The sequence below is a fragment of the Sarcophilus harrisii genome, chromosome 1 (assembly GCF_902635505.1).
Source record: "Sarcophilus harrisii chromosome 1, mSarHar1.11, whole genome shotgun sequence".
NCBI lineage: Eukaryota > Metazoa > Chordata > Mammalia > Dasyuromorphia > Dasyuridae > Sarcophilus > Sarcophilus harrisii.
The window spans coordinates 86,225,019-86,296,489 of NC_045426.1; the positions used below are offsets into that span (position 1 = coordinate 86,225,019).

A 71,471-nucleotide genomic window follows, 5' to 3' on the forward strand; every position below is an offset into this window, starting at 1 on the left:
GAAAGTGGGAGTTGTTCTACTTTCTTAGTTTAAAAGCTAAAGGGGAGGCTTTTCTTTGGATCTTTTAGAAAAGGCAGAACCTTTGCCCCAGAACCAGCAGAATGCCTCCTCTGTTTTGTTTCCTCAGTCTTGGCTACTGAGATCTTCCAAACCTCCGTCAGGAGCACCTCAGACACAAACTGCTGAGTTCTAGCACAAACCCTTGAGCTTATTCTTCCCTTTGAATTTCTCTTCTCAGTTAGGGACTTAAAGCCCCCATCCACATACTTTATCCTACTTAACAGAGAGCATTCTATACACCCCACAGTTTTCATAATAAGTCCAGTAGTGGCTTTTATTTCCCAACAATTTAAATTGGGGATTCCCGTTTTTTCAAACTTTAATTCTCTTTTTCCACCAGAAGAATGAATGGACAAAAGTACAGACTTCACAGAACCGGGGTGGGGGTGGGGGGACCCACCAGCTAAGCTGCCTTCTGAATCTAGCCTCTTTCTATCAGCCAGTCTGAAAAGTAATCCAGCTGCCCATGATAGGGTCTGGACCAGAATCCGGGGCTCCAGACAATACCTGTTCCTACTGGCCGGTTTTCCTTTCCCAGCCCTTCGGTCGTTTGCCCCGTCTTGGACTCCCAGGCTTGTGTTCCCTAGGAGACAGTTTGCTGGGGAAGACCTACACATTTCCAGTCATGGACAGGGCTGGGGGAGGTGGGCTTGGGTTTTTTTTTTTTTTCTTTAGCCCCTGAAGCCTAAAGACTATCTAGTTGGATTAGTGGTTTTTAAGTGCATAAAGTGTACAGGATTACAGAGAAAATACATTTATGTAGAAATACAGTTATTAAAGTATTTTTTAAGAGTCAGGTCTGCAGACAAGTACGTGACGGACCCTTTTAGACGCGAGTGTGCGGGGAAGCGCATGGCACAAGGGACTGACCCAAAGAGAAAGGACGCGGGGTCGGGGCACGTGTCGGGGCCGCAAGGTTCTCTGGGAGGGACAAATGGGGGCAACCACGAGCTGGGACGGGGGAGCTAGGAGCTGTTGCTGACTCTCGAAGCTCCTCAGCTTTCCGAGCTTTGCGGAAAGAGTATGGGCCGGAAAGAGTTAAAGCTCCCTCTTATAGACCACGCCTTCCCTTGCGTCATGGGACCCGCCCCACGTCTGAATTCTGATTGGTAAATGTTCTACTATGTGGCGCGCCGATTGGCCGTTGGGAACGAGCCCAGCGCCCCGTCGGTCCCGCCCCCTTCCCTCCCTCCCTTCCCCCTTCTCCCCCCCTCCCGGGGCCCGCGAGGATCCCCAGTGAAAGGGATCCGGGCCGCGCCGGCGGAGGTAACGCTGAACCTTGGACTCGGACCCCACCCCCGCCATGGTGCCTCAGGAGCCGCCCGGGTGAGTGGTGCCTACCGCGCCGGTGTCACGCCGGCCCCGCGGGTCCGATTGGACTCATCTTTTGGTTTCCGACTCCCATGTGATGTGACTTTTGACCCTCGGGTCTGGGTCACCTTAAAGTCGAACTTTGATCCCCGAGCCGACCTGGGTCGCCCCAGAGTTGATTCCTACTCATTTCCCCTGCACTGATTATCGGACCACTGAGCCCAGCTGATCCGGACCTAACTCTAGGTCTTTGACTTCTGATTTCCAACCCTGATAACCCAACTAGCCTCAGACCCTGCCCTGCCCTTTGATCCTAGGCTACTTCGCGGATTCCTATTTTAACCTCTTGCCCCTTGCCAGTTTCGGGAACACTCCCTGGAGGGTGCCATCCTGACCTTTGACCTTAAGGCTAACCTTTGACCCCCGTTTTCTGGACTTTCTCTAACTCCTCCCCCCAAATCATTCCCGAGGTTCCTTCTCCCTTCCCCTAAGCCTGTGGCTCGAATCCAGGGGAATCTCCTGTGGGAGGCAGGTCAAGCCTCCAGGTCTTGAGGTGTGTGCATTGTCTTCGGTGAGGGGCCTTGTTGCAGGGTGCAGAAGGACAGGGTGAGGGAGCCCCGAGCGAGAGGGGCTCCCCCACCTCCCAGAGTCACCTTCCTCACCCCAGCGCCCCGTGTAGGGAAATGGGAACGTGAAGGCTTGGGCGGTTCTTGGCCTGCGTGGCTGCCCAGCATTACCCGGCGAATGAGCTTTGCCTTCATCCACGCGAAGCTGTGGGAGAGCCGCAGGGTCTCCCACTGCGTCCCGGGCCACCCCCGGCCCCACGTGCTTCCGGAAGGGAAAGGGAGGCGGGTGCCCGGGCCCAGCGCGCCTTCCCTGTGGGAACGAGGGGCCGCCTGGAGGGCGGGATCGCGGGAGGGAGCTGCACCCAGAGGCTGCGGCCGGGCCGCCTTCCCTGTGGGAACGAGGGGCCGCCTGGAGGGCGGGATCGCGGGAGGGAGCTGCACCCAGAGGCTGCGGCCGGGCCGCCTTCCCTGTGGGAACGAGGGGCCGCCTGGAGGGCGGGATCGCGGGAGGGAGCTGCACCCAGAGGCTGCGGCCGGGCCGCCTTCCCTGTGGGAACGAGGGGCCGCCTGGAGGGCGGGATCGCGGGAGGGAGCTGCACCCAGAGGCTGCGGCCGGGCCGCCTTCCCTGTGGGAACGAGGGGCCGCCTGGAGGGCGGGATCGCGGGAGGGAGCTGCACCCAGAGGCTGCGGCCGGGCCGCCTTCCCTGTGGGAACGAGGGGCCGCCTGGAGGGCGGGATCGCGGGAGGGAGCTGCACCCAGAGGCTGCGGCCGGGCCGCCTTCCCTGTGGGAACGAGGGGCCGCCTGGAGGGCGGGATCGCGGGAGGGAGCTGCACCCAGAGGCTGCGGCCGGGCCGCCTTCCCTGTGGGAACGAGGGGCCGCCTGGAGGGCGGGATCGCGGGAGGGAGCTGCACCCAGAGGCTGCGGCCGGGCCGCCTCCGCAGGCGGCGGTCCCCAGGCAGAGCTCCCTGGCCCGACGGTAATAAAGGACTCCTGGTCAGGGATCAGGTCGGACCGCCATGCCGTGGTCTCCCCTTTGATGCATCACGGATCCGGCCGGGGGCGCCCGAAGCTGTTCCCGTGTCCTTTCCCCACGGTTTGTCCGGCCCTGGGAGCCACCAGTCCCTTAAACTTGGGCCACCTGTCTCCGGGGTCCTGCAATGGTGAAAGAGCCAGGAAGTGCCGGCCGAGCCGGAGCCCTGGACTCCAAGGACCAAGGAGCTCGGGAGCAAAAAAGCAAACTGAAACTCGCCTTTGGGGGGCAGGAATATAACATGGCCACAGAGGAGTTAATAGGGAGTCATCCCACGGGGATGGGGAAAGCCCCACTGCCTTAGGCCGGTAGGCTGCGCGATGGGGCGAGTTGAGGGGTGAGCCGAGAGGGCGGCAGGGTCAAATGAAAGTTTGTTTTCTTTTAAGGCCTGATGAAACTGGGGGAGTTTGTTGATGGCAGGGAAGGAGAAATTGAAGACTCAAGAGGAGGTGATTGGGAGAGGAAAAGGGAAGGAGTGCAACCGTAGAGTGTAGCCCAGTGCCAGACACATTGTGAGTACTTAGTAGCAAATGCTAGGATTGGTAGATCCGTTGGGAAGCTGGGCTTGGTGAGAATCCCAGGATCATTAATTCAGAACTGGAAGGGATGCTTATTAACATTAACATTGTAACAGTAACACATTAAGGGATGTTTTATTAAGGAAGCATTTATTAAGTGCCTTCTATGGGCGGGTCACTATGCTAAGTGCATTATCACTTGGATCTCATTTGATCCTCACAATAGTCGTGAGTTAGGTGCTTTTAAGGGAAACGGAGGCAGATAGAAGTTAAATAATTGCCTAACTAATATCTGAGCTGGATTTAAACCCAAGGTTTCATAAAGCCCCCTCACGTCCTTCTATCTACTGGGTCTTATAGGAAGGAAGCTGGCTAAGGCAACATTCAAACCCAAGTTGTTTGGTTCTAGAGCCTAAGTACCGGGGGACATTTTTTTTCAGAGATTGGAACAAAGGAAGAGAGAGAGAGTGTGTGTGTGTGTGTGTGATGTAGAGAGTTTTAAAGATATGGAATAGAGAGAAGAGGGGAGTAATATGGAGGCTTTGTTTTTCCAGTGAGAAAAAGGGGCAAAGTTCTCCACGATGATGGGGGAGGGGGGGTTTATGGCTGAGGCATCCAACGCTTGATGTTAATTTGTGGCTTTCCCAGTGAAAATAAGGCTGCAAGGATCTATTTCCATTTGAATCTCGAGGATTCTTGAGAGAATCTTGAGGAAGGATCTTGAGAGAAGGTTCAGAATAGGACCTTCTATGAAGAATTTTAGGGTCCCCACAATAGGGACAGGACCTAGATGATTTATTCAGCAAAGGAAACTGGGGAGTGGTGAAAGAGTAGGAGGGCCAGAAGAGAGAGCTGTATCGCAAAGATCTGGAGATGAGAGAGTATCTAGGAGCAAAGGACAGTTATTAAGTGTCACATGCTCTATGGCGTTATAAAAAATCAATTGGGAAAGAATAGAAAAATTGCCATCCAGCAGTGAGGATCTGTTTATGATTAGATAAGAAGTTTGTGGTAGACCTGGTTTGCAAAGCTTAATGATTTTCTCTTTCCACGGGAGGAACAGATGGTGGGAGTAACTCAGGATTAAGGATTAGTTAGCAAAGCGTGAGACAAGAGGTATCAGGCAAGGGGCAAGCATTCAAGGGTAGAGGACAGTGTCATCATATGCAAGGTAAATGCAGAATAGATACAAAATTCTCTTAGGAGGAAAACTAACGATGGCTGAGAGAACCTTCCAGCAGAAGGTGATTTTTACATCAAGCCTTAAAAGGATTCAAAAAAGCAGCTGTAACAGGGGAGCATTCCAGGCCAGTGGGAAGGTACACACGTGGCCGATAGCCAGTTTGGCTAGATTGTACCATGCAACAAAGGCCTCACCTACCCTAGAAAGCTAGGAAAGGCCAAGTTGTAAAGAACTTTAAATGTCAGAACATTTTGTATTTGATTCATGAGGTAATAGGGAGCCACTGGAGCTCACTTATTAAAATAAGTGACATTATTGCCCCAGACTTTGGAAAAATACCTTTGATAGTTATGTGGAGGTTAAATTAAAATAAATGGAAGCTTGAAGCAGAAACAAAGCTTAGGAAGTCAGGTGCAGAGTTGAAAATGGACTCTATAAAAGGGTGGGAGTTGTGATTGTAGAAAAGAAAAAGAGCAAAATGTGGTGGAGATAAAAAAGAAATACAATTTATCAATTGATTGGATGTATAGGAAAAATGAAACTTATAAAACTTGGAAAGAAATTTTGGAAAGAAAGGAATAATCAATACTTAAAGGGACCACACCCGCATCAGAAATGGCTATTTGTAGTGGGTCAAAAGTGAAGGGAAGAATGTGGGAGGTCCTATCAGGATTGATGGCCTGGGAGAATAGGGAAGAAATGAGGGACTACAGGTTTTAATGAAAAGGAAGAACAGGTTTTAGGAGAGGTGAGGCAATAGGAAAAGTGGAAAGATGGGAAGTTTTGATTAGAGAAATTTTCCCAGTTAAAGATTCACGGAAATCAAACAATTTTTATGGCATTGGTGCAATCTAAAATGGGGCCATTTCTGTTGGCTTACATGGAGTGGAGGTGAGAGGAGCTATGGAGGGAGAGTGCAGGGACTTAGGAGGTCTTCAAAGAAGATATTAAAATCTCTGAAGAAACAAGCAGGAGAAGAGGAAGTCCGTGGACCAAATGTCCAAGAGTACTTGAGGACAATTGGGAAATGAACTGGAGTTCTGTAAATGGCGGTGTTAGGGATGGGAGAAAGTGGTCTGAAAGGGATGAACTTCAGGAGACAAGAGGTTCCCCAGTAACAGTAGCACAGGAGGAGTCTGGGAGTGGTAGTGGTGGGGGCTGAGCAAGGGGGCGAGCAGGATGCCACTTCTCTTCTTGGCTGAGAGTATTGAAAGCCATGACAGGAGTAGTGACTGATAATAGAGAAGATGGTGAAGGATGAGATTCTTCAGGATAAAACCAAGTTTCTGTGACCACAAGAAGATAGAAGGGGTGTCAGAGAAAGCTCTAGGTGAAGGCAGGTTTTGTATAGCATGGAGTCAGAGGACAGAGTGTATGGAGAAGGGGGACTTGGGAATGGGTAAGAATTTGGACTGATGAAAAAATGCTGACCTTGGATTCAAATTCTGCCTCTCACACTTAATCTCTGTAAAACGGGGTAATATTTCTGAGTTATTGAGATTCAAATGAGATAAGGTGGATAAATCACATTGCAGACTTTAAAGTGCTATATAAATGTCAGTTGCCAGTCATTTTTATTTTGAGAATGAGAGGTTAGGGACAGGGAACAGGAGAGTAATGTTTTAATCTCAGCAGAGCACTGGATACCCGAGTTCAAATCCATCCTCAGATACTAGCTGTGTGACCCTGGGCAAGTCACTTAACCCTGTTCACCTCAGTCCCAGCATCTGCAAAATGAACTGGAGAAGGAAATGGCTCCTACTTGATCTCTTCATCTTCTTTCCCTCTTCAGTCCCTTCTGTGCAAAGCTGCTAGAGGCATCTTCCTCCTCATTCACATCAAACACATTATTCCTCTGGTCAGAAAGTTTCACTGATTACCTGTTACTTGTAGAAGAAAATTCAGATTCTTTGGTCTGACATTCAAGTCTCTGCCAAAGCCAGCTTACCTGTCTAGCCTTATTTCACCATTCCTGGCACACATTTATCCTCAGACCAATTGGATTTCTCTGTTACACAAAATATCCTAGATTTGCCAGCCTTTGTGCCTTTGTTCATGCCATTCTCCTTGCTTGGAGTGCCCTGTGAACTCCTTTTCCTTAATGTCCAGCTCAGACAGGATTTCTTCCATGAAATTTTCCTTCCAAAATTACCAGTGATTTCTTAATTGCTTGCTCTAACTGCCTTTGATACCTCTGCAGCTCTGCTCAGGTTTTTGTGACTCTGCTTCCTCTTGGCTTTCTTCCTACCTGTCTGACTTCTCTTTCTCAGCATTGATTTTGAATTAATTTTTGGTTGTTGTGTTCAGAAACCTTTTACTGTTGCCAATTTTTTCATGATCCCCCACATTCAGTAACACAATCCCACGTGGGATTGGGACTCATAATTTAAAAAGCTCTGCCTTATATCATCCTCAGCTCCTTACTCTTAATCTCACAGATCAAGTCAGTTTCTAACTGTTATTATTATTTCTATCTCTAAATATATCTGACTGTCTGTCTACCTGCCTCACTTACCTTTCATAAAAATTCTTACATGGAAGCTTTCTGTTCCATATCTGTCCTTGAACAGAAAGCTTGCCAATGGTGGGTAATTCTCAGTCACAGTTTCATTTTTGTATAATCTGCTTTTGAGGAGGCTTTTCATAAGCTGAAGTCTGCTTCTCTGCCACTTGTACCCATTGTGCCTAGTTTTACTTCTGGACAAGCAGAACAAGTGTCATCTATTTTTCACACAGCTGGTTTTCAGATCCTTCAAAACATAGCAAGTCACTTGTCAAATATTGTTTCTACCTCCAAATAATGTTTTTTTAATAAGTAGAACTTTGATTTTTGTTCCGTTTTGTTTTCTATAGCAAGTCACTTGTCAAATATTGTTTCTACCTCCAAATAATGTTTTTTTTATAAGTAGAACTTTGATTTTTGTTCCGTTTTGTTTTCTCAGTATTTTTCTAATTACATATAAAGATATTTTTTGGGGGAGGTTGGGTTTCTTTTTTTTTATTAAAACTTTATTTTCAAAATATATGCACGGATAATTTTTCAACATTGACTTTTGCAAAACCTTGTGTTCCAAATTTTCCCCTCCTTCTCCTACCCTCTCCCTGAGATGGCAAGTAATACAACATATGTTAAACATGTTAAAATAGATGTTAAATATAATATATGTATACATATTTATACAGTTATCTCGCTGCACAAGAAAAATCAAATCACAAAGGAAAAAAATGAGAAAGAAAACAAAATGCAAGCAAACAACAACAAAAAGAGTGAAAATGCTCTGTTGTAGTTCTTTGTGGCACAATAATTGTATAAATATGTATGTGTACATTGGATTTAACATATATTTCTATCATGTTTAACATATTGGACTACTTGCCATCTAGGGGAAGGCGTGGAGGAAGGGGGGGATTGGAACACAGAGTTTTACAAGGGCTAATGTTGAAGAATTGTCCGTGCATGTGTTTTGAAAAATAAAAAGCTTTAGAAAGAAAGAAAAGAAAAGAAAAGAAAAGAAAATGCCTGTGTTGTGGTCCACACTCAGTTTCCATAGCCCTCTCTCTGGATATGGATGGCTTTCTTCATCCCAAGATCATTGGAACGAGCCTGAATCATCTCATTGTTGAAGAGAGCCAAGTCCAGCAGAATCGATCATCGTATAATCTTGTTGCTGTGTGCAGTGATCTGGTTCTGCTGATTTCACTTAGCATTGGTTCATGTAAGTCTCTCCAGGCCTCTCTAAAATCATCCTATTGATCGTTTTTAATAGAACAATAATATTCCATAACATTCACATACCATAATTTATTCAGCCATTCTCCAGTTGATGGGCATCCACTCAGTTTCCAGTTTCTAGCCACTACAAAAATGGCTGCCACAAATATTTTTGCACATGTGGGTCCCTTTCCCTCCTTTAGGATCTTTTTGGGATATAAATAAACCCAGTAGTAACCACTGCTGGATCAAAGGAATGCACAGTTTGATAACTTTTTGAGCATAATTCCAAATTGGTCTCCAGAATGGTTGGATCCATTCACAGTTCCATCAACTATATATCAGTGTCCCAGTTTTTCCACATTGCCTCCAATATTTGTCATTATCTTTTTCTGTCATCTTAGCCAATCTTACAGGTGTGTAGTAATATCTTAGAGTTGTCTTAATTTGCATTTCTCTGATCAATAATGATTTAGAGCACCTTTCCATATGAAAGGTTTTATGTCCATATGACTGGAAATGGTTTTAATTTCTTCATCAAATTGTCTGTTTATAGCCTTCGACCATTTATCAATTGGAGAATGGCTTGAATTCTTATAAATTTGAGTTAGTTCTCTATATATTTTAGAAATGAGGCCTTTTTCAGAACCCTTAAATGTAAAATTTCCCAATTTATTGCTTCCCTTCTTGTCTGCATTGGTTTTGTTTGTACAAAAACTTTTTAACTTAATATAATCAAAATTATCTATTTGGTGTCCAGTAATGAGTTCTAATTCTTCTTTGAACACAAATTCATTCCTTCTTCATAGATCTGAGAGGTAAACTATCCTATGTTCTTCTAATTTGCTTATAATATCACTCTTTATGTATAAATCATGCACCCATTTCTACCTTTTTTTTGGTGTATGGGTAAAGATAGTAACTTTTTATTGACAATCCATGCCAGGGTAATTTTTTTTACAACATTATCCCTTGCACTCACTTCTGTTCCGATTTTTCCCTCCCACCCTCCACCCCCTCCTCTAGATGGCAAGCAGTCCTATATATGTTGAATATGTCCTAGTATATCCTAGATACAATGTATGTGTGCAGATCCAAACAGTTTTCTTGTTGCATAGGGAGAATTGGATTCAGAAGGTAGAAATAACCCGGGAAGAAAAACAAAAATGCAAACAGTTTACATTCATTTCCCAGTGTTTTTTTTTTCTTTGGGTGTAGCTGCTTCTGTCCATCATTGATCAATTGAAACTGGATTAGGTCTCTTTGTCAAAGAAATCCACTTCCATCAGATTACATCTTCATACAGTATGATCTCTTGGTTCTGCTTATTTCACTTGGCATCAGTTCATGTAATTCTCTCCAAGCTTCTCTGTATTCATCTTGCTGGTCATTTCTTACAGAACAATAATATTCCATAACATTCATATACCACAATTTACCTAACCATACTTCAATTGATGGGCATCCACTCAGTTTCCAGCTTCTAGCCACTACAAACAGGGCTGCCACTCAACATTCATTTTTAAAAGATTTTTTAATTCCAAATTTTTTCCCTTCCCCAAGACAGTAAGCAACATGTACAATCATTTTAAACATATTTGTCATATTGTGCAAGAAAAATCATAACAAGGAAAAACCACAAGAAAGAAAAAGCAAACGACAAAAAAGGTGAAAATAGTATTCTTTGATCTGCATTCAGTCACCATACTTCTCCCTCTGGACACAGATGGGATTTTCCATCCCAAGTCCATTATCTCCTCCAAATAACCTTCCCTATTCACTGGCCACGGTCTAGTTAGGGCCTTCAACACTTCCTTCCTGGACTACTGTAATAATTTCCTAATTGACCTCCCTGCTTCGAGCCTTTTCCTGTTCTAGTCTATCCTTAACATAGCTGCTAAAGTGATTTCCCTTCATGTATCGATCTGACCGTGTCTTCCCCTCCTCCTGAATATACTCCAGTGGCTCCCTGTTGCCTCTGGGAGCAAATAGAAGCTTTTTGTTTGTTATTTCTCCCTAATCTAGCTTTCCCATCATTTTACGCGTTGCTTCCCTCTGTGCGCTCTGCGGTTCACCGAGACCGTTCCTGCTGTTCCACAGCCACAGCTTTCTACCTCCCCTCTTTGTGCCGGCCTGGGCTTCGGCTGAGCTCCTGTTCTTTCCCTGGGCCTGGAAGGCACCCCCTCCTCTCTGAGGGCCCCTGCTTTCTTTCAAGACTCAGATGAGGCCCCCTTGTGCTGGTCCTGCCAGCAGTCTCCTGTGTAAGAAGGTAAGCTCCTACAGGATGGGGCTGCTTCCCTTTTGTCATGCCTCTCAGCGGGGGGCCTGAAGGCTGCTCTCTCTTGGTTGCCCCCTTTCTGGCAGACCATCCCTTATCAAGTCTCCGTCTCCTCCCTCCTGAGCGGAGGTGTCCCTCGGACTGTCTCTTCTGCTCTTTCTGTGCTCCCCCACTTGGTGATCCCAGCAGCCCTCATGGATTCAAGCTGTCAGTGTTGATGACTCTTGTCTCTTTGTATCTAGCCATTTGTTAACTGCAGGCCAGTCAGCTAATAAACATTTATTAAGAGCTTACTGTGTGAAATGCATCATGGGAAGTGCTGGAGGCAGCAGACAGTCCTGTCCTCAAGGAGCCTACGATCTAATGGAGGAGCCGCAAGCTAACAGATATCTGTAAACAAGCTATATGCAGGATAAAGAAGTGATTTACTGGAGGACACTCAAGAGAAATTGGAAAGACTTCCAAGAAGTCTTTATAGAGTCTCATCAGAGGTTGGGATTTTAGCTGGGATTTGGAGGAAGTCAGGAAGGCAGAGATGAGGAGGGAGAGCGTTTGAGGCCTGGGGGACACCGGGGACATTGCCAAGAACTGAGAGATGGAGGTTTAGGTGGTAGAACAGCGGAAGAGCCCTGTCACTGGGTTGAAGAGTCAGGTCCAGTGTGAGAGGGTTGGAAAGAGAGCCTGAGCCTAGGTTATACTTTAGATTGTTGTTGAGTCATCTTTCAATTGTGTCCAACTCTCCACAGCCCCATTTGGGAGTTAATGAATGGCAAAGGTCCTGCAGTGCTTTGCCATTTCCTTTTCCAGGTCATTTTTACAGGAGAGGAAACTAAGACAAATAGGATCAAGCGCCTTGCTCAGGTTCACACGGTTGGGAAGTGCCTGAGGCCAGAATTGAACCATCTATCCTCTGCACTAGGAACTCTAAACTTAAGCTTTATATAACCAGTTTCAAAATCTTATCTCCCTCTTGATATGCCTCGGACATCTCCAATTCAACACATCCAAAACTGAGCTCATTTTCTTTCCCCACCTAACCCAGCTTTCCTCGCCTAGGATCCATGATGCCTAGTTTTTTTTAAATAGTTTTTTATTTTCAAAGTACATGCAAAGATAGTTTTTTCCACATTTAGCTTGCAAAACCTTGTGTTCCTAGTTTTTCTTCCTCCCTTCCCCCTAGTCCCCTCCCCTAGGCAGCAAGTAATCAATATATGTTAAACATGTGCAATTCTTCTATATATATTTCCACAATTATCATGCTGCACAAGAAAAATCAGCTCAAAGTAATGGAACTGAATCAGCTACACCCAGGGAAAGAACTCTGGGAGATGACTATGAACTACTACATAGAATTCCCAGTCCCTCTATTTTTGTTCACCTGCATTTTTTATTTCCTTCACAGGCTACTTGTACACTATCTCAAAGTCCAACTCTTTTTACACAGCAAATTAACTGTTTGGACATGTATACATATATTGTATTTAACTTATACTTTAACCTATTACATGTATTGGTCAACCTGCCATCTGGGGGAAAGGGTGAAGGGAAGGAGGGAAAAAGTTGGAACAAAAGGATTTGCAACTGTCAATGCTGAAAAATTAACTATGCATATATCTTGAAAATAAAAAGAAATCAGCTCAAAAAGGAAAAAAAATGAGAAAAAAAAGTAAGCAAACTGCCTTGGCCCGCAAGGCAGAGTGTGTGGACCCTGGAAGAAAAGAGATAAGGGCAAGAGAGAGGGGACTCGCAGGAGGAGGCAAGACAAAACAATCTGATCAAGCCTCATTTTAATGGGTGCAATAGTACAGATATATATAGCAGTAGGAAAGGAGGCAGTGATTAGGGGATGCCTAGATATCTGCCTATTCAAAGTATTCAAAGTTAGGCCAGTGCTTGGTCATGTAGGATGTGATTAGGAGATTCCTATTCAAGGTTAGGGCAGTGGAATGTGGCCTTATGTGGCCATAGATTAGTGCCGGCTCCCCACAGGTCCCCCTTTTTGCATTTATAAAAAGAATCAAATATAGAATTTTTCATTTCCCGACCTGTGCCTGGCTTAGGTTGTTCCTATGAGGAAAAGCCTTACCCATCATAGGAAGGATGTACAGAAACGTCTCTTCCTGGCTTAGGTCGGCTAGTCCTTGAGGAATCTTACCCGTCATTGGCTAACCAGGTCTCGATGTTTGTCGAAAATTTCTGTTGCTCATATGAGCATCAAGGGGGTCATCACCAGTCTCCAGGGAAGGTTCAACAGTCAGTCATCAACCATTCCCAAAGTCCCTCATATCAGTCCAAAATACAGTAGATGCAGGGTCCAGTCCATGGTCTCATTTAAAAGCTGCCGCTTCAGGCTGTGAAATGATAGAAGGCTCTCATTCCATGCAGAGTGGGTATGCCATGCTGACAAAGCTGGTCAAAGCTGATCCAGGTTCCAAAAGCAAGCCAATATCTGTAATTTGACCAATTTAGATCAGTCTAGATAGACTCAGTTCACCAGACTGCTGCAAAATATGAGGAAGCCAAAATAAATTGTTTCCTATGTGAAGAGATGAGTTTGCTTTACAGGCCAGGCAAACGGTTGCAGCCTTACCGACCCCTGTTAATTGTCCTCTCATCATGTAGAAACCTTAAAGAAACAAAACACAAATATCCAGTAACAGAGAGATGACCAGGCTAAATACTTAGTTGCCCAAGCAGTTAGGATACAATGATTACATATAACCAGACCGAAAATAGCAAGGTATGACATAATTGAATTATATTAACAATTCTATTGATCATTACTCTGATCATAGAGATCAGTTACAGGAGGAAAAAGTATAACATAACATAAGCAGTTAAAACTCGTATAACATAACATAAGCAGTTAAAACTCATCTTCAGCACATCCAGGATAAAATAGCCTTAACCCAGTTTTATTCCAATCAATTGTCCCAGTAACTGTCAGAAGGTGAAGCTTTAAAACTCCCAAATAGCATTAGTTAATAAGCCCAAGAAATTTTACCTCCAATAACAAATTTCATTAATCAAATTTCTGATAAATCTTAAACAAAGATTTACCATAACCTTATAGTAATGAGAAATTTTGTCTCAGTGGAAGTTCACAACATAGAAAATTATCCCAAATCACATATTGTCCAATACAGAAATATTTCCAAAAGGACAAAGAAAAAACTATTTTCAGAGGCCCTTTAAATAACCCCAATACAATCAATTTAAACTTATACAGAATGCCCAATTCCACATATAAGAATTCAAGAAGTTTCTTAAAAATTGCAATTAACTTTTAGAAATATTCTTACCAAAGTATGGATCACATTTATGACCATATTCCTCAACCAAGAAAACTTTTATGTATCAAGAAACAAATATTCAATCAAGTAACCTTGATTTTCCATAAGCATGTTCTTTTAAATCAGTTTGCTGCACTGGGGGGAGAGAGGAGGAGAGGAGAGGACTCCCTTCCCCCACTCCTGGAAAAAACTTCCCTCAGGTTCTCTGCTCAGTGTCCTACATAGGGATCCTTTTCAAGATTTAGCCCATCAGTTTACTTTCTTCCCAAATCTACCCATTTCCAATTTTCTCTTTCTCCCTAGCTATATACTTGAACCATCAGATGCTCCTTTGCCCAGGTAGCTGAAGGCAGTGGGGGTGGGTGGCTCCCTCCCCCACCTCTTGACCTACTCCGAAGTCTTTCTTTCACCTTCCTAAAACCATGCAAACCTCCAATTGCTCCTCCAATTCAGTCCTTCCTAAAAATCACCCGCATTCCTTTCCTTTTCCTTCAAAAACCTGTAAGATTCACACAAGTATAGAACAAGTATAGTGAATAGTCCAAAACTCCACAAAACCCATACATGTCCAGCAGAGCTGGATTTAAAGTATAACTTATGTTAACAAATAACTCAGTATATTTCAGAAGGTAACAAACTCTGAACCAAACTAATACAGCTATTTTTAAAAGTTGTTTTTTTTTTTTTGTTTTTTTTTTTTTTTGCCACATTTCTTCTAACAGCATCTTATCTCTAGAGCTTTTGAAATTTATTGCTCTTTACTCTAATAGGCTCTGTTTCAAGGGAAAAAAAACTTTCCTGTCCGTTTAAAATATCTAAATTCCATTTACTTACAAAATTAGTACATCAGGTTGAAAGTTTTAAAATCACAAGCAGATTTTCAAATAACCAATTCCCAAATTCCTTAATCATTGTTCTTAAAACTTAACAAAGCTTTTACATCGGCAAACAGACTAGGGGCTGTTTCCAAGACCTCCTCCCTGGAGGAGAAGTTTGTTTCACCTTGAATTCCCTTTTTCCCTTCCAGAATCCAAAGAGTCTTCTATCAACTTCCAAGCCCATTTAGTGCTTTTCTCTGCCTTCACAGAGAAGGCCTACATATTCCATTTAAACTTCTTTTCTTTAAATGTTAGCACACTGTTCTTCTAGATATGTTTTTAACTTTCCAAACTTTCAAATCCCTTTAAATCTTTTTTTTATTTTCTTCCCTTCTTTCTCTTTCTCATAGGCTGCTGCAGTCAGCCAGAAACACACACACACACACACACACACACACACACACACACACACACAGATTTTTCAAACTTCTTGATATTTTCTAAGCCTGCAACACAGAGGCTGAATTCTTATCTTTTACAAACTTGCTCACTTTTAACACAGACACACACAGACACACATGGAGCTCCATTTTACTAAGCACAGTTGCAACTTTGTTCAACCAACAAAACAGACTCTTTTCCACCTTTTCTCATCAATGGTTCCTTTTTTTTTCTTAACCTTTACTCTACGCATCCTTAATAAGTCTTTAAAACCCTCAATAAATCTATCATATACACTAATTTCTTTTCTCTCTTGGTATCGAAACCTCTTACCACATCCAGGTAGTTCCTCAGGGCAGGTGGACCTGTGGCGACCTTATTCTCTAAATTCTCCGGGACTGAGCAGTCTTCTTGCTGAGAGGTTCGATCTAGCAATGGCTACTCCTTACTCCAAATCTTCCGGGCCCCATGTATGGGCACCATTTGCCTCGGCCCGCGAGGCAGAGGGTGTGGACCCTGGAAGAAAAGAGATAAGGGCAAGAGAAAGGGGATGTGCAGGAGAAGACAAGACAAAACAATCTGATCAAGCCTCATTTTAATGGGTGCAATAGTATAGCTATATATATAGCAGTAGGAAAGGAGGCAGTGTTGTGCAAACACAGTACAGGGTGGGGGTCCTAGACAAAGGGTTGGTATCCTGCCCAAGGATGAGCTGCTCAGGTATCTCTGGTCTAGGAAGCTCTATGATGTGATTAGGGGATGCCTAGATATCTGCCTATTCAAAGTTAGGGCAGTACTTGGTCATGTAGGATGTGATTAGGAGATTCCTCCATGATATGATTAGGAGATTCCTATTTAAGGTTAGGGCAGTGGAATATGGCCTTATGGTGGCCTTAGATTAATGCTGGCTCCCCACAGCAAACAATGAAAAAAGGTGAAAATTCTATGTTGTGAAACGCACTGAGTCCCCAGAGTTCTCTCTTTGGGAGCAGATGACTTTCTCCATCACATGACCATTGGAACTGGCCTGAATCACTTCATTGTTGAACAGAGCCACATTTGTCAGAGTTGATATTGTTGCCATGTACAATGATCTGGTCCTGCTCACTTTACTCAGCATCAGTTCCTGTAAGTCTTTTCAGGCCTTTCTGAAATCAGCCCTGCTGATCATTTCTTATAGAAGAAGAGTACTCCATAACTTATTCAGTCATTCTCCCACTGATGGGCATGTACTTAATTTGCAGAAAAGGGCTGCCACAAACATTTTTGCTCCTTTCTCCTTTTTTATGACCTCTTTGGGATACAGACCCAGTAGAGATACTGCTAGATCAAAGGGTATGCAGTTTCATAGTCCTTTGGGCAACACTATGCCTACTTTTACCTGCTGGGCAAGCAGATAAATAGAACAAGTATGACTAATTTTACAAACAAGTGGCTTTCAGGTCCTTGAATACAATTATCATGATTCCAATTAAGTTGTAGAGGAAATAGATCAAATCTGTGCACAGTTGAGGTTGGAAGAAACTTTTTTTTTCTTTTTTTTTTTTTTGCTGAGGCAGTTGGGGTTAAGTGACTTGGCCAGGGTTACACAGCTAGGAAGTGTTAAGTGTCTGAGACCAGATTTGAATTCGGATCCTCTTGACTTCAGGGCTGGTGCTCTATCCACTGTGCCACCTAGCTGCCCCAAGAAACATCTTTTCTCCAAAAATTATAAAATAAAAATAAGCTTAGAGAAAAAAATAAACTCAGAGAAACAACTATACGACTGTGTAGAGACAGACCCTCAGTCTGTATTTTATTAACAGTAAACTGAGTCCACTGTCCTAAAGATCTCTTGCCCCATCATGATATTCTGATGAGATTACAAAGAAAAGATCCTTTCTGGAACAACTCCTGAGTTGCCAAAGTTAACCCAGTCTTCCCCATATCATCTGACATCTGACATCTTATCCTGGTTACTCAACTTCTCAAATAAGTAGCCTCTTGGTACGCTGATTTGAACTTTTTCTTTTGACATGAAATGTCAGCCCAGAGTTGTGAAATACCTTATTATAGATACATATTTCCCTTTTTTTCTAGACTTAAGAAAGTGATAGAGAAAAAATGTTAACCATGCAGAGTAAACTTAAAGTATATTCTTTTTTTCCCTTTTTAAAAATTAAGACACAGATAATTTTCAACATTCATCCTTGCAAATTTTTCCTTCCTTTTCTCCCACCCCCATTCCTAGACAGCTAGTAATCTAATATTTATTAAACATTAAAATATGTAGTAAACATACATTTCTTCTATACATATTTTCACAAATATCATGTTGAACAAGAAAAATCAGATCAAAAAGAAAAAAATGAGAAAGAAAACAAAATGCAAACAAACAGCAAGAAAAAGAGAGAATGCTATGTTGTGATCCATATTCAGTTCCCAGAGTCTTCTCTTTGGGTGTAGATAGCTCTCCATCACAAGATCATTGGAATTGGCAAAAAAAAATCTCATTGAAAAGAGTCAAGTCCATCAGAATAGATCATTGTATAATTATGTGTACAATGATCTCCTGGTTCTGCTCATTTCACTCAGCGTCAGTTCATGTAAGTCTCTCCAAGCCTCTCTGAAATCATCCTGCTGGTCATTTCTTACAGAACAATAATATTCCATAACATTCATATACCACAATTTATTTAGTCATTCTCTAACTGATGGGCATCTACTCAGTTTTTAGTTTCTGGCCACTACAAGAAGGGCTGCCACAAACATCTTTATACATGTGAGTCCTTTTCCCTTTTTCATGATCTCTTTGGGATACAGGCCCAGGAGAGACACTGCTGGATAAAAGTATACAGTTTGATGAGAGCCTTTTGGGCATAGTTCCATGTTGCTCTCCAGAATAGTTGGATCAGTTCACAACTCTACCAACAATGTATCAGTGTCCCAGTTTTCCAACATTCCATCCAGCATTTATCATCTTTTCCTATCATCTTAGTCAATCTGAGAGATGTATAGTGGTACCTCAGAGTTGCCTTAATTTGCATTTCTCTGATCAATAATGATTTAGAGCACCTTTTCATATGACTAGAAATGGTTTCAATTTCTTCATTTGCAAATTGTCTGTTCATGTCTTTTGACCATTTATCAATTAGAGAATGACTTGAATAGTTATAAATTTCTCTATATATTTTAGAAATGAGGTTTGAATGTAAAAACTTTTTCCTAGCTTAATTGCTTTCCTTCTAATCTTGTCTGCATTGGTTTTGCTTGTACAAAAACTTTTAAACTTAATATCATCAAAATTATCCATTTTGTATTCCAGAATGTATTTTAGTTCTTTGGCTATAAATTCCTTCCTTCCCATAGATCTGAGAGGTAAACTATTCTATGTTCTTCTAATTTGCTTATAATATCACTCTTTATGTACAAATCCTGAACCCATTTCAACCTTATCTTGGTGTTAGGTGTTAGGTGTGGGTCTATGTCTAGTTTCTTCCATACTAGTTTCCAATATTCCCAGCAGTTTTTGTCAAATATTGAATTCTTACCCCAAAATCTGGGGTCTTTGGGTTTGTCAAACACTAGATTGCTATAGTCATTGACTATTTTGTCCTGTGAATCTAATCTATTCCACTGATCAATTTCTTAGCCAATAGCAAATGGTTTTGGTAATTGCTGCTTTGTACTGTAGTTTTAGATCTGGCACAGCTAGGCCACTTTCATTTGCTTTTTTCTTTAATTTCCTTGAAATTCTTGACCTTTTCTTCTTCCAGATGGACTTTGTTATTGAAAGTATATTCTAAAAAAAAAAGTGTGTCCTCTTCTTTCAGAGAGCCCGTAGTTGCACTCCTTCCATCACCCCAGTCATTGCTCTTAAGTTCCATTATCCTCACCTTTGGGCAAGTGAAATACTCCTCCCTTCTAGAGTAGGATGTGCTTATCTGGGGCAGGGTCCCTTGTCTTTCACATCACCCAGGCAGTGCACGGAGGATGTTACTATGTGGCTTGTAATAGATTTTTGTTGAATTGAAATTTTAGTTTGTTCCCCATTGGCAGCTGGAGCTAGGAGTGACTGAAGGAAGTGGGAGGTCCGAAGAGGCTGACTGTGGGGAAGGCTGGAGAGGCCAGTGATGGAGGCTGAAGACCAAAGAAAGGCTCCATCTTGTCCCCTCCCCCCACCTCAGCCCCTTCCTCCATCTCCCCTTTTGAGCTGGGAAAAGTGACTGTGCTGTTTCATTGGGGTTGGGGGTGAAGAAGGAAGATGGATCTGGAGTGGGGCTCTGTCCCTTTGACCCCTAAAGATTCATAATTAGGTCAGAGGAGTGTTAGTAGGAAGCACTAAAGGTAGAACCCAGGCTCCTCTCTCCCTCCCTAACTAGACCTGGTCTGTGAGTCACTTAGCAGAAGATGTTTCCTCCTTCCTTTCCTATTCTAGAGTTCTCTAGAATCTCAATGACTGATTATAAGATAGAGAGTGATTATGCCTAATAAAGATCTTAACAGTTGGGACAGGTTCTGACTGTCTCTGATAGGGAATTGAGGGCCAGGTGCCCTTCCCAGCTCTTAACATTAAGGAACTCACCTCCAGAGAAACCTAGATTCCCTCATTCCAACTCCTCCTCTCCCCTCGTCTTTTTTTGTGTAGGAAGAGCGTTCCTTTGCTCTCATCCTAATTTCTCCCCAGAATTTCCTAGTAGGAAAAACCAGGTGGCAGCTCCAGGTGTTGCCATGGCTGCATTTCCCTTCTTCCTTGCTTTAGATATGGTAAGCTCCCTGGGATGGGACACAATTCTCCTTCCCCTGTCATGGCGTGGAATGGAATTGGGGAAAACTGAGTATTCAGACTCTCCTTGACTCCTGACTACGTGGATCACTGGTGATGTGGGGACCCAGGATATTCCAGGTTAGGGAGTGGTGTTTGTGAGAATGGGGAGGCCAGTTTGCATAGAAAGCATGATAGAAATAGCGTGAAGTAAAGATGGAGAGATCACTTGGTACCTCTATGAGGCCTTGACAGCCTGATTGAGGTTCTGTCCTGTACGTAGAAGGGAACCATTGAAAGAAATTGAATATGGCAGTGGAGAGGTCAGGAAAGTGGCTTTGGCTGGCCATTCAGAATGGATTGGAGGTGGAGAGACTCCAGATGGGAACATCAGCTAGGAGGTTAATGCTTTTCTTTAGGCACGATGAAGAAATAATGGCAATAATCCCTTTCTTTTTCTTTTTTAAAAAAATAATAATAGCTTTTTATTTTCAAAATAAATGCAAAGATACTTTTCAACATTCACCCTTGCAAAATCTTGTATTTCATATTTTTCTCCCTCTTTTCCCCCATCCCCTAAACATGTGCAATTCTTCTAAACATATTGTGACATTTATCTTGCTGCACAAGAAAAATTAGATCAAAAAGGAAAAAAATGAGAACGAAAACAAGCAAACAACAAAAAAGATGAAAATGCTGTGATGTGATCCACACTCAGTCCCCACAGTCCTCTCTCTGGGTGACCATGGCTTTCTCCATCACAAATCTGTTGGAGTTGGCTTCAGTCATCTCATTGTTGAAAAGAGTCACGTCCATCAGAATTGATCATCACATAATCTTGCTGTTGCCATGTACAATGTTCTCCTGGTTCTACTGATTTCACTTAGCATCAGTTCACCTAAATACCTCCAGGCCTCTCTGAAACATTCTGCTGGTTGTTTCTTATAGAACAATAATATTCCATAACATTCATATACCAAAACTTATTCAGCCATTCTCCAACTGATGGGCATCCACTCACTTTCCAGTTTCTGGCCACTGCACAAAGGGCTGCCACAAACATTCTTGCATACATGGGATCTCTTTGGGGTATAAGCCCAGTAAAAACACTGCTGGATCAGAGGGGATGCACAGTTTGGGCCTCTGGCCCTTTGGGCATAGCTCCATATTGCTCTCCAGAATGGTTGGATCAGAATAATCTCCTTTCTATAGAAAAATTCAGTGGCTGTTTGGTCCCAAGGATTTGTTAACCTGGGGTAGGGGTAAGAGAAAGAAGACTTAATCTCTCTGTTTAAATCTGTTTGATTTGAGACCTGGGTAAAGGGGCCTGGGGCTGTGAGGAGCAGGGGCCCTTTAAGAATGAGAATGACTCACCTGGCAGGGGTTGGGACCTAGGATTCAAAGATCTCTCCCGGGACCTTCCTTTTAGCTTAGTAGTGATTGGAGAGACTTTAAGGTCTGTGTCTGCGCCTGGTGCTCAGGGGTCTGAGCTCAGCCTGGGCCAGGACCATCCTGCGGGACCTCCCTTCTCAGGTGAGATCAGCCTCCACTCCAGGGGGCCCTGGTCTGTCCTGGGCTCCGATTCATGTGGACTTGACATCCCTACTCTTCTTCCATGTCCCCTAGCATCATTAGAGCCGGCTGGACTTGGGCTTAGAGGACAAGGAGATGATGCTCTTGGGATTTTTTGGCCCACCTCTTGGGGTATGGGTAGGGAGAGCGTCCGGAGTGACAGATCTGTCAGCTAGATCAGTTCTTCCTTTCTGGGTACTTATGCCCTTTATGGGGCTGAACACAGAAGAGTTGCCGGCTTCTTATGGCCTAGGTTCTGCCCGTGGAGCTGTTCCCCCCAACTCCCATACTTGGATTGAAGATGGGGCAGAGCCCCAGTGACCCCAGTGGGGTCTATGTCTAGGCTTGGGGAGCTGGTCCAAGGCAGAGCAGTGTGGGCACAAAGTGTACCTGGGAGCAGAGGGACATGGCTGAGGAGAGGGCCCGGTTGGTATTTGCAATTCAGAGATGGGCTCATCAGGCAGAAGACCAGGGAACAGGACTGATAAGGAGAAGCCGAATGCAGCTTTCCCTGGAGAAAATGGGAAAGGAGCTGTTGTCAGGTGTGGGGCAGAGGTTCAGAGAAGCAGTTCATCCTCCTGTTTTTGGAGGACTTTGTTCCCCAGGAAGCTCCATCACAGCCAAAGTCCATGGCTTACTTAGCTAGGTTAAGGAAGAGGGGTGGGGAGGGGGAGGAGGGAAGTCTGGAGGTTCCCCCCATGGGGTCAGCCGGGGTTCTGCCTGACAGGGCCTGGGTCCGAAGCAGCGACTGTGTTTCTAGGGCTCTGCAGGAGTGGTGGTCTCTTGGTGCCATTTAGCATTTGGTGAGGGTGAAGGGGCAAGTGCTCGTTTGTTATGCTGACGGAGCAGTTTGTCCTTTCCCCCACTCTCCATGCTCTCCTTTGATCGCCTAAGACTAATCCGATGGTAAGAAGAATGATAACTGGCATTTGTATGGTACCTCAGGGACTTACAGAAAGCACTGTCTCCTCACAAGTACTTTTTGAGGCAATTGTGATTATTTTCCTTTAAAAAAACAGATGAGAGAGTGGAGGTAGCAGAAATTAAATGACTTGTCCAGGGTTACACACTGATTAGCAAGGGTCTGAGGGCCGATTGAATAAGGTCTTTGTGACTTGGCCCAGCAAGCCATCTCCACCCTGTACCACTGGCTGCCCAGACCCTTGGATTCAAGACAACTAGGTTCTAGTTCTTAGTCTTTTTGTGTTAGATCTATAACTGTGGGAAAGTCAATAACCTTCAGAGCCCCAGTCTCCTCCTCTGTAAAGAGGGAATGGAATCCTTAACTTCCCTCCCTCCAGAGAAATTCAGTATTAAGTGGAATTGAGGAGATAATAGTTAAATCTAATTTAATATTGATTTAATCCTACAACAAATAATGGTTTCCTAGTGATGTAATGATTGGAGTGTACTTAGTGCACAGCATATAAGGAAGAAGCTATCAGGGCCAGACACAGAAGCCCACTAACCCACAAGTCCACTCTCTCGGAAGTGGAGTCAGATTCATTCCAACTTCCACCTTGGTGCTGACTGGAGGCTTTGGATTCAGAGGGAGCTAGAGGCTGAAGCTGGAAGAGACAAAGGATTAGCAGCAAGAGCTCTTGGAACCAAGGAGAGAGATAGGCCTCTAAGAAAGCTAACCGGGCCCAAAGAAAGAGACAATAAAGGACTGGACTTTAACCCCTGGCTGCATTTGGGGTGATTATTACACTGAATTGAAAGGAAGACTGCCTCCAGAAGCCCCCCAAGAAACCTGCTCCCAGAGAACATTACATTTTAGAGAAGAACATTGCATTTGCCCTTCTCTGTGAAGGGCACCCTTGTTTTGGTAGGTACCTGAGATACAGAGACAGAAACTAAATTTTATCTTCCTCTAACTTGGTGAGGATAAAGGACTTTATCAGCTTTAAAGTGAGTTACTTTTAAGATAGATTTGACTAATATCTTTTGTTGTTAACATCCCCTACATTTTCCGTTCTATGGTTCACCCTTCCTTGTAACAAAAAGTAAAACAGACACACAGACAAACCAACACATCACAAAAGTGTGACAGCCCACCTACTGTTCTCTATCTCTAACCCAGGGTCCTGGGGGTGGGGGGAAAGGATGAGGGGCTGCGAGCCAAAGTGCCTTCCTGTATCTTGTCTCTGGGGGCCGGCCTTGGTCTGCTCAGTGCTATTGAATTTGGTTTTGTCAGCTGTCTCATTTTATGTTGTGGATGTTTCTTTTGCTCCCTTTACATTGCATCAGTTTGACGCGAGAGAATTCTGTAATTGTTCTGAAACTGTGTTCCCTTTTGATCCTGGAGTCTCAGGCCCTTCTGGGAAAGCATATCTCCACAGACAAGTCAAGTGCCATTATTCAATTAGAAATCTTGGTCAAAAAGCACCCCTTGAGCTTTTGGGGATGCCAGACCCCTTCAGGAAATTCCAGTCGGAGATCTGAGCCAGATATTGAAAAGCATCTAGGCCTGGGACTTTGGCTTTCTTTTCAACCTGAAACCTGAGCCTCAAGATTCCTTTTTAAAGGGCAGTTTCTGAACTCATTCTTTGCAGAATGTGCAAGGTAGGATCCTGCCCTCTGAGAAGGCTTTCTCTTCTCAGTGCCAGTCTCTATTTCCCTAATAGGACTTTGCCACTAAAGAAGTCAGTGTCTTAGCAAAGCTGGCTTCTTATCCAACAATAAACTTCCATTTTTGCCATTTAATATTTTGCGTTCATGAATTCTTTCATGAAGAACCTGCGCCTCCGACCAAAAGGGGATTTCCACAACTCTCTGACTGCCACTAACCTTATCAAGTTCACATTCGTTTTCTCATGCTTTCCTGCATTTACCATTTTTTTATATTAAGAAATGATAAGTGTTATTCTTATCCTCTTACTCTTGACCCCAGGCCTAAGGACACACAAGCCCTATTGGCTTCTCAGGACCTGTCGATGGAAAAGCCAGAGCTGGAGCTGGGTCCCCTGCAGTACAACTATCATGTGGACAGGCGGGTGCTGAATGAGCAGGAGCTGGAGCAGACAGGGCAGAGGAGCCAGAGCCCGAAGCCTTCCCGATGGCGTGTCCTGCCCAGGTTGGAGAGGAGTGTGGGCAGCAGGGGCATCGGGCAGCACCACGGGCTTCTCCCGCGGACCAGTGCCTGAACACCCTGAGGGGGAGCCAGCTCTCCCTCTGGGGTCCTCTCTTTGGGCTTGTCTGGCTCTCTGCCTCTCCAGCAGTGACCATTGATCCATCTGACTTTTATCCTTACTCCTCATCTATTTATCCCTCCTACTTCCCCTTGATTTTCCATCTGACCAAAGATCTCTCTCCACAAGGGGTAATTTTTCTGTCTGTCCTACTTAGGGGGAACCTAGAGCAGGCAGTGAGGGGAGGGGGAGGCAGTGACTCTGCTTTCATCCTGAGTCCCTTTCTTCCTGACAGGTGTTCGAGAGCCATGGCCTGGGCCACTCTCCGCCGCTTCCTGCCCATCCTCAGCTGGCTGCCCCAGTACCCAGTGCGCGAGTTTTTCCTGGGGGACCTTCTGTCTGGGCTCAGCGTGGGCATTGTGCAGCTGCCGCAGGGTGAGTTGTGGTGGGCAGATGGCTGTGAGCCTCGGAGGCGGGGAGAAGAGGGCGGGCAGTTTACAGGGGGCCTGGCCCAGTGGTGCAAGTGTGGGTGGAGGGTGGCCCGGCAGCACCCCGGGGCCCTGGCTCTGGGTGGTGGGGATGGCGCTGACAGTGACCTCCTTCTTGCCTTCTCCAGGACTGGCCTACGCCCTCCTAGCTGGGCTGCCCCCGGTCTTTGGCCTTTATACCTCTTTCTACCCCATCCTCATCTACTTTTTATTTGGTACCTCCCGGCATGTTTCTGTGGGTAAGTGGGGTCTCCAGATCTTTGACTGGACCATTCCCCCTCCTTCTAGTCAGTCATGAACCCCTCCCCACCCTGGCCCTGAGGGAGTACCTTGTGGGAGAGCCTGGAAGCAGGCCGTGAGCCATGCCTTTGGGGCCCGTGCTAGGAGCAGAGGCTCACAGGGGAGAGGAGTGAGGAGAGGCCAGAGATCCCGAGCCCTCTCTTAGAGGTCCTCCACACCCTGACTCTCTTGCCCTGTGTCCCTCTGCTGGCATCTCCAGCTCTGGGTTTCCAGAGCCCTGCCTCCCCTGTCTGCCCGAAGGCCTCCCGAGGGCCGGGGGTGGCCCCTGGAATTCCTGCAGTGAGACTTCCCCTGTGGTCTCTGGTCTGCAGGGACCTTTGCCGTGGTGTCGGTGATGGTGGGCAGCGTAACAGAGGCCCTGGCTCCCAATAGTGCTTTCCTGGATTCTGTGAACAGCACAATGAATGTGACGGCCAGAGACGCTGCCCGTGTGAAAGTGGCCTCTGCCCTGAGCCTGCTGGTGGGCGTTTTCCAGGTGAGCTGGAAGAGTTTGTCTGGGTGCCCGCTCTCTGAGTGCCCACAGTCTGGGTTCCCACTGTCTGGGTGCCTGCTGTCCAGGTGCCTGCTCTCTGAGTGCCCGCAATCTGGGTGCCTGCTGTCCAGGTGCCTGCTGTCTAGGTGCCCACTCTCTGAGTGCCCACAGTCTGGCCTCCTTGACTTCCCTGCCTAACTCTGGCCTTCCCTTCTTTCTGCGTGCCCAGTCCTCCCCAAGGCCTCCCTCTCAGTCAGGGCCTTGCTCGTTGACTGCGAGCCTGCGGCTCTCTGTGCCCCTGACCGCCTGCCTCTGACCAGCGGTCTGTCTGTTTAACTGCGCCCTCATCCCCTGCCCCCTTTTCTCTCCGGACCTAGGTCGGCCTGGGCCTCCTTCAGTTTGGCTTCGTGGTAACCTACCTCTCAGAGCCGCTGGTGCGGGGCTACACCACGGCCGCCTCCATCCAAGTGCTCGTGTCCCAGCTCAAGCATGTATTTGGCCTGGATACCCAGGACTACTCGGGGCCCCTGTCCCTGATCTATGTGAGTCACTGGGAGGGAGCCGGGGCCCGGGTGTGGGAGGGGCCGGGGGAGGCAGGGAAGCCCCTTCACACCCCACTGCGTTCCACAGATAGTGTTGGACATCCTCTGGAAGCTGCCAAAAAGCAAAGTGGGCACCGTAGTCACCGCCCTCATAGCTTCAGTCCTACTCTTTGCCATGAAGATAGCGAACCAGAAACTGGGCCGGAAGCTGCCCGTACCTATACCGGCCGAACTCCTCATGGTATGGGGGAGGGAAGGGGAGGCCCTTGGGTGCGTAAGGAGGGGGACTGCAGACCTAATCATATGGATCTGCTGATGAGCTTGGGCCCCTCCTGCCATCTTGCTCTTCCTTGCTGTAAAATGGGAGCAATCCAGCACTCATTTTGGGGGGTTATTGTGAGGGGAGGGGCGGAGGCCTGGAAAGACCAAGATAGGACTGCTGACCCAGTGGCTAATTGGACTCTGGCCAGAGACAAAGAACTTTCTTCTGAACCTTGGAGAGCCAGGACCTCCCACAAAAGAAGGAAGAATGCTCACACTGGACTCAGGACCTGAGTTCAAATCCCACCTCTGCCGGTGACTGTTTCTGGGACCCTAGGCCAGTCACTTAGCTTCAGTGGGCCTCAGTTGCTCAACTATAAACGAGGGGGGCTGTGTCGGACGGCTCTAAGGTCCTTCCAGCTCTCGGTGTGAGCTCTGACGTTGCCTCCTGCTCCTTCTCTCCCTCCCAGCTCATTGGAGCCACAGCCATCTCTTATGGAGTCGGCCTGAAGGACAAGTTTGGGGTGGGCATCGTGGGTGACATCCCTGCAGGGTGAGGGACTAGCAGGGCCCCGGGTGGACTTTCGCTTTCCCAGGACTGGTCCTGGGTCCGCCCTGTCCCACTTTTCCTCCTTGATGCCCCGGCCCAGATTGGTTTTGGGGTGAAACTCCCTGTCCTTGGCCCTCCCTCTCTTGGGCTTGGTTTGGTTTGGGGGGGTCAGCGGCTTGGGGACAGAAAAGGTCTGAGGATGGAAGGTCCTTTGCCTCCTTCCCCCAGACTGGAGCCTCCCCAGGTGCCCGACCGCCAGTTCTTTGAGAAGATTGTGGGGAATGCGTTCGCCATCGCTGTGGTGGGCTATGCCATCGCCATCTCCCTTGGCAAGATCTTTGGAATGAAACATGGCTACGCGGTGGACAACAACCAGGTGCGTCGGGGGCTTGGGGAGCCGGGGGATGCCCAGAAAGTGGGAGGGGCCCCAAATGGAGGGCTCCCCTCAGAATCGCTCCTGAATCTAATAACCTCCTCCCCACCTCTCCACTCTCCTAGGAACTGATTGCCCTGGGCCTCAGTAATTTCTTTGGCAGCTTTTTTCAGTGTTTCCCCATAAGCTGCTCCATGTCCCGGAGCCTGGTGCAAGAAGGCTCAGGGGGGAACACACAGGTAGTAGGGGAGCGGGTTGGGCAGAGTGGGGATGAGGAGACATGAGGGGTGCAGGGGGGAGACGTGTGGAGAGCGTGGAAATGGGGGGATTTGTTTGGCTTGTCTGTGCACGTTTGTCAGGAAGGTTGGATTTTTTGGGTTTTGGGGGGGATGGGGACATTGGAGGAAGAAATGACTATTAATTTGAAAAAAAGGCCAGTTGAAGAAGAGGGAGAACACAAGGGTGTGAGAAGGATTTGGGGGACATGAAGGGAAGAGGAGAGAGTGGCTTGGCCAGTTGAAGTGATGAGGAGGCTTTTAGGGGTCCCATCTCCACCCTTCTCATCTGTGCTCAGGTTGCTGCGATCATCTCCTCCCTCCTCATCCTCATTGTCATTGTCAAGTTGGGGGAGCTTTTTTATGACCTTCCCAAAGTAAGTCTTATTTCTTGACCCTCCTTCCAGAGGGGATTTGGGGGTCGGATGCAGGCTTGGTGGAGTCAGTTTTGGGGTATCTGAGGGACCGATGGGGACTGGGTTAAGGACTAGTGTGACTGCCTGAATTGCCTAGACTAACCCCTCGTCCCCTTCCCCCTTTGCCCACTCCCCACCCAGGCTGTCCTGGCTGCTATCATCATTATCAACCTCAGGGGCATGTTCATCCAGTTTTCTGATATCTGCTATCTGTGGAAAGCCAACAGGGTGGACCTGGTGAGGGGATGGGGAAGGAGAGGGAGGAGGAAAAAGTATGAAGGGAATGAGAAGAAGGGGAGGAGAAAGGGAAAAGAGGGAGGCCGGATGCCAGGGTTGGAAGTGGGGAGGAATGGCCGGCAAAGAATGGTGACGAGGCGGTGATGTGGTGAGGGAGTGTAGAAAGGTCATGTGGTTGTGGGGGGGACTTCCTGACCTCCCCTCTTCCTTCCCCACAGATGATCTGGCTGGTGACCTTTGTGGCCACTATCCTGTTGAACCTGGACATTGGTCTGGCTGTGGCTGTGGCCTTTTCCCTGATCACTGTCATTTTCCGCACTCAACTGTGAGTGTGTGAGGGGTAGGATGGGCAGTGCTCCCCTACCCCGTGCCCCCCTCCCCAGCAGAACCCAGCGCTAAGGGTATCCCAGCTGCGTGTGTACGTGTGGGGGGGCCTGCAGAATGAGGAGTTCCTGCAGATTCTGATGCCTGTGTCTTTCTTGATCTCTCCTTATCCGTCTCTCCCCCACAGACCTCATTACTCTATCCTGGGGCAGGTGCCAGACACGGACATTTACAGAGATGTGACTCAGTACAAGGAGGTGACCTGGGAAGGGCCACGGGGGTGGGCTCAGAGCCAGGGGACACCCGGATCTTCTGGGGCCCCACGAGCAGTAGTTTGTTCTTCCTCAAAGGTGGCAGGAGTCTGGGAGGGAGGTTTGTCTGATAAGCGTGGTGAGAGACAGTGGAGGCGAAACTGGGACTAGGCAGGAGGCAGATGGGAATCCTGGCTCGGTCACCTACTTGCTGGGTTGCTTTGGGTAAGGTTTTTACCATCTTTTGAGTTTCCTTTTCTTCAAAATGGGGCTAATATCTCTGTGCCTCTTGGAATTGTTTTGAGAAAACTATTTTGCAAACCCTGTTGCTTAGAGAAATGGAAAGAGCTGTTGGCAAGGAGGACAGCATGGTTGGGGAAGTGACCAGCATTAGCAAGAGAAATAACGGTTCCCACTAATGATAGCACCTTAAAGTTTCTTACAGCATCCCATAAGAAAGGGAGGGCAAGTGTTTGTAGCCAATGAGAAAACAGACCCAGAACAGTTGGGATGTGCCCGTAGTCCCTCATACGAACTCCAGAAGTGGCTCCAGCTATGGGGACTAGAAAGAAAAAGTCCAAAATGGGCTCATTTGACACATAATGCCAGGAATCAGGGCATAGCATTTTTGAGCAGGGGCTGCTGGGAAGGAAGACCAGCTTCCTGTCTAAGAAGGCGAGGGAGCACTTTCTTAGGGAGTTGATTAATAGCTTGTTCAATATCATTTTTCTAAAATGGGATTATTTAATTGATTTACTCCTCTGTCAATCTGGGCAATCTATATTTTTGTAAGTATCCAGCCATTTCACCTAGATTATCAGATTATTGGCATACAGTTGGGCAAAATAGCTCCTAATTATTGCTCTAGTTTCCTCCTCTATGGCGGAAAGTTCACCCTTTTCATTTTTTGATACTAGCAATTTGATTTTCTTCTTTCTTTTTTCTAATCAAATTAACTAAAGATTTATCTCTTTTGTTGGATTTTTCATAAAACCAATTCTTAGTTTTGTTAGTAAAATAGTTTTCTTTCAGTTTTATTACTCTCCCCTTTTATTTTCTGAATTTCAAATTTGGTATTTAATTGGGGGTTTTAAGTTTGTTCTTTCTCTAGCTTTTTTAAGTGCATGCCCAATTCATTCATGAGGGAGCACTTTCAACTAGAATTCTGAGGAGGGAGTCCCAGGGGTCCTGTGAGGACTGACTGATGAGGAGAGACCAATGAGAATAGAGGGTGAGAAAAGGTAGAAAAAGGGCAGGGAAGAGAGAGGAGAAGAGGTTAATTGTGCTTTCTGTGAAAAGGACAGCTTTCTCTTGGAACCCTCAGATGGAGAAACCAGAATTGAGGGGAGGGCACACCTATTATCTGGCCTTCCTGGAACCCTGTTTAGGGAGTCGTGTGTCTGTTTTGGGGGTGGTTTCCCCTCTTCACTTTATCTTCTGACCCCTGACTCGTTCCTAAGTTCATTCACCTATCCATCCATTCACTCATCTGTGCATTGAAAATCCTCTTTATGCGCCCATTTCCCCACCCACCTACCAGTCTCCTCATCACCTTCTCTTCAGGCCCATCTGTCCAATCCCCTCAGCTGCCCATCCAACCAACATTTACTGGCACCACTTCGGCACCCAGTCTTAAGCAGCTGGTGGCTCAGTGATTAGAGCACTGAGCCTGTAGTCCTGGGTTCAACCCTTACCTCAGGTGCTTCCTAGTTGTGTGACCCTGGGAAGTCGCTGAACTGATGTTTGCCTCAGTTTCCTCATCTGTTAAATGGGAATGAGACCACCTACCTCCCAGGGTTGTTTGTGGATCAAATGAGATCATAATCATAAAGTGTTTAGCATAGTACACAAAGTAAGTACAGAATAAGCGCTGTATGAATGTCCGCTCTGATGGCAGTGATGAAGATGATATGGAAGAGAAGTAGGTCTTGTCCTTGAGTGTCTCCTGGGGTGTGTGGGCTGGGCTCAGACAGAGACCCAGCTCTGAGGCTCCGGGTTCAGACCCAGAGGGGCTCGGAAGGGAGTCACCGTGGGCTCCAAGGAGCAGGGAAGATCTCACTGAGGACATGGAATTGAAGGGGCCCTTGAAGGACAGAAGGATTCATCAGGAGGAAGAAGGAATGAATTTTAGCTGAGTGTGGGCAGAAAATGAGGAGCATGATCTGACCAAACAGATGTGGAGGCTGGAGGACCAGTGGGAGTCAGGCCGTGGAGGGCCTTGAAGGCCAATGTTGAGAGTTAGTGGTTTATCCCGTAGGTCCCAGTGAGCCGCTGAGCGGTGCGTCTGGGTGGTTTGGACAGTCCAGAAACTGGAAGAGTGGCTAGAAGAAGGGAGAGCCTGGAGAGGGAAGGACCTGTCTGGAGGCTATTAGAACAAGGGGGGGTGGGAAGGTGGGAGGGCCCAAGGGCATGGATTTAGAAGCCCCTGAGAAGGTACAACTGTAAAGGTCTGACAGCCCCTTGATGTGAGGGGGAGGAAGAGGCTGAGAGAACTTGACCTGGGTGACAGGATGGTGGCAGGCCCCCAGGAGGCCATGTGTTCGAATTCTGGCTTCGTTGCCAGCTCTTTAGTTGGGACAAATCACCCCTGTCTTTGGACCTTTTCTTCTCAATCTGCATAGGGAAGGCAGCTGGGCCAGATGAGCCTGTTTTAAGCTCCATCCTGGTTCTGACTCAGATGTTTCTTGGGTGCAGACTGGTGATGAGGGGAGCCCGCAGGGGAGATGGTGGCAGGGCGAGCCGGCCCCCAGGGGGTGGCTGAGCACAGGAGGGAAGAGAACTGGGAGCGCTGGATCCCAGGGCCATCTCTCCCTCAGCCACCCTTCTGTTTGGCTTCCAGGCCAAGGAAGTCCCAGGAATAAAGATTTTCAGTTGTTCGGCCACCTTGTACTTTGCCAACGCTGAGTTGTACAGGAAAGCCCTCAGTAACAAGGTGAGCTGGGGCAGGAGTGGGGGACCACCTCCACGTACCACCCCACACCTCCTGGGGCACGAGGTCGGGGCCCATGGGACAGAGCTGTCACCCTCCCAACCCCTGCCCACACACTCCTTTCCATCCTTCCCTCTGCCTCCAGATCGGCCTGGATGTTGACTACCTTGTGTCTAAGAAGAAGAAACTGATCAAGAAGCAAAAGTGGAAGGCAAAGAAATTGCAGAAGGAAGAAAACCAACAGAAGAGAGTAGGACCTGCCCTCTGAATCCCCAGCCTCTGCCTCCTCGGTCCCTCTGATCCCCTGCTCTTTTCCTCTTGGCTTTTGACCTCAGGACACCCCCCACCCCTTTTAGTTTCTGCTTTGCTGACCCTTCCTGGTCCCTGACCTCCAGACCCCAACCTTCGCCCTTTGATCTGACCCCTCAGTGCTGTAGTGCAAGCCTGGGGTTGGGGGCACAAGCTCATGCCCAGGCTCTCCTACCTCCTGCCTGGAACAGGTTGTGACCACTTTGGTTCTCAGCCTCCTGAAGCTGCTCCTTGTGCTAGAGGTGTTCAGGCCCCTTTTGCTCTGCCCTCTGCCCCTCACTGGCTCGGGCCTCCTGGAGAGCGCATCCCCCTCCAGTCTGTTTCTCGGGGTCCCATTCCTACACATGACTCCCTCCCGTCCCTCTGGCGTCCTCCTGAAACAGTGAGTTCACTGTGAACACTCACTGCTCAATACGGACTGACCCGAGCTCGCAGAGCGCGCAGCTGGACGCGGCTCCCTGCTCGCTCAGTCTGGTGTCTTACTTAGCCAGGCTTGTGGGTAATTGAAAACCCTCAATGAGGAAGGGGCTGGGCCTCTGACTCTGTTGTGAGTCCAAGGAGGATGTGACTTGTACTGATGCAGGCTCCTCCCTGCAGGCAGGACCCGAACCCAGGCATTCCTGGCTCGGGGACCCCCTGCCCTTAGTCTGTTTCCTCTGGCTTTCCTAAGTCACCGAATGGGTAGGACACCGAGTTTTCTGTCTTCTCTCTCCACAGGCTGCTGACCAAATAATACCCTTAGAGTCCTCAGAAACTCAGGAAGTCAACCTTAAAATTGAGGAAATAGAGATCGGAAATGCCAGAGAGCCTCATGACCAGGTTTGGAGGAGGGGACCGGGACGGAGAGCTCCAAAGAGGGGGTGTGCCTGTGAATCTGGGCTGGCGGGAGGGGAAGGACCAAGAGGGAAAGGTGGGGCTGAAACCAAGGAGGCCTGGGCATCCCCGTGGCTTGTAAAGCCAATGGGAGTCGCCAGTGTGATCCTGGTCGTAGCGGGCCCTCAGCGAGGGAAGGGATCGTTCCTGACCTGGGTTAGGGGCACTCCCTTTTAGGAAGGACCTCCATGAGCCAGAGCCTACGGTGGGGCAACCGGGAGGACAAGGGACGTTTTCTATCTTCATCCCTCATCCACTGAGTTCTCTGCATGAAGTAATTTTTTTAAAGGAGTTTTTATTGATGTGTTTCATTCTTTTACATCACCATGATTCCTTCTGGGCTCCGTGCCCATCCCCATTCCTATTTGCTAAGAGCCATCCTATATTAAGGACAAAAAGAAAGGAAAAACAAAAAAATCAGCATAGTTGATCCCTGCATCAGAAATGCCTGACACTTGTGGGGACCCTTCCCAAGCAGCAGGGTGGAAGTAGGGTGCCTTCTTTTCATGCCTCTTCTTTCCAGTCAGGCCTGTTCTGTATAATTTGATTACATTTACTGGTTTGTTTGTTTTTTTAAGTAATTTAATTTCTATTGTAACATTAATTTTTAAAAACTTTTGAGTTCCAAATTCTCTCCTGCCCTCCCATTCCTCCACCACCCATTGAGAAGGCAAACAATATGATATCGATTATACATGTTAAGTCATGCAAAACATTTCCATATTGGCTGGGCAGCATTCACTTTTGATTTTCTTATTTTTTTAAAACCCTGGTTCTGTTTGCATTGTTATAGTCATTGCCCCCAGTGTTTCAGGGCAGCTTAAACTTTAATGAACAAACTCCACAAAGACTTTGGGGGTACTCAACCAGATCGTTTAAGATAAGTCTTTCCATCCTTGGTAGTTATCACATCTATCATTTCTTGCTGCCCAGTAACATTCCATTATATTCACATATCACAAATTGGTTTAGCTAGTCCCCAACTACTGGGCATTTACTTTGTTTCCAGTTCTTTGCCATCACAAAAAGTGCTGCTATCAATATTTTGGAGTATATGGGGTCTTTCTTCTTCTAGAAGCTCAGTGATGAAATTCCTTGGCCAAAAGAATTGGATATTTTTAGTCATTTTAGCATATTTCCAGATTATTTAGCCAGGAATACACTGGTATCCATGCATTTTATTTATTTATTTTTTTTTTTTGCATACTATAAAGTGAAATCTTAGAGGTGGTTGGATTTGCATTTCCCTTACCATTAGTGACTTGGAACATGTATATAGTCATTAAGAGTTTACTGTTCTTCTTTTGAGAATTGTTTGTTCATAATCTTTATCTTATTGAGAAGTAGCTAGAATAATTAGGGGAAAAAATACAGTTGAAATAAATGTTAACTTTCAGTTAGAAATTAATGAAAATCAAGATGTACATTTTTTCCAATCCAAGTTCATGGACCCTCTTCTAGAATCTTTTGATAGATTTCTTAGGAGCCCATGGAGCCCAGATTGAGAACCCCTATCCTAGAAAGATCTTTCTTTGGAAGGAATTGAAGAAGATGAGGGGAATGGAAAGAGGTGTCATATGCAAGAGTGATTAGACCTATTCTCCTTGTTCTCAGAGAGAGCAGGAACAAATTTTTTTTTTTTTTTTTTTTTTTAGATTTTTAGAGAAGCAAAATTTAGAGAAGCAAATTGAAACTTGGCCTAAGGACAGAGTTGTCCAGGGAGATGAGCTGCCCTTAGGTGACTATGTCCTTCCTCCCTGGGGATCTTCAGGCTAAGGCTTGTATGTTGCAGAGGGGACACTCATCTTCCACCTCTCGAGATTTCATGATTCCCTTGTGAGATTGTTAAACCCTGGGAAGAGATTTAAGAAATCATGTCTTTTAAGTCCTTAACACAGAGTGTGGGTGTGGGATTGACTAACATGTGCCCTTCTCCTCCGGCCCCCCTGCTTGGGATCTGGTGCTCTACAGGACGGCAGTGCCAAACAGCCAGACGGTGCTGTGGGCAACGACCAAGGGGGCACGTTTACCTTGGAGATGCTGGGCCTCCCTCAGCCACCCTTCCACACCCTTATTTTGGATTTGGGGGCTTTCAATTTTGTGGATACCGTGTGCATCAAGACCTTGAAGAATGTGAGACCAGTTTGGGGTCCAAGGGGGATTTGGTTGATGTGGGGAGGTGGGTGGATAGGGAGACCCTAAGGAGATGGGGGGTGGGGGAATGGGAGGTACAATGGGGACCACTTTGGTTTGTGAGACCCTTAAGAGGGTTCTCTCCTGAACGGGGCCTCTGATTCTGTTGTAGATTTTCCGTGATTTCCAAGAGATTGAGGTGAAAGTGTATTTGGCTGGCTGTCATGGTGCGTGTGAGGGACTATGTATCCAGCTCTAGGCAGGGTGGGAGAGGGAGGTGTTTGGTCAAATTGGGGGGTTGGCCCTGGGGGGATGTGCCAGTCCTCCCTGGGGGCCAGGGCTGGTCTTCCCTTGGGGGCCATGGCATTTCCCCTCTTCCCCACACCAGGGACTATGATCTCCCAGTTTGAGTCTGGGAACTTCTTTGGAGATTCAATCACCAAGAGCCACCTCTTCGTTTCCATCCATGATGCGGTCACCTTTGCCCTTATGCAGTCGAGACTCCGATCCCCAAGCATGGTTGTGGTGAGTGTCCTGGGTTCCTCTGTGTAGCCACGGCCTGAAGCCCTATCAGGAGGAGGGGGAGAGAGACCTGGGGTGGGGAGCAGGGATGAGCTCCGAGCCCCAGCTGAGCTCTCCTCCCGGGGACACTCTGCAGGCCACTAGGATGTGACGCCCTCCCGCTGCCACCGCGTGACCCACATGCCCCTTGTTGGGGGGAAGGGAGGACTCAGAACCTGCTCTGTGGAGAGAGACGTTCTCTTCCATCCCTCACGGAAAACCAGCTTCAGCACTTGGAATGAGCCTCGGGCATCTGAGATGGGGGTCAAGCCAAGACATGGGGATCGTCTGAAGTGCCCTTACTCTGGCCCAGCCCAACTGCACATTGCAGTTGAGTGGCTGGGGATGGGTTTTGTATGTTTTTGTGAGAATAAAGTATTTGTCTTTGGTCTTGCCCTAGTTCCATCCATGCTCCAGGGTCCTAAGGAGCCCACGAGGTGGGGAGAGATGGACATCAGGGAGGCTCCATGTTATCTGAGGGGTTTATCCTGTGCCCAGCGGTCACGGGCTGGTCTGGAAAGCTTGGGCTTGGATTAATGAGGGATCACAGGATTTAGAACTGAAAAGGAACCCAGAGCTAGACCAGCCTCTTCATTTCCTATTCTTTCATAAGGAAACAAACACAGGAGCTTAAAGGATTTTTCTAAGGTCCTGTTGGGAGTGAGTGAGTAGTTCTCTGCCTCCCAGAGAGGAGCTCTTTAGAGGCTCTCACAAAGTTACTCCCAGAGTAACTCTGGTACAACAGAACCTTACTCTTGGCTTTCTCCAAAGGCAAACGCGTCTCCCAGTCATGCCCCATGCTAGAATCAAGATGGTGCCCAGTCTTTCCAGTACTGAGAGTGGTTCCTTCAGACCTGGGGTCCTGGCCGAGCCCACTAAGGTTCAGTGAGCCTGGGCCAGCCAGGGAATGGATGGGCTTTGCTCGCTGGACCAGGGTCCTCTGTTTTTCTTCCTCAGTGCTCTATCCCGACTCCTGAACTTCTGCAGCTCTTGGGCCCTGGCCCCATGGGAATCCATTTCTAAAGAAGCTTACACCCTTGTAGTGTAGAAGCTTACAGTGCTCAGGCTTTACCTTCCCCACAACATCACTTTATTGTGTATTTTATTGTCATCTTTGTTTCCACTGTTGTAATCGTTGTGTATGTCTTCTTTCTGGATCTGCTCACCTAACTCTTGGTCACTTACTAGAAGTTGTCTCTTGATTCCCTGAATTCCTCATATTTATCTCTTCTTAGGATGCAGTTATCTTCCATTACTTTGAACCATAGCTTGTTTAGCCATCCTTTCATGGAAGGTCTACTTTATTTCTATTTATTTGTTACTACAAAAAGTGGTCTTATAATTTTGGTCTATATGGTACTTTTCTTTGATTTCCTTGAGGTATGTGCTGGCTCCAAAAGGTATGATCTTTTTAGACTTTTCTTAATAATTATAATGTTAATAACAGCCAGCATTTATTTACATAATGCTTTAAGATTTGCAGAGCACTTTACAATTATTACTCATTTGCTCCTTGGGAGGTAGTTGCTATTCTCATCCCCATTTTGTTTGAGGTGATTGCCCAGGGTTTTATAGTAACCGTCTAGGACAGGATTTGCCCTCAGGATGATCTAGATTTCAAAATCTAACACACATTTACACATCTAGCCACCAGCTGCCAAAATTGCTTCCTAGCATGTTTGAACCAATTCATATCTTCACCAGCAATGTATTAAGGTGACTGTCTATAGCCCCTCCAAAGTAGACTGTTCCCAGTTTTGGTCATCTTTGTCAATTTTCTCAGTTTTATGTGGATTTGAATTTCTTTTATTAATGATTTGGAGCAAACCTGCTTGTGATTGTGAATAGTTTGCATTTCTTCTTTTGAGAACTGTTTTTTCATGGCCTTTGACCACTTTTGAAAAATGGTTCTTGCTCATATTTATGTTAGTTCCCTGTACATCTTAACCCTAAATTTAGATACTGATTCAAATATTTTCCCCAATTGATAGGGATCCCTTGTTAGTTGTATTTGTTAATGTAAGAGCCTTATATTTTCATGTTATTGAGATTATGTTTGTCTTTTGTGATTTCTTCTATTATCTGGTTAATGATTCTTCCCATAGCCTTTCATACTGGGAAAGTTACCTGACCTAATTCTCTTCTAATTTTTTCTTATGGACCTTTAAGAAAAGGTGTGACCTTTAATATTTATGCTATGTACCCATTTTCAACTTATACGTTGTGTGAACTATTGGTTTAAACCTATTTTCTGCCAGTTTTCAAATTTTCCCAGAAGTTCTTGTCAAGTAGGGAATTCTTCCTCAAGAAATTTGCTTTCTAGAATTTCTCAAATGCTGGATTATTAAGTTCAGTTGTTTCAATAGTTTTTGATAATTGCTGCTTTACATCATAATTATGTTTTAATAATATATAATTATGCTTCATGGTATAATTTGAGATCTGAAAGTATTCTCTCTCCATTTCTACTTTCTTTTTTTCATTTTACTTAATACTTATTACTTTTTTACTTAAGTCTACATTTTTATTTCTAATTTTGTCTTTGTTTATAAAGTTTTTTTTTTTTTTTTGCCACTTTTGACTGATTTAACATTGAACCTTTCATTGAATTTAGATAGTATCCTTTTTTCATATATGTATAATATTGCCACAATTCTTCTGGGCAATACATATATATATATATATATATATATATACACACATAAAGTTGTTTTAGATTGGGCGGGATTTATTTGTTTGTTTTTTATTATAGCTTTTTATTTACAAGATATATGCACGGGTAATTTTTCAGCATTGACTCTTGCAAAGCCTTCTGTTCCAACTTTTCCCCTCCTTCTCCCCACCCCCTACCCCAAGTGTCAGGTAGACCAATACATGTTAAATATGTTAAAGTATATGTTAAATACAATATATGTATACATATCCATAGTTATTTTGCTGCACTAGAAGAATTGAACTGTGAAATAATGTAAAATTGACCTGAGAAGGAAATCAAAAATGCAAGCCAAAAAAAACCAGAGGGGATGAAAATTCTATGTAGTGGTTCACTCATTTCCCAGCGTTCTTTCACTGGTTGCAAATGGTTCTATTCATTACTGAACAATTGGAACTGATTTGGTTCATCTCATTGTTGAAGAGGGCCACGTCCATCAGAGTTGATCCTCATATAGTATTGTTGTTGAAGTATATAATGATCTCCTGGTCCTGCTCATTTCACTCAGCATCAGTTCATGTCTCTCCAGGCCTTTCTGAAATCATCCTGTTGGTCATTTCTTACAGAACAATAATATTCCATAATGTTCATATACCACAATTTATTCAGCCATTCTCCAATTAATGGGCATCCATTCATTTTCCATCTCCTAGCCACTCAAACAGGGCTGCCACAAACATTTGTGCACATACAGGTCCCTTTCCCTTCTTTAGTATCTCTTTGGGATATAAGCCCAGTAGAAACACTGCTGGATCAAAGGGTATGCACAGTTCGATAACTTTTTGAGTAAAGTTCCAAAATGCTCTCCAGAATGGCTGGATGTATTCACAATTCCTGGGTGGGATTTTTTTTAAGGACTTTTGTAGCAATTAAGAAAAAGAAAGTTATCTAGAAACCACATTTTGAAAGAACAAAGTTCAGAATTGCCTGTGCACAGAGCTCAAGTGAGGAGGTTTGAATGATCGCAGGAAGAGTTCTGGATTTGGATTCCAAGAACCTGAGCTCCATCTCCTCTCCCCCTACCTAGCACCTATGTGAACCAGGGCCAATGACTGGGCCTCTCTGAGGCTATCTGCCCAGTTACTTGGTTTATTAGGTCATCACCTATTTCTGGGCTCTTTTCTCTTCTTCTTGTTACCAACATCACATCTGTAGGGTCCAGAATTCCCCAACCAAGGAGCAAATTAAATGTAAAGAAAGAAGTGGAGAGCTCCAATACGATTATATGAGTGGTTTAATAATCATAACAGGTTACTTAATGGGGACCATGTGGGGATAGCTACCAGACAATTCAGTGGACCTCAGATTCCCGACATGCAATCTGGGGTAGCCACCAGACCATTCAGTGGATCTCCACAAAAACCCCTCCAAGTCCCACGGTAATTCTAGAAATCAAACAAAGGAAGGAGTTGCTGCAAAGTATCATTATTTCTCTCCCTGGGAATTTGCATCATGCTTAGCAGTTCTAATTTTGGGCCTGGTTTCCAGAGCTCAGGTGTCATGCTAGCACCCTTCGGTGAGTGCCTAGAACCCATAGTTCTGTGGAGGACACAATGAAGGTTATATTGTAGTTGCTGTATCCTTGTTATGTCTTGCTGTAGCTTACACCTGGTTACCATAGCCTTCTTTTGGTTTTCAACTCAATAGGGACAAAGGCTGTGTTCTGGTCAATTTGAGAAAGTCCCCAGACATTCACAAGGTGATTTGCACAGTGTCCTTATAATAGCTTTTGTCCCTCAGAATGATTTTTCACTCCAATAGTATGGCTTTTGCTCATCTGAACCCCACATCATCCATGCTAAAAGTTGACTGATATTCACAGATGACCTCTTCAGTTCTCATCTCTGTCCTGAAATCATTTCCCATCTTCAGCTCCAGCTGAACATAGCCAAAATGAAACATATCCTCTTCTAAAACGTGGCATTTCTATAGAGGGCACCATCATCCTGCTAGACACCTATCCTCAACCTTGGAGTTGCCTTTGACTTTCCTCTCCATCACCCTCCAGAGTCTAGATCTTGTCATTTAGGCTGCCACAACATCTCTCCTATCTCGTATAGCTGCCATCTCAATTCTGGCCCTTATTATCTTTCAATGGGACCATCATGATTGTTTTTTTTTTTTTTTTCCTTCAAGTTATCTTCCATATAGCTGCCAAAAATAAAGATTCCCAAGATTCAAGTCTGATCATGTTACTCTTATTCAAAATTTTTCATTCATCTCCTTTTTATGATAAAATAGAAACTCAAAGCTTGCACTCAAAGTCTTACATATTTTAGCTGTAAATTATTTTTTTCCCTTCTGTGTTTCACATTTCTGCCCAGCATGCACTCTCCTTGTTAGTCACTTTGGCCTAGTAATTGTTCCCTCAAATCAGTGTTCCATCTCTCATCTCTGTGCCTTCATACAGGCCAAAACTCCATGTGTGGAATGCCCTTCCTCCTCACCACCAAATAGAACCTTTAGTTTCCTTCTAAGCTCAGGGATCTGGTCCTACAGGAAGCTTTCCTAATTTCCCTCACTTGTTAGACTTTCTCTGTGTCTCTTTGTCTCTCCATTTCTGTCTCTGTCTTTTCAAATCACTTTGCTTTTTTCTTATCTAACATCTGTTTTCATATTCCATTCCCTCAGTAGAACATCAGCTGTTCAATGGTAGGAACCATTTCTTTATCTTTGTATTTCTAGTGCCTTCTAATTGAATCCTCATCCGACCTATCTCAGGAATATTGTGAGAAAAGTGATCTAGAAACAGCCTTATGAATATCATTCTTTCTTAATATTATATTTTTCTTGATGCCTCAGATTAGCTCATTAATGCTTAACATACCTTTCTGACTGATAAACTTCTTTTAAGGAATACTGGATTAAGAGTCAAGGTCTGGGTGTGGTTATCTCCTCAGATACCAGTTCTGTGACCTCAGACAAAGTCTTGTACCTTTCCTCAGTAAAATGAGAGATGGTCTCGCCCAAGATGAACCTGAAGTTGATTTTTAACTAAACATTCCATGATTCTCTGCTCTTAGAGGCTAGCCTAGGCCTTGCAGATGGAGTTCTCTTAGGACACTTCTGGAAATTTTACCTTTAACCTCTGAGCTTCCTCTCACTGTTTTCCTGACCTTCCTGATTCTGGCTCTTTTTGGAATCCTGAACCTGCATGTACCTTCTGCCTCTAATTCCAAGCTCCTTTCCCCTCTCCCCTGATGCTGCTACCTCCATCAGGCTGATATCCCTCTTTCCTCATTATTCCCTGCCTCTATTTTCCAAAAAAAGAGGAATTTATAAACTCCACTGGAATGGAAGTCGGAAGATGTGATTTCAAATTATGATTCTTGACACTAGATAGTTGTGTAACTTGGGAAAAATCCATTTCTCTTTCTGATCCTGTTTACTCATATGAAGGGAGAATGATTGACTGTATAGACCATTTCCCAAGTACTTTAAAATTTATTTTACTTCATAAATTCTTTCTATGAAATAGATAAGGTGGGGGGAAACTCATCAACTAATATCCCTAATAAATATCAACATAAGAATATTGAATAAAACTAGCAAAAAAATATAAAATACTATAATGATTACACACTATGACCAAGTTGGATTTATAGCAGGAATGCAGGATTTGTTCAATATTAGGAAATTTATTTATTAAAATGGGCCATATTAATACCAAAGCAATAAAAAAAATTTTTAAATTGAGAAAAAAACTTTTGACCAAGTGCAGCACTGAGATTAAGAAACACTGAAAAGTGTAGGAACAAATGGATCTTCTTCAGTATAATAGCTTCTATCTAGAACCAAGGTTTAACATTATCTGTAATGGAGAAATTCTAGATGCCTTTCCAGTAAAGCATTTATGACATTACAATGAATACTTATTGTTAGTACGATTATTTGATACAGATCTAGAAATACTCATTACAATAATATCAAAAAAAGAAATTGAGGGATAAAGCATAGATAGAGAAAATAAAATTGCAATCATTTGCTAATGATATAATTTACTTAGATTCAACTAAAATTGAGGTTATAAAATACAGAAATCTTTTACCTTTCTCTAATTACTAATAAAATTCAGCAAGAAGAGGAAGAAAAAAATTATATTTGAAGGTAACTACAGAATATTTTAAAAAGCTTAGAAGTCTACCAACCAACCTAGGTACATATAGGAACTATGTGAAAACAATTACAAAACATTTTATGGAAATAAATAAAAATACTTACTTAATGATGAAAGATGTTAATGGCTCATGAGGAGAGGGGCAGGCCAATATAATAAAAATGACTATGGTACTATATATATTCAATGTTATACCAATCAAATTACCAAGAGGGTATTTTTAAAGGGGGGGGAGGGGGGATATGGTTTTGATAAATACCAATCTAAATTTTGATAAATTCTAACCACTGGAATAACAGATGTTGGAAAACTGGAAAGCAAGCTGGCAGAAAGTGTGTTTAGACTAGCATCTTGCAGTATATACTACAATAGTCTTCAAATGCATATAAAAACCTAAACATAAAAGGTCATATAAACTAGAAGAGCAAGAAAGGCATTTTTCACACCTATGAATAGCAAATGAATTCTTGATCAAAGAATAGACAATCACAAGAAGATAATATGATCAATTTTTACATCAAATTTAAAAATATATCGTTATATAGGAATCTTTCCCACATCACAATCACATCATCATAAAGGAAAACTCTTCCAGGACTTAGGACAGACAAACTGTTAACTTCCTCTAAAATCAGTTTGCGTGTGTGGCGGCACTGGGCTTTCTCTCCCCAGGGCAAAGGTCTGTAAAATTAAGTTGGCCCAGATAACCCCAGAACTCGTCTGTCCGTTACAGCTCCTGGGTGGAATGTAAACTCCGGGAGGGCAGCAGCTGTTTAATGTTTTGCGTCTCCTTCAGTGACTGACATCTTGCAGGCGCTTAATTAAAAGCTTGCAGATTGAACGATAGCCTCACCAAGGGGACCTCGTTTATTTCCAAACACAGGTCACGTGTTTTGTGGTTGCAATACGCCAGAAACATTTCCTTCCACTGTAGCCAAGAAGGTAAAAACGTCCGTTTCCAAAGTCACGTACGCATTTTGCAAGATGCCGGTGTAACCAGATTTAGCTAAGGGGCAGCTAGATGGCACGGCAGAGAGAGAGAACCGGTTCTGCCGTCAGGACTGCAGAAGCTGTGTGACCCTGAACAAACTACTGAACCCCAAGTGCCTCGCCAAAAAAAACTACACTCAAGCTATTGTCAAAGAGCAATACATTTCGCAGGTGGGGTCCTGAGGGGCAGTGATGCCAGACCCAAGTTAAGTTTCTTCAGCTTCTGCCTCCGCGCAACTGACGCTCCCAGGCGGCCGCCGCCGACCCCCCGCACCTCATTGCCTTGCGTGGCCCTAGGAGCTCGGCCAGCCGCCCGAAAACAGGGCCGGGAAGCAACCGGACTCGCTTGGAGATACTCCGAGCGGCGGCCGTAACGGGACTCGACCCCGCCCACAAAGTCCCAGCAGTTCCATGACTAAAGCTCTTCAAAAGCCCCGCCACCAGAGCGACCCGGAAGCGGAAGCGTCCGCTGGCAGCGGGAGAGTGGAAAGGAAGGGGAGGAGCTAAACAGCCTGCGCTGTTTCTAAACTAAAGGAAGCCTGCGCATTCCCCGCCTCTTCCTTCCGGCTCTCCGTAGGGCGGAGCCATATACACGTTTTTGATGTAGCTAATACGCGCGTACTGTTTGGTAGTTATGTTTATTACTTAGGAAGGGTAATTTATTTGGGGAGGAGGGGGAGGGGGAAGAGGGATAGTGATGGCGAAAAAAAAAAAGAATTAAAGAAATACTTAACACAGAGGGGAGGGGGAGGGGGAGCGTTCACAAGAGCTGAAACTAGCCAGTTTTGGAACTGCTGTGTCAATTATATATTTTAACCGCTCCCCCCCCCCCCCCCCCAGTTTTCATAATTTCATATGCGATATTTTTTTCTGTTCTTTTTGTATATCAAAATGATGCTCATTGTCACGTTGATTTTAAAAAAGAAAAAAAATTATTGGCAGTTTTCCTTTGAACAAAAGTAGCCAAAGAACTTATTCCCCTTTTCCAGGTAAGGACACCAAGGCCCAGACTGGGGAAGTAATTTGACCAGAATTCCACAACTAATAAATATCAGAGCTAGGATTTGAACTCAGGCTTCCAGGTTTCAAATTCAATGCTTATCTCATTTTTGGTTGATTAGATGATCTTTTAGACTTCTAGTTTAATGATGCTATAAAATATTAGGCTTTGAGTAATCAAAATGGAATAAAGGGCTTTACCGTATCTACTTTGGGTAATGTGAATTTGCTAAACTTTTGTGGAGGGGAAATTCCACAACCCGGCCTAAATTCCCATGATTCCCTTGGTCTAGAGTCCACTGGTGGCCCCTGAATGACAATAACATTTCTTTTGCTAGAACAATCCTTGCACACATTACACACTTTGACTATATTGCCCTCTTGGGTAACTCAGCCCAAGTTTGTTTTCCTGTTCTTTGATCCCCGTTTTAGTCTTAATCAGATCAGGAAATCTCTACATTACTAGGGGAACAATTGGATATTTCATCAACATTTCATTTCATCATCATCCCTCTTTAATCATTAGCTATTGAGGATATCATCTCTCTTTCCTATCATCTTTGTCTTTCGACTTTTTTTTTTTTTTTTTTTGCTATCATTGTGGACAAGCTGGGGAGAGATAAGCTAGGTGAGATAACAGTTATATTAGTTTTAAATTGGTTGACCTACCACTTTTGATCAAGATACAACATCCTCAAGAATAGTTGTTTAATGAGTCATGTTAACTTAGAGGTGTAACTCAGAGATCTGCCCTTGCTAATTCAGTTTTTTATCAATGACTTGGGGAGACATAGAAAGCATACTTGTCATATTTGTAGATTACAGGAAGCTTGAAATGTTGGTTAATATGGATTACAGAATCAGAATTCAAAATCATTTGAAAGGCTAGAACTATGGGCCAAATTGAATGAGATAAAATTTAATAAAAACAAATGTTAAAATTTATACTTAGGTTCAAAAAACAACTGAAATATAGAATGAAATTGTATTTGTATTTTTGTATATTTGTATTGTTATTGGAAACGGTGTGGTCTAAGTTGAAGATAACAGTCTCAATAGAAATCATCAGTGTGACATCACAGCCAAAAAAGGTTATCTGCCTCAGGTGGAGAGTGTAAAGGGAAGTGGAGTGTCCAGAATAAGAGAGATAATAGCTCTGTCCTGCTTGGACCACATCCGGAGTGCTGTATTCAGCTCTCACCACACTTTAGGAAGAACATAGGCAAGCTGGAGTGTGTTCAGAAGAGAGAATGGTGAGCCAGTGAGGAATATACCTGAAGAGTACCTTCTGGCTGACCCCAGAGGTCAGGATAAGGAGTAATGAGTGGGAATGGCAGAGGTGCTAGTTTAGGCTTTAGCCCATCTTCTCCCATTAGAGCAGCTCAGAAGGGGAGAAGGAAAATGCTACCTTGGGAGACCCTGAATTCTCTTTCATGAGGGATGTTCAAGAAGGGTTTCTTCAGGTGCAGAATGGTTGAGATGGCCACTAAGATATCTTCCAGTTCTGTAATTCTGTGATTTTCCCTGTGGGAAGTCCATTCTTTTAGCCTCCATGGGCAAGTTATCTAAATTCTCAAAGCCTCAATTTCAAATTTGAGCCCCTTGCTCAAATAGGGACAATAATATTTGCATGTAACAGGGTTCAGTGGCTGTGTGATCCCTGGCACTTCATGTCTGCTTGCCGCAGGCAACCATCTTGAGATCAGTTGTAGAGAAGGTGTCTTACCGGAAACTCCCTATTCGGATGAAATCAGAAATGAAGTCTGATCAAGAATACTCATTCCCACTGCCGGTTGTTAGGCAAAGGTTACTTAAACCTTAAAGAGCCATAGTGGAAAGATCATTGGGCGTGTGTTTATTCCAAGTCAGAAGATGGGATTTGAGTCAATATCACTCCCTATATGATCTGCCTCTCTGGATCTCAGTTTTTCATTTTAAAAGGAGAGGAATAGACTAAATGAGCTTTTTGATCACTCCCAAGTCTAACATTTGCATTTTATTTTATTTTTATTTTTTTGCTGAGACAATTGGGGTTAAGTGACTTCTGCATTTTAAAGACGCTTCTAACTTAGACTTTCTATGTTCTAAAGGTCTCCCACCCCAACCTGGGGCTCTGATATTCTGCATTCTCTTAGGGCCTCTGAGGGCCTGTGACATAAAAAAGAAATGATTTCATCCGACACTTCACAGAAAAGTCTAACCCATTTCTTCGTATCACAGAGGGAAGCCTGAAGCATATCCTTTATCCCTGATATTCTAACGCCCACTTTCTGCTTCTCTCTGCGGAAAAATAAGCCTTTGCCCTCTTCCTTACCCCCCTTCACCAGCCTTTGGCCACCCTCACCTTCACTTGCCAGATTCCGAACTCAAATACTTGGCTCCATCCAGACCAGATACCATAGCTCGGATGAGCGCCTTCCTTCCTCGGGAAATCACGCGCTTCATTCATTCCCCAACATTTATTAGGCACCTATTACGCAAGCTGGGAAAATGCTAAATGACAACGCTAGGTGTCGCCTTGGAGCAGATAGTTCGCCTCATCTGCCCCTCCCAACCAGGAAGGGGCCGGGACTTCCTGGCAACTAAGGCTTCCTGCCTGGACTGCGCAAGCGGAGCCCAGCCTGCAGGAAAGTCCTGCTTCAGTCCCGCCTCCTCCCGTAGGTCTCGGCTGGGAGGAGAAAGGGTTTAGCTCGCGACCCCTGCGGCTCCTAGTGATCCCGACGCCAGATAGGGCGCGTGGGCCGCGGCCCGTGGCAGAGAAAAGTCCCGGGAGAGCGCGCGCGCGTGCGTGTGTGTACGTGCGTGTGTGTGCGCGCGCGTGCGCGAGCTAGCCTGAGACGGGCACGAGGAGATTCTCTGCCCGCAGGCTGAGGGGCGGGACCTCGGCCTTACCTGGGTAGTCCCTGTTTCTGCGCCGGGCATCCCGAGCTCTGCGCTACCCGCCCTCGCCGAGGTCCCAGAGGCACGAGAGGTACACGGCAGGGCTGTCTTCAGTCATACGAGAATCAGAGGAATAATAAAACACAACTTAGGATGGAAGAACAAAGCCTAGAAACGGGTGCCCAGTTGCCCCGGGCACAGGAGGAGGGAGAACGAGACTAGCTCTGTTTCCGTTGGCTGCTGCCGCTCACGGCACCCCCGCCCGCCCGCCTGCCCGCTCCGCTCTCCTCCTGTGACCTGGAGGAAACGCGCCCCGCTCTTCCGTAGCCCCTCCGGGTCCAGGCCCACGCCAGCATCCCTCTTTTCTGCCTTTTTGGACTGACTGGAGAACGAGTCTCGAGCCTCTAAATCTTCTCAATGAAGCCCTCGTCTCAGCGTCGCTCACCTTTGGGGTTCGAACCCCCTTGGACAAAGCTTAGGAAAGTCACAATCCCTGCCTGTAAGGGACCTGCATATTAGGGGAAAGGTGGGATAAGAGGGAAACACAGACAACACAAAATGCGTGTCTAACTATCACAGCGGTGCCGCGGCGCCCCTGCAGAGAGCTTCCTAGACCGCGCCGCCGGAGCCTGCCTGCTTGGGAGGCTTCCGGAAGGAGGGGGCGTTCGGGTTGGGTTTTAAAGCAAAACCCCGCTAGTCTTATGGCAAAAAAGAGTCTCAGGTAACTAATGCAGTGCCTGGCAATGAGTCCCTTCTACAGCTTCCTCAGTGAGTGTTTAATTCGGTCTCCAGGTGAGCAGGTAAGCATCCCCAACTCTACAAAACCCAGCCTGGAATGCCAGTATCTGCTCCTTCTCGTCTTTTCCTTTGTGGGGCGCTCTTCTTGAGAGGCCTGAGGTTCCAGAAAGGAGATCCTGAACATAGTCCTCAGGGGAATCTGCTGGCCATGGAGATCAGGGAATATCTCTAACCCCACCAAAGGAATTTTTTCCCCCGAGGCAATTGGGGTTAAGTGACTTGCCCAGGGTCACACAGCCAGGCAGTGCTAAGTGTCTGAGGTCGCATTTGAACTCAGGCCCCCCTGATTTCAGGACTGGTGCTCTATTCCACCGTAGCACCTAGCTGCCCCAGTAATTTATTTTTTAATGGGAGAAAATAATACATTAAAGGAAGCTGCAAGTTTGTATATGTATGAATGTGCGGGGGGGGGGGGGGGGGGGGGGGGGGCTTTTGGGGGGGGAAGGTGGGCTATCTTGGGGGGATGGTGATGAAACCTGAAAAATCAAGGATGCCTGGTTTAATTTATATTTACAGAGGAAACGAAAACTTTCAATTTAACTTTTCTTAGTTTTATATTTTGGATAAGTAAAAATGTCTTTCCTCAAAATAGAAATACAAGAAGAAATTCAGCAATGGGAGAAGGGGGCTAAGGGACTGAGGGAGAAGACACAAGACAGGACAAGACTGGGAAGGAAGGAAGAAAAATAGAATTACTTAGGGGTCAGTCCAAGAATAGGTAGGACTTATATAGGGAAAGGAAGTTTCCATGGGGATGATGGGTTCTGGGAAATAGGGTAAGAGAAAGAATTCAGGAATTTTATTAGCATCAGTGTCAGGATGTTGCTGTCATATTCCCACTTCTCAAAAAACTGCTAATTACCCCAAAGTATGTCATGCATGTTATAGGTGCATTCAGTTTAACAATTCTCTATACACAGGAGGTATTTTTTTGGCTTTATTTTTCAATTAACAAGCCTTTATTTTCTCTCCCTACTAATTACCTACTCACATCTAAAAGAAAAACAAAATCCTTGTGACAATATAGTCAAGCAAAACAAATCCATATGTTCTTCATGTTAAAAAATGTTTATTTCCCTGTGCAGAAATGTTTGTAGTAGCTTTTTTTTTTTTTTTTTTTTTTTTTTTTTGTAGTGACAAGGAATCATTTGGGGAATGGCTGAAAAAGGTGTGGTATATGAATGTAAGGGAATATTATTATTCTATAAGAAATGATCAGCAGGATGATTTCAGAAAAGCCTGGAGAGACTTACATGAACTGATGCTGAGTGAAGTGAGTAGAACCAAAAGAATATTGTACAACAAGATTATGTGATGGTCAACTGGCTCTTTTCAACAAAGTGATTCAGGCCAATTCCAATAGATTTGGGATAAAGAGAGCCATCTGTACCCAGAGAGAGAGACTATGGGGACTGAGTGCAGATCACAATGTAGTATTTTCACCTTTTTTTTTTTTTTTTTTTTTTGGTTGTTAGCTTGTTTTTTCTTTCTCATTTTTTTTATTTTGATCTAATTTTTCTTGTGTCTCATGATAAATGTGGAAATATATTTAAAAGAATTGTACATGTTTAGCCTTTATTGGATTGCTTGCTGTCTGAGGGTGAGGAGAGGTGCGGAGGGCGGGAGAAAGATTTGGAGTACAAGATTTAGCAAGGGTGAATGTTGAAAACTATTTTTGCATGTATTTTGAAAAATAAAAAGCTGTTTTTTTAAAAAATGTGTATTTCATTGTGTAGTGAATCCATTACATCTCTGTCAGGAGATGGCTGGCATAACCCATTATGAGTTTTCCGAAGTTGTGGTTTGTCTTTGCATTGATTAAAGTTCTTATTTTTTTTTCAAAGTTGCTTGTCTTTACCATGTTATTATTATTGGATAAATTATCCTGGTTCTGCACACTTCCTCTGTATCAATTCATACAAATCTTTTCTCCCTCCTGAAACTCTCCCTTTCATAATTTTATGTATCATTAATATTAGGAACATTAATAATATTCTCAGTCCAATAGAATTGTTACATTTATATGCCATTATTTAGATATTCCCAGTTGCTGTACACTTTCAGGTTGCAATTTTTTGCCTTTACATCGCAATCAATATTTTTGTAGATGTGGATACTTTGAATGCTTTGAGATATAGGTCTAGGGGTGGTATCTATCACTGGAACAAAGAGTACATGCAGTTTAATGACTATGGGGCATTGTTCCAAATTACAGTAGCAGGTAGTTTTAAATTAAATCACTATGTAATATGTTCAGGGCTTCATTCATACTTGTTACTGGGGCTATTGAGATACAACACTAATCCTGTTTAGGAGAAGCTTTTTCAGTTTGAGGGTAGAAAGGCAACAGGAATACAAAGACTGATGACATAAAGGAGAAAGGGTTAAATGGAAAGGAGATATTTAGGTAAAGGACTAGGAGACATCTGAGGGGGAGCTGGAGGATCATGCAACAAAAGTGTCACATCTACAATTTATTTTGACTCTAAGAAAAAACTTTTTGGCATCAAGGACCCCTTGAATTCAAGATCTTTTTTACCCTTATAAGCTGAAGTGTGTTGGAGCCAGCTCTGGAAAGTCTACTCTACTGTCAGATTTTCAGCATTAAAATGTGCCTCTTAGGACAATTTTTACACATCAGAACTTCATGTATTATCTTGCTTACCATCTAGACTTAAGAAAGTGAAGAAAATATTAATAATGAAGATCAAATTTAAAGAGGTATTTTAGGAGCATCTAGGTAGCACGGAGAATAGAGCACCTACCCTGAAGTCAGAAGGATCTGAGTTCAAATGTGGACTCAACTCTGATTGCCTCCAAAAAAAACCCAGTGTGTCCTATGTATATTTTTCCTCCTGGGCAGCTGAATGGTAAATATTTACCTGCACACACCTCTGTCTATATCACAGATTTTCCCTATTTCCAACTTAGGTTTCCATTGCTCTCTCCTGTCCACACTCACTGACAACTTGTGTCTTACTTAGCAGAGGTTCCTCATGGCTTTCTGGATTCCTGAATCATCTATCTCTCTGGTACTTGCTGCTTTTCCAGCCCTTAGTGTGCTCCTGATCTCTGAGTCAAAGTCCTTCTCAACTGCACTCTATCAAACCACATTGTACCAGCATACAGATCTCTATAGATTCCTTGCTGAAGTCATTGATCCATTTAACCAACAAATATCTATTAAAACCCCACCATGTATAGCTAGAGTTCAAACCTAGCCTCAGATAACTGTGTGATCCTGCACAAGTTACTGTTTGCCTCAGTTTCCTTGTCTGTAAAATGAACTGGAAAAGGAAATGGCAACCCACTCCAATATCTTTGCCAGGAAAACCCAAAATGGGATATGGAGAATCAACACAACTGAAATCATGGAACAACAATAAGATCCTTGCTCTAAGTCAATTATCCGTAGAGAACATTGGACTCTGTGACTTCCTCATGGAGTCTCCCTTAGAAGCTTTTCCATCTTTTCCCACTCCTCCCCTATCTCAACCACACTCTGCACCCCTGACAGCTCTTCCATTATGTCTCTTCTGTGAAGGAGTCCTTGTTCTTGCTCCGTGGCCCTGGAGTTCCATTGCTGTTTAGGGTTAGGATTTCAGATCTCTAAGTGGATCACTGAGTTTTCCACCATCACCACCAAAACTCTTCCTGTAATGGGCAAAGATTGGCCGAAGACCATGAAACTGGATGAGAGCTTAGAGTCCATTCACTCTCCTCCCCATTTCAGTTTCATCGAGGAAGAAGCTGGTCTAGAGTGGAAGGAACAATTCATGGTCATATGGCAACTAAGTGATTTCCATAGGATTCATACCCTCATCTTCTTCCTTGATCCTTGCTGCCTTTCAAGTGGTGAAAATCAATAGATCAGCCCTCAGGTCTGGGTCAAGTCAGGTCCTCTCCTATTTTCCCTCATTATAAACTCCTTTGTATTTGTATTCTGATAGAGTACAAATGTTCTAGCAATATTTGTACTAGAGAAAGGCCATCTGTGTCCTCAATGTGGCCATCACAACTACTAAGGGACAAGGATGTCTCTCCTGGCCCCTGGATGCTTAGATTCACTTCCTGGTGTCTTCTGTTCTTAATGACCCTGTAAAGTTTACCTGTTGGAAGTTAGTGTTTGAAGGGGAGTGGACAGACAGCACTGTGTCTGACCAGGGAACAAGAAAGAGTCCCAAGGGTCTTGTGGGGTGGGTCCAAGTTCTCTGGGGTCTGACCCTGTTTTGGCTTCCTCTAGGATCATTGGAACAAAGGACTTCAAACTAAAAGAGACCTCCTCGGAGATTAAGTCCAGCAGGGGACTTAACCTGTTCATTACAATCATGGAAATGGGAGGATGGTGGAACGTCAGTTGGGGGATTGGTTGGAAAAGTGAGCCATAGTGGAGGGCCAATTTACTGGGCATGGAAATGGCCACTGGGGAGCTGAGCAAACAGATTCTGGTAGGGGGCCAGCAAAATGGTCAGGCAGTGGGCTGGTTCAGGATACAGTAATGGTCAACTGAAAGAGCGATGTGGGGTAGCAGTTAGTGGGAGGAGCTGAGGGAGCCGCTGGGAAGGGAGGGGAGACTGGGGAATAGTCCTTGGGAGATTACCCTGGCCATTAGCTAATGGGGAAGAAAGTTGTCTGACCATGGGAAGGGTTGTTTTTTGAGCAACTGAGGACATGACAGGATAATAACAGGAGAAATTTAGGTTGGAACACATGGAGAACCTTCTCAGCAGGTTAGTGCAGTGTCTAGAGATCCCTCTCCCTTGCCCTCCTCTTGCTAGGGGAGGATGCTCGGGTGAGTGAAAATTGCCCTGGACTTGGAATCAGGAAGCCTTGGTTTGAATCCTAGAAATACTTCCTAGCTATATGACTCTAGGTGGGTCACTGCCCATTGGTCCTCAGTTTCCTCATCTGTAAAATGGGGTTACTAATTCATCCATGAGCCACCTCACAGGGCTGTGATGAGAAGGGCCTTCAGCCCTTTAGAGTTTATCATGATTCTTTTGCATAAGAGCGCCAAGGTCACAGATAGTGAGAAGGATGGGGAAGGGAATGTTTGCCTGGTTGCTAGGTGATGGGCAGAGGGTTCTAAGGGGAGGGCTGGGGGGGGTTAGGGTACAGGGCATTGTTGGTGATGGGGTCTAGGCCTCTATGTCTCCTTCTGTTCCTACTGCTGACCCTGTGGTTGCCACCCCCGAGCCAGGCTTTGAGCAGGCCTGTCTGGTACCAGGTGGGCCTGGACCTCCAGCCCTGGGGATGCCAGCCACCAGGCCTGGTGAGCTGCGGAGGGGGTCTGACCTGCCCGGGCCGATGGATGGGCCTGAGCACCATGGGCAGTGTCTACCCCCTGACGGCCGTCACGGTGACCGTGCTGATAGTGGCTACCCACTTTGTCTACCAAAGGCGCCAAATCTTCTCCCGAATCATGGTGAGTGCGGAGCCGCCTGCTCCGGCCTGCCCACCTCCCGGCCTCCCTCGGGGGTCCCGGCCTGGGAGTCAGCGCCAGGCGGCCGGGGGCTCCCGGGGGCTCCTTCGCTCCGGCCTCTGTTCTGATCCTCCCATTTCTCCCCCTCCAGAACAACCAAACACAGTCGATTGTGCCTCCAGAGCTCCTTATGCCCCCGAAGTCGGGATCGCCGCCTTCCGACCGTGCCCTGCTCTGCAACGTGCTGCACATGCTGGATGCTGTCCTAAACCACATTGAGGGCCACCTTCGGCAGCAGGCAGACCACTCCCCCCCCTCAGCCTCTGCCAGCCAAATAAAGAGCCCCTCTGCCTCTAGTGCGTAACCCGGACTCCCGCCTCGCTTTGTGCCGCCCCTCCGGGCTGCGCCGGCTGCCCTCTCTCCCGGGGGCTCGGCTCCGGAGAGACCCCCGCCCCGGGGTCCGGCCCCCGCAGCCCCGCTCCTCGGCTCGTCCTCCTGGGGCGGGCGGGGACACGGCTCCTCTGGGAGTCTGGAGGGGACGAGGGAAACGGTGCTCAGCGTGGGGGCGGGGGGAGCCGGGAGCTGGGAGGCGGGGGGCCCTGAGCCCCTGAACCTCCAGCGCCTGCAGCCGGTGACTTGTGCGGGGTCGGTGAGACGGCCCAGGCCGGCGGGCCGGGCCCGGCCCCCCCAGTCACACCCACGGGAACCGTGCGCTAAGGCTGGAGGGGGCTTCTGCGTTGGGATCGCCTCTCACACAGCTGCGCTGCGACCCCCGGTTTCCTCACCTGTAAAATGGAAAGAAAACAAACCTGTATTAAGCGGGCTGAGAGCTTTCCAGATATCTCGCTTGAGATACCTAGGAGAGAGGTGCTATTATAATTCCCTTTGGGGAAACTGAGGCTGGGGCGCCTAAGTCGAGCGACCTGCCCCAGGTCACATAACTTGGAGGAGTCTGAGGCTCAATTTGAACTCGGAATCTTTGGGGCTCGGCCCAGTGCTCCACCTGCTGAGCCACCAAGCTGCCTCTCCTTTTGCTGTGAAGATGAACTCAGTGAACAGTGTAGAGTATTTTTCGAACCTTAAAGTGCTATATAAATGCTTATTATTATAATTCTTATTAAAGACAGTGGGTTAAGGCCCTCAAAGCTTTGGAGTCAGAACTGAATTCAAGTTCTGACATCTCCCTGTGGGACCACAGTCAACGCAGCCAATCTCTCCTTATCCCAAGCAGTTAACTCTATTCTCTTACAATAGACTATACATTAGAGGTGGGCCGGTGTTCTGGATTGGCTAGAATTAACCACTTTTCACTCTGGAAATTCCCTAGGCTTAAGAAATCCTAGGTCTGGAACAACAAAAGAGAATATTATGTGAGAATCCGGTTTATTAGCCAGAGATCAGATAAGAAGACTAACTAGAGAAGACAAAATCTGAGTTGGGCTTTAAAAGGATAGATAAAGGCAGCTGGTGTACTGGTAAATGTTTAATAATGTTCATCCTCCCCCAGAATGTACTTGGAACATACTTCTAAGTTCGATCTGCGTCATTAATATTTTCCCCACCATTTTTTTAGATCTAGATAACCAAGGAAATAATAAATTAAGCCCTGATTTGTAACAGTTGCTGATTTTATATTCACACTTGACAGTTTAACAATTAGCTGGAAAACTACATAGGGATACAAGAGAGGAAAAGAGGGAGGTGGGGGTCTCCTAAGCCCAGAAAGCAGCACAGAGCTCACAAAACAGAAGTCACGTCCAGGGGCAAAGAGTAGGACAATTGGGTAGAGTTTAGAATGCACGGATGGAGTAAAATAATTTTCCAGTTCAGGCCAACTTAGAAGTTGGTAGGAAAGGTCAACTGCACCTGGGTGAGAACAGAGTGCAGTCCAGTGCAGGCTGGGTAAGTGCTGAGCTGGGCCCTAGAAAACCAAGAGTAGGCTTTTGGGGTGACTAAATTAGGGGTGGTTTCTGGAGTTCTCAGCCCACAAATAGTAAGGGGGTCAGACAACTAGTCAGAAGGGAAGGGATTCCCTTGCTGGCATCCAAGGGCAGGACTCTTGTTGCAACTGAGTCACAGTTCTGGGTCTTAGTCCCAGTGTGAGTATGAGCACTAGCATATCACTTTGTAGCCATATGGAAGCTCTATTCCAGGGCAGAAAAGATTTGCTTATGGTTGCTCAGTACACAGTACAGGACAACGGTTGTTAACACACTTCTCCCTAGATACTGCTTTGGAAGAACAGGGACCCAGAATTACCTTTGAAAATAGTTGCACAAAATTCTGAAACTTGGGACAGTGCTCACTGTCTACTGTCAACACCAGAAGCAGAGCCTTATTTTAGCATAGACTTAAAAGTCAAGGAATAGGCTGGAAACAGCCAAAAAAAAAAAAAAAAAAAAAAATCCTGATAGAAAAAGAATCAAGTTTGATAAATGAAGCACGGGGGAAAATACTGAAAAAACATTTTTAAAAAATCAATACACCAAATGGTAAAAGAAGCAAAAAAAATTCAAAGGGAAGAATGCCTTGAAGATCAGAACTGGCCAAATAAAAAGACATGCAAAAGTCCTTTGAAGAAAAGAACTTCTTAAAAAGTAGAATTGGGCATGTGGAAACTTAATGATTTTATGAGACATCAAGAAACAAACATCAAAAGAATGAAAAAATAAAATGTGAAATATCTCATCATAAAAACAACTGACCTGGAAAATAGGTCAAGTAGAGATAATTGAAGAATTATTGCATTACTTGAAAGCCACAATCAAAAAAAAGAACCTCGATATCATCTTTCAAGACATGATCAAGGAAAACTGCTCTGATATTCTGGAAGCAGAAGGTTACATAGAAATTGAAACAATCCATCTATTACCTTCTGAAAGAGATCTCAAAGTGAAAGCTCCCAGGAATATTATAATTAAATTCCAGAACTCCCAGATCAAGTAGAAAGTATTATAAGAAGCCAAAAAGAAACAATTCAAATATTGTAGAACTACAGTTAAGACAAGCCAAGATTGAGCAGTTTATATATTAAACGATTGGAGAGTTTGGAATATGATATTCCAGAGGGCAAAAAAGCTAGCTAGGATTACAACCAAAAATCACCTATCTGCAAAACTGAGTATAATCTTCTGGGGAAATTAAATATTTAATAAAATAGATGACTTTCAAGCTTTATTAATGAAAAGACCAGAACTGAATAAAAAATTTGACTTTCAAATACAAGGCTCAAAAGAAGCATTAAAAGATAAACAGCAAAGAGAAATCATAAAGGATTCAATAAGATTAAGCTATTTAAATTCCTACATGAGAAAATGATACTTGTAACTCTTAAAAATTTTCTCATTATTAGGGCAATTAAGAGTACACATAGACAGAAAATACAAGTATGAGTTAATTATGAAGGGAGGATATCTAAAATAATAAAATTAAGGAGAAGATTCTGGGAAGATGGTGGAGTAGGTTGGCAAATTTCAAGATCTTCAGATTTCCCCCATAAACAGAATGAATTTTTGACTCAGGCAAACATAGACTGATAAAAAATCAAAGAATAGGGGTCCTCCTGGGACAACCCAAGAAAACTCCAAGAAAGACCCTAGGCCCAGGGTTAGCTAGTGTGAAGTGCAAATACCTCAGGGGTCTGAGTCCAGGAAGACAAAGGGAATCTTGACTGATTAGGATGCTAGGTCCAGCTGGGCTGCTGAGGTGGTTCCAGGTGTGTATGGGAGAGCCAAAGTGAAGTTAGAGGCACCATCCCCTTTCTATCCCACAATTAGAGGTGCTTATGCTAATATTTATTACAAAAAAATTTTTTAATACTGTTGAAGTTGTATACTAATACAACCATTCTGAAGAGCAATTGGGAACTGTGCTCCAAAGACTATAAAATCATGCATATTGTTACAAGAACTGTATCCCAAAGAGATTTTTTAAAAAGGGAAAGGACATAAATGTACAAAATAGTTATAGCAGCTTTTTTTTGTGATGACAGAAAACTGAAAATTGAGGGGATGTCCATCAGTTGGGGAATGGTTGTGATTTAGGCTTGTGATGAAATCCTATTGTGCTGTAAGAAATAATGAACAGGATGTTCTCAGAAAAACCTGGAAATGAATTGATGCAAAGTGAAATGAATCAGGAAAACACACAGTAACAGCAATATTGTATGAAGATGTTCCATGCATAATTCAGCTATTCTCAGTAAAACAATTATCCCAGACAATTCCTGAAGGATTTATGGTGAAAAATACCATCTATCGTCACAGAACTCCAGAGATAAAACCTGAATTTGGATTAAAGATATTTTTTAAAAATTTTTTCTTGTTTTTTTTTTTTGGGGGGGGGGGGGGTGGTTCTGTATTTTCTTTCACAGTGTGACTTACCCAGAAATATGTAAGTTACCTAGAAATAACCTATGGCAAATTGCTTGCCTTTTTAATGAGGAGGGAGAGGAAAGAAGAGAATTTTGAACTCATAAATTGAAAAAAGAATGTTAAAATTGTTTTTACATGTAACTGGGAAAAAATTTTAAATTGTGAAAAAAAGAATATAGATTATGTCAAGGTTTTTATTTTTAAAAAGTTTAAATCCTCACAGTGCTTACATGAGGAATAACAGTACATTAAATACAAGATAGGTTTTCCTTCAAAAGAAGGAATTTTTTCCCAAGATTATAAAAATCAAGGCAACTCTTCTCTCTATAATGATGCTCACCTCCCCCAGGACATTATACAGCCCATCAGACTACCATGATGGATTCCAGTTACCTCAACCAAAAGGAAAATTATTACAAGGTTTGCATTACTCTTAGTAGTAGTGAAAACAAGACTTGAATTTATTCCTTTACATTGTGACTCTCTCTCCTTGCTTCTCATTGGTTCCTGCTCTTGCTGGGTTCAGGAACTGATCCAGAAATCCTCACCTTTATTACTGCTATTGACATTTCTGTGGCCTTGTGAATCTGATTCATGTGATTCTTTGGGGGGTGATTCTGGGATCTGAAGGCTTTCCCTTTAGAGAAAGAGATACTAGACTCATATATGTTCACATAGAATCACATAACTTCAGGGTGGAAAGAGAGTTCAATAGTTACAACCCAATTAAAAAAAAAATCCTCTCTGTTTTTATTCTGTCTGGTTTAGGTATCAGAATCATATCTGCATCTTAAAAGAATTTGGTAGGACTCCTTTATTCATTTTTTTCCAAATAGCTTATATATCATAAGCTAATTTCCCTAATAAATATTGATGCAAAAATTTTAAATAAAATATTATTTAAGGATTACTTGATATTAAGAAAAGTATAGTCACATATCACCAGACTCATATACCATGATCAGATGGGACTTACACTAGTGTCATGAGTGAAATTCAATAAAGGTAGCCTGAGGCACATTCTGAGCAAGATAACATTTTATTAATGGGCACTACCAATAGAATGGGTCAATATCTTCAGTGCAGGTGACTTCCTCAGTTAACCAAAAAACCCAGCAGAACAGCTTTCTTTTTATACTTTTTGAGAAGTACGGAACAAAGAATAGGACTTTGTAGGTGGAAAAGAATGCAATTAGATATAGGATTGGTGACATCATAGGCTAGGGGAAAACACACATACACAAATACTAGATGAGGATCATCCTTCTCTGTATTAAAAGAATAATTTATGGATTTATGGGACCTAGCTCCATCCCTAGGCTATTAATAATTGACCAGGGATAGCAGATTCTCTAGCACCTGGAAATGAGATAAGACCATTTTTAAACAGGCAAGAAAAAGCAAAGGACAGGATTAGGTTAACTTGTGGACATGGAGTTTCTCAGGAACTGAAATTATGAAGACTAAGAAACTTGGCACAATGTGACTTGCAGATACTGTTAGAGTAACAGTTCCCTTATAAATAACTGTTTTACATCTACTGGTCATCCTGCCATCTAGGGGAGGGGGTGGGGGGGGGGGGTAAGAGGTGAAAAATTGGAACAAGAGGTTTGGCAATTGTTAATCCTGTAAAGTTACCCATGTATATATCCTGTAAATAAAAGGCTATTAAATAAAATAAATAAATAAATAAATAACTGTTTTATAACAGTTTTGAACCTCTCTTTCTTTAGCTAATATTTCTAGTACAATATTGAAAAATAGTCATTATAATGGACATCCTTGTTCCACTCTTGATCTTATTAGGAAGACTTCTAGTTTATCACTATTAATAGCCATTTTCATCACTATTCTTCAATATTTTACTAGAAATATTAGCTAAAGAAATGACAAGAAAAAAGAAATTGAAGGAATAAAAATAGGCAGTGAGGAAACAAATTATCATTCATTGCAGATGATATGATGTTATGCTTAGAGAACCCTAGAGAATCAACTAAAAACAAATTGAAACAACAACTTTAGCAAAGTTGCAGGATATAAAATAAACCTATATAAACATTAGCATTTACATATATTAACAACAAAAGTCAGCAAGGAGAGATAAAGAAATTCCATTTAAAATAACTGCAGGCAATACAAAACACTTGAGTCTGTCTTCCAAGATAAACCCAAGGACTATATGAACACAATTACAAAACATTTTTTCAGATGAATACAGCTCTAAACAACTAGAAAAATATTAATTGCTTATGGGGGCTAAGTCAATATAATAAAATTTACAGTTCTACCTAAATCAATTTGCTTATTCAGTGCTACACCAATCAAATTATTGAGGAATTATCTTATAGGGCTAGGGAAAAAAATGTAAAGAATATCAAGGGAATAAATGAAAAAAAAAGTGAAGGAAAGTAGTCTAGCAGATTTCAGACTATATTCTGAAGTGGTAATTATCAAAATAATCTGGTACTGGCTAAGAAATAGAGTGGCAAATCAGTGGAATAGATAGAATAGAGTTTCATATGTGTGTGTGTGTATATATATATATATATATATAATATATATATATATGATCATATACTCTGATCATAGTAATTTAATGATCAATAAATAGAAAGAGCTAAGCTTTTGTTGTAAAAATGCACCATATGACAAAAATTGCTGTGAAATCTAGGAAGCAGAAATTACACATAGACCAACATCTCATACTAAGGTAACTCAATATACTAAGGTAAACTCAAAATTGGTACATGATTTAGACATAGGGATGATATCATAAACAAATTAGAAAATTTGGGAAAATTCATCTGATTGAGCAAACGAGATAGAGAAGATTATGGGAAGTAAAATGCACAATTTTGATTACATTAAATTAAAAAGGGTTTGTACCAACAAAACCAATGAAGCCAAAATTAACAGAAAAGGAAAAAAAAACTTAGGGGGAATTTTTAACAGCCAATTTCTTTGACAAAGATCTCATTTCTCAAATATGTAGAGAATTAAATTTGTTAAAATAAAATCCACTCCCCAACATGATTAAAAGACATGAACAGTTTTCAGAAGAAATCAAAGCAATCAAACAGCCACACAAAACTGCTCTAAATCACTATTAATTAGAAAAATGCAAATTAAAACAACCCTATGGCACCATCTCATATGTATCATCCTGCTAACATCAAAAAAAGAATATGATAAATGCTCAAGGACGTTTGGAAAAATCAGTGCACTAATGTATCCGTGATGGAATTGTGAGCTATTCCAACTATTCTGGAGAACAATTTGGAATTATGCCCAAAGGACTAGAAAACTGTTCATAATCTTTGACCTAGTAGTATTGGTTGGTATTCCAAAGATATCCAAAAAAAAAAAAAAAAAAAAAAAAAAAAAAAAAAAAAAAAAAAAAAAAAAAAAAGGAAAAAGGACCAATTTGTACAAAAATATTTATAGCAGCTTTTTTTTTTTTTTTAATAGTCACAAAGAATTGGAAATTGAGAGGATGCTCATCAACTGGAAAAAGGCTGAACTAGTTGTGGAATATGATTGCGATGGAATACTATTATTCTATAAAAAATGATGAGCAGGATGGTTTTGGAAAAAACTGGATAGACTTACATAAACTAATACTGAGTGAAGTAAGAAAAATCAAGAGAGCATTGTACACAATAACAACGATATTGTAATGATGATCGTCTGTTGATTTAGCTATTCTAACAAATATAATGATCCAAGATGATTCAAAAGAGTTTATGATGAAAAACATTATCTACCTTCAGAGAGAAAACTGATGAATTCTGAGTACAAATAGAAACATTTTAAAAAATTGCAACGTGACTTATATGGAAATGTTTTACATGGCTCTACATGTATAACTGATATCATATTGCTTGCTTTCTCAATGGATAAGGGAGGTATTTAAAGAAGAGAAAAAATTTGGAACTTGAAAATTTAAAAATAATAACAAAAAACCTTGCTAGATCATGCTTCCCCTTAGTCTTCTCTTCTCCACGTTAAATATCTTGAGTTCTTTCATAGTGCCTCCCTGAAAAGAACTTTTTTTTTTTTTAACAGCTTTTTATTTTTAAAACATAGGCATGGATAATTTTTCATCACTGATCCCTGCAAAACCTTATGTTCTAAATTTTTCTCTCCCTTCCTTCTCCCACCCCCTCCCCTAGATGGCAAGTAATTCAATATATGTTAAACATGTTTTAAAAATATAATTAAATCCAATATATGTGTACATATTTATACAATTCCATGAAAAGTCTTGTAACTGAAGTCTTGAAGTCTTTCCTAATTCTGGTTTTCTTTTCCACATCCTCTGTAAAATGTGGTATCCAGATTTGCTGACAAGACCTGGGTAAGGTAGGACTATCATTCCCTTGAAATCATGGATATTCTGTCAGTTTTTAGGCAGCCTCAAAGCATAGTAGTTCTGTGCATCATCATTTCACACTGCTATATAACTTTGAGTTTGCAGTCCAAATAAACCCTCTGATCTTCCTCATATAAACAGCTTGGAAGTGCTTAATAAATATTTTCCAATTCTATTCTGTTCTTTTCCAACTATTTTGCAAACTGATTTATGAAAGTCTGTGAAGAAAGTCATCATACATCCCTATAATGTGATTCATGCCGTCCATTGTTATGGGTATACCAATGGTTTAGGGGGGAAAAAAAGAAAACCTGTCTTATTCACTAAAATATTTATAGCTTCCCTTTCCCTGGTAGTAAAGAACTGGAAACAAGGCAGATCTCCATTGATTGGGGAATGGCTAAATAAATTGTGGTACAAATGTAACATTGCTCTGCTGTAAGAAATGATGAATATGTGGGAGCAGAGAACCGTTTCCATGAGCTGATCCAGAATGAGGGAAGCAGAGACAATAAAACAACATACACAATGACTACATAATATTAATGGAAAGGCAAGGCTTCTCCTACTAATGTGATCATGAGAATGGCAAATATTTTTTTTCAGTTGAGAGGAAATGAAGTTGTGAACTAGTGTGACAGCTGAGTGCAGAGAGAGCCCAGACACAGAATAGTGATGTGTGGAAGGGAGAAAGTATAAGGTTTACCAATAGATTGACTATTAATAAGTGACAATGGGAATTCCAGAGTTTGCTAATCTGGCTGACTTGGAGAATAGTGACGCTTATTAGTCAGTTGGTAACTATTTATTAAGCATACACTATGTCCCAGGCATTGAGCTGGAACAGTAACAGGAAAGTTGAAAAGGGTATTTGGCAAAGAGATTGGGGAAGTATTTGGGGAAGAGATATAATGAATTCTGTTTTGAACGTGTTGACGTTTAGATGTTTCTGGGACATTGAGTTCTAAATGTCAAAATGCAGTGAGTGATAGAAAATTAGAGTTCAGGAGAGACATGTAGTGTCAGATATATAGATTGGGGAATCTTGTACAGAGATAATAATTGAACCCATGAGAGCTGATGAGAACTCAGTGTTCTTTAGCGTAGAGGAAAAAAGGGATGATGGCCCAGAACAGAGCCCTGGAAGACACTGATGAGCTTAGCAATATGGATGAAGATCCAGCAGAGATGCACAAAAAGAGGTCAATAAGATTTTTTAAAAATAAGCAGAATAGAGCCAAGATTACCTAGAAAGAAGAGAGTGTCCAGTAGAAAGTGATCATTCATGTCCAGTGCTGTAGAGAGGTCAAGAAGGATAAGGATTGAGAAAATGCCATTAAATTCAGCAATTAACAGAACACTGGGAACTTTGGAGAGGGAAGTTTCAGTTGAATGATTGGGGTCAGAGGCAGATTGGATAAGGTTAAGAAATTGAATGAAGAGAGAAAGTGGAGGCTCCTGGTAAATTCTCCCTCCCCCTTCCCTTTTTTAATCCCTCTTAACTCCACAACTCCATACTCTTTTTTTTTTTTTTTTTTTTTTTTGAGCTTCTTTCCCCTTTATCCAATCAAAGATGTTTTCTTGTCAAGTCTGTCTTGTATCACTCTCAAAATCTACTGACTTTAATCCTTACATATATGCTACTGGACAAAGCTGAGAAAATCATGAAATTTGTGTCAATTGGATCCACTAGAAATTTATATTACATAACCTTAACTAAACTTTCTCTTTTGTGAACAGGAGAAAGGGAGGGAAAAGCTATTTTCTCTTCTCCCCGAGAAGGTAAAAATGGAAGTTTAAGCAGAAGGTAGGGGAAATTGGCTACAAGAGTAGTGTCTGGTCTTTCTAACCTATTTGAGGCAGGCTGAAACAAAAGCCAAGCCCTACTTAGGCCTATCATGGGAAGAAAAAGAGATGTTCAATTGTGACTGCATCTATCACTGTTAAAACATTTTATTTATAACATTCATTTCAAAAGTTGAGTCTCAAATTCACTCCCTTTCTTTCCCCCGCTCTTTCCCCCTACCCACTGACAAGGCAAACAATATTATATCAATTACACATGTGAGATCATGCAAAACATATTTCCATATTAGTCTTATTGCAAAAAAAAAAAGCAAAAAAAATTAAGGAAAGTGAGAAAACTATGCTTCAGTTTGTATTCAAATTCATCAGTTCTCTCTCAGGAGATAGCATTTTTGCATCATGAGTCCTTTGGAACTGTCTTGGGTCACTGTATTGATTAGAGTAGCCAAGTCTTTCACAGTTGATTATTATGACACTGCTGTTACAATCACAATATTCATATTCACAATTATGCTTACAAATTGTGTATTTTTCCCTCCCATTCTCTGTCTCTCTTCCCCCATTCACCCTTAAATGCCAATTTTGATTCCCCCCATTGCCACTTTTAATCCAGTTTTCCTCTTACTAACCTCCTCCCTCCTTTCTTTTATTCCCTTCCCTTCCAATTTCCCTACTAGGCAAGACAGATTTTTATATACAACTGAGTGTGAATATATATTTTTCCTCTTTGAAGCAATTCTGATGAGTCTAAGATTCAAGCATTGTCTGTCATCTCTCCATTTTCCCTTCCAACTTCTTTCTGCCCAAATCTTTTATGTGAGAAAATTTCTCCTCTTCCACCTGCCCCTTCCCCCTTCTTCCAAGGTTTCCCTCTTTCTCACCCCTCCATTATTTTTTTCAAGATCATTCCAATATAATCAATTTACCCCCATGCCTTCTATGTAAACTCTTTCTAAAAATGATAAATTCTTAAGAGTTACATGCATCACTTTCCCTTAAAAGAATGTAACCAGTTTAACTTATTGAGTCCCTCATGATTTCTCTTATAAGTATTTTTATGCTTCTCTTGGGTTTTGTGTTTGAATATCAAACTTTATATTCAGTTTTGGTCTATCCAGCAGGAATACTTGAAAGTTCTCCATTTCATTAAATACCTAATTTTTTCTCTGAAGTATTTTATTTAGTTTTTCTGGTAGGTCATTTTTGGTTTTAATTTCAGCTCCTTTGCTTTCAAGAATATCATATTCCACAAGTCCTTCCCCATTTGATAAATGGTCAAAGGATATGAACAGACAATTTTCAGACAAAATTAAAGCCATCTATAATCATATGAAAAAATGCTCTAAATCACTATTGATTAGAGAAATGCAAATTTAAACAATTCTGAGGCACCACCTCACACCTCTCAGATTGGCTAAAATGACAGGAAAAGGTAATGATGATTGTTGGAGGGGAAAACTAATGAATTGTTGATGGAATTGTGAAATAATCCAACCATTCTGGAGAGCAATTTGGAACTATGCCCAAAGAACTATTAAACTGTGCATACTTTTTGATCCAGCAGTATCTCTAGTGGACCTGTATACCAAGGAATCTTAAAGGAAGGAAAAGGATCCACGTGTACAAAAATATGTGTAGCAGCTCTTTTCATGGTAGCAAAGAATTGGAAAATGAGTAAATACCCATCAATTGAGAAATGGCTGGATTAGTTATAGTATTTGAAAGTAATGGAATATTATTGTTATATAAAAATGATGAACAAGCTGATTTTAGAAAGTATTGGAAACGTTTACCTGAACTGATGCTGAGCAAAACAAGCAGAACCAGGAATACTTTGTTCACAGTAACTTGGTTCTTCTCAGCATTTCAGTGATCCAAGGCAATTCCAATAAATTTTGGACAGAAAATACCATCTACATTCAGAGAGAGAGAACTGTGGGGAGTGAATGTAAATCAACACATGTTCACTTTTTTCCTTTTTTTTCTCCCTTGGTTTTTCCCTTTTTTCTCTTTTATCAAGCTGTTACTTTTTTCCCCCATAAATTTTCTTGCATTGTTTATTTCTTTCCCAAATTTTTTCTCTAACACTTATCACTTTCTTTACCTCTTCCAGGAGTTCCAACTGGCATTCTTCTTTGAGTCTGGTTGTGGTTGTTTTCATTTTGTTGTCTTCTTTTGTGTTTGTTTCTTAGTCTTCACTGCCAACATAGTAGGTTTTTATGGAAAAATTATTATAATTATTATTTAATTTTTGCTCATTTTCAGCCAACTTTTTTTTACTATTACTATTTTTATTGAAGCTTTTTATTTTCAAATATATGCATGGATAATTTTTCACCATTGACCTTTGCAAAATCTTGTGTTCCAATTTTCCTCCCTTCCCCCCCTTCCCTAGATGGCAAGTAATCCAATATATGTTAAACATGGTAAAAATATACATAAATCCAATATAGGCACACGTATTTATACAATTATCTTGCTACACAAGAAAAATCAGATCAAAAAGGAAAAAAATGAGAAAGAAAACAAATTGCAAGCACAACAAAAGTTGTGATCATACTCAGTTCCTACAGTCCTCTCCCTGGGTGTAGAAGGCTCGCTTCATCATTGAACAATTTTTGAATCATCTCAATGTTGAAGAGAGCCTCGTCTATCAGAATTGATCACCATATAATCTTGTTGTTGCTATGTATAATGATCTCCTGGTTCTGCTCATTTCACTTAGCATCAGTTCATGTAAGTCTCTCCAGACCTTTCTGAAATCCTCCTGCTGGCCGTTTTTTACAGAACAATAGTATTCTATAACATTCATATACCATAATTTACCTAGCCATTCCCCAACTGATGAGCATCCCCTCAATTTTCTTTCTTTCTTTTTTTTTTTTCCCTGAGAAGAAAGCTATGAATATTTTTGTACATATAGGTCATTTTCTTTTTTTCTTTTTTCACTCTTTCTTGGTATTCATGCCTAGTAGTGGTATTGTTAGGTCAAAGGATATAGATGAATTTATAAACCCTTTGAGAACGGATCATATTTATTGATTGTTTATCAATTGGGGCATGAATCTTAATTTTTTTTAATAAATTTGACTCAATTCCCTCTGTGTTTGAGAAATGAGGCCTTTTCAGAAAAACTTGCTTTGAAATTCTTTGTATGATTACTATTGCAGACTATATTTCCCCCCTTTATTTTCTCTCTTTTCACCCTGTCCCTCCTCAAAAATGTTTTGCTCCTGACTACTCCTTTCCTCAATATGCCCTCTATTTTATCATCCTCCCCTTCTTCCTATATTCCTATTATCCTGTAGGGTAGAGACAATGCTAGTAAAATATTTCATCCTGAGCTTTTGTTGGCTCTGCCATTTCAAAATTTTATTTGAGTATTTTAAATTTGTTTGGAGGGGAATGTTGGGAGGGTTCAGCCAACTAGCTGCTTCTAATCCACCATCTTGACCCTGAGAGATCAGGGAATCCCTCTTTACTATCTGATAAATATGTTTTCAAGAGACGGGCTAAGGGAGGAGACACCTTTTGAGACATGTGAAGTTTTAGGTCACAATACAAAGGAAGTTGATCTAGCAACCCTTCCACAGGTTGCTGGAAGGAGGGTCGCTGAGTTGGGCTCTTAACTGTTTATTCCATTGTTCAGTTATCCCAGCTGATATGGAGGTGATATGGAGCATGTATGTACCATAGGATATCTTATTCTTGGGTCTATTACTGGGTACAATTGATGCAAAATAAATACATGTTATCAACAGAGATGTAATCTGGATATCCAAATTCCCCAGACTGATAGATCTCAAGGCCTTTGACAGTGGGACATCCCATTGCAATAGCTACTTTATAGGTAACCTGACTGTCAATTGCTTTTATTCTGTGGAGGCAGGAGGGCAATGGTATCCCTGGGATGTGACCTGCACATATGATCTAGAAAGGTTATAGGTTTTGGGGAATTGAATGAGGCTCTGTCTGTGTTAGCTAGATTTCCCTCCCAGTAGCCTATGTAGTCATGGTTAATGGTTAATGGGTCATCATGCATAGTTCAAGAATGTACCCCTCATCAGCCTTAGTGCTTCATTGGGATAGGGCCCCAAATAGATGACAAACAATGGTGTGCTGGAGTTGTCTAGTGCAGTTTTTAGAGAGCCAACTGTTAAATTTTCAGGAGAAGGCTCTCTTCATCACTGAACAATTTTCAGGAATTCTTTAAGCAGGTTGTTAAATGGAACCAATTTGAATTTTAATCAGCTCCTGTACTAGTAATGTTATTTATTGCATTAAGAAAATTGGTGTCAGCCACAGCAGAGTGTATTTTCCTTTTTTTTTAAAATAGCTTTTTATTTTTAAAATCATGCAAAGATAGTTTTCAACATCACCCTTGCAAAACTTTCTGTTCCAATTTTTTCTCCCTCCCTTTCTCCCATCCCCCTCCCTAAAATAGCAAGCAATCCAATATAAGTTAAACATATGCCGTTCTTCTAAACATATTTCCACACTTATCATGCTGCACAAGAAAAATCAGATCAAAAAGGGAAAAAAAAGAGAAAAGGAAAAAAGCAAGCCAACAACAACAAAGGTGAAAATGCTATGTTGTGATCCCCATTCAATACCCTTAGTCTCTCTTTGGGTGCAGATGGCTCTCTCCCTCACAAGTCTATTGGAATTGTCCTGAATCATCTCTTTGTTGAAAAGAGCCATGCTGGAAACAGTTGAACATCACATAATTTTGTTGCCGTGCACAATGTTCTCTTGATTCTATTCACTTCATGTAGCATCAGTTCATGTAAGTCAGAGTGTAATTTCAATATATTATTGTCTGTTTTAAATGATTGTGACTCTCATAATGAATATTTTGAAATCCAACTTCATTTCATTGTGTTCTGATGATATTAATATAATTCTGGGAAAAAATGTCTGTAATATTTATAAAGTTGTTATCACCATTTATCCTCAGTCTGTTAAAACTCAAATGCAGCTAGAAATTGTAGCTAAAAATCTTGAACTTGAAAGTATTACAATTGGCCAAATACTGGAGCCAAAATGAACAGCATGTATTTTACAACCTGCTTTCTGGGTTGGCTGCATATCCTACAACAAATCTGCATTTTCGTCACTCTCCTTTTTATCCCAGTTTGGCAAAGACAATAGAGGCTTTAGGGCCTGGAACTCTTGAAGAATTTTCTTTGCTTTCGACTGCATTGTAGCCAAGATCACAAACATCCAGAAACCATCAAATTAAGCAAATGTGCCATTAGAAGTTTAAATTTTAAGATTGGAAAATTTAAAGATTGGACTGGAAAGTATGAATCCCAAGATATGACTAAGTCAGATAAATTTTAAGACATTACACTTAATAAAAATGACTATTGTTCTTCCTAGGAATTCATTACTAGAAAATATAATACAACACATGAACTTGTCATTTATCCAGATAAAAAATAACAACTTAATATATAATAATATATGATAACATTTATATAGTATTTATTATGTGCCAGACAATATGCTTCAAGCTTTACAATTATTATTTCATTTGGTTCTCACAACAATAATAATATGGAAAATAAGGATAATAATAACATTATTATCCTTATTTTCCATATTGTAATTATTTTCCAGATGTGAAAACTGAGGCTGAAATTTGTCCAGAGTCACACAACTAATAAGACTCTGAGACTGATGAATTCACTATCACTTTACCACCTAGATGCCATGAAGAAGTCATTTTTAATTATTTTGATTATCAGAGTCATACACTTGGCCTTTTGAAGACTCAAGTTAGCCACAGATAGCTAATAGAAAAAAATAGTATCATTTAGGTGAAATTCTGAAACATGAAACCAATTTGAACAATTGTTAGCATTTTAAGGGTAAAAATGTTAAATCAAACAATGTTCTAATCTCTACCATACAAAAAGCTGAAAAAGTATCATTATTTCAATCAGCAGTCCTGCAGTTCAAAGATATTTCAGTTTAATTACTATGAGTTAAGTAACAAGAGTTAAACACAGTTTGACAGTAGATCACACATCATATTTAATGACAATTATTTTATTTGGAAAAGAGTTAATTGGGAAGCAACTCCATTTCTTACAACATGCAACTCTGGATTGGCTAGTGATACCAAAAGTTTGCAAAAATCAATGAAAGCATTCTGTGAGAATCAAATGGCCATGTGGAATTTATAATAGAGCGTTATATATTTTATTATTTGTAAGCCTGTATTTTATGTATGGACTTTATTATTTGTAAACATCCGTTACATATTTACTTTATAATGTATATGTTTATGATATACATTTACTTTGTATATTTATATTTTATGTCTATAAGTAACAACCTCTCTTTATTGGCTGCAGACTCAGAGAAGACTGCTTCTCCAAAATGATTGTACTGGCAAAATATCATCATGTCTTTGTGGCTGCATCCAGGGTATAAAAGTCCTTTTCCTTCAAAGCCTGAGTACCAGGGCCTAAGCTGAGTGGGGCCGTGTGGACCCCAAGGGGGCCTGGGATCTTTACCGGTTTTATTTTACCTTTTCATTTCTAAGTGTAGCAGCAGAATTTCTATTGGTGGGGCTTTAAGTCAATGGAAGAAACTACCAGACATCCTTGAGGGTACCAGAGAACCTTGAGGTGGAATGAAAGAAATATAACAAGCCTGACCATCCTGAAGTGGGGTCCAGGGAAGTCACTGGTATATATATAAGGAATTTATTCAAATTTATAAGAATACGTATTATTCATAAGTATATATGAACAGATTGTTCTCAAATGGAAAAAATAGTCATCACACGAAAAAAGAACCAAATCTCTATTAAGTAGAGAAATACACATTAAAATAATTACGAGGTGACAGCTCATTCTCCTTAGGCTGGTATAGATTTTTATTTAAAGGAAGATGACTAATATTGGATGACTTTGATGGTAATGGGAGTTGAGGGTGGAGTAAGGGATAGCTTAGTAGTGAACTAATAGTGAACCCGTGCTCTGAATTGGAAGCCAACATTCTGGAAAGAATTTTAGAATTGTGCCCCCTAAATC

The 71,471-nt window shown here is 42.9% G+C and overlaps 2 protein-coding genes across 3 annotated transcripts; both read left to right on the forward strand.

Annotated features, from left to right (window-relative positions):
• Positions 1-1,271: 1,271 nt before the first annotated feature.
• SLC26A6 (solute carrier family 26 member 6) lies at positions 1,272-36,348 on the forward strand. Of its 2 annotated transcripts, XM_031959694.1 has the most exons (21): positions 1,272-1,386; positions 24,424-24,606; positions 24,957-25,096; positions 25,278-25,388; positions 25,761-25,924; positions 26,299-26,463; positions 26,552-26,704; positions 27,195-27,277; positions 27,503-27,650; positions 27,773-27,886; positions 28,222-28,299; positions 28,480-28,575; positions 28,794-28,900; positions 29,087-29,156; positions 31,990-32,082; positions 32,225-32,329; positions 33,106-33,207; positions 35,233-35,394; positions 35,567-35,621; positions 35,783-35,919; positions 36,053-36,348. In XM_031959694.1, exons 1-21 carry the CDS (start codon positions 1,364-1,366, stop codon positions 36,065-36,067), a joined length of 2,304 nt encoding a protein of 767 aa, XP_031815554.1. In that variant the 5' UTR covers positions 1,272-1,363; the 3' UTR covers positions 36,068-36,348. The 2 variants fall into 2 exon arrangements, with proteins under 2 accessions (XP_031815554.1, XP_031815556.1); XM_031959696.1 differs by lacking the exons at positions 35,567-35,621; positions 35,783-35,919; positions 36,053-36,348 and adding an exon at positions 34,917-34,999 and having other exon boundaries at positions 35,233-35,322.
• Positions 36,349-53,520: 17,172 nt separating this feature from the next.
• On the forward strand, positions 53,521-54,238 carry TMEM89 (transmembrane protein 89). The gene is made up of 2 exons (XM_031938597.1): positions 53,521-53,877; positions 54,026-54,238. Exons 1-2 carry the CDS (start codon positions 53,584-53,586, stop codon positions 54,236-54,238), a joined length of 507 nt encoding a protein of 168 aa, XP_031794457.1. The 5' UTR covers positions 53,521-53,583.
• Positions 54,239-71,471: the final 17,233 nt, after the last annotated feature.

Coding starts and splice junctions, on each gene's coding strand:
- SLC26A6 (XM_031959694.1), top strand. CDS start 1,364: ATGGTGCCTCAGGAGCCGCCCGG. Junction 28,576..28,793: donor AAGCCAACAGGGTGGACCTG/GTGAGGGGATGG, acceptor CCTTCCCCACAG/ATGATCTGGCTGGTGACCTT. Junction 35,622..35,782: donor GTATTTGGCTGGCTGTCATG/GTGCGTGTGAGG, acceptor TCCCCACACCAG/GGACTATGATCTCCCAGTTT.
- TMEM89 (XM_031938597.1), top strand. CDS start 53,584: ATGGGGTCTAGGCCTCTATGTCTCCTTCTGTTCCTACTGCTGACCCTG. Junction 53,878..54,025: donor AAATCTTCTCCCGAATCATG/GTGAGTGCGGAG, acceptor CTCCCCCTCCAG/AACAACCAAACACAGTCGAT.